This window comes from Thrips palmi, unplaced genomic scaffold (genome assembly GCF_012932325.1).
Source record: "Thrips palmi isolate BJ-2018 unplaced genomic scaffold, TpBJ-2018v1 HiC_scaffold_16, whole genome shotgun sequence".
In the NCBI taxonomy this organism is placed as follows: domain Eukaryota; kingdom Metazoa; phylum Arthropoda; class Insecta; order Thysanoptera; family Thripidae; genus Thrips; species Thrips palmi.
Genome location: NW_023144625.1, coordinates 2,711,771 through 2,772,718, shown reverse-complemented (window position 1 = coordinate 2,772,718; position 60,948 = coordinate 2,711,771). Strand labels below are relative to the sequence as shown.

The 60,948-nt window shown below is 46.2% G+C and overlaps 2 protein-coding genes across 2 annotated transcripts; both read right to left on the bottom strand.

The window, feature by feature from the left end:
• Nucleotides 1-9,898: 9,898 nt before the first annotated feature.
• LOC117642016 lies at nt 9,899-12,728 on the bottom strand. Its single transcript, XM_034379780.1, has 2 exons — nt 12,350-12,728; nt 9,899-10,214 (listed from the first exon to the last, which is right to left on the bottom strand). The coding sequence occupies exons 1-2, from the start codon at nt 12,712-12,714 to the stop codon at nt 10,208-10,210; spliced, it is 372 nt and encodes a 123-aa protein (XP_034235671.1). The 5' UTR covers nt 12,715-12,728; the 3' UTR covers nt 9,899-10,207.
• An 11,408-nt stretch (nt 12,729-24,136) lies between these two features.
• LOC117642014 lies at nt 24,137-26,098 on the bottom strand. The gene is made up of 4 exons (XM_034379778.1): nt 25,861-26,098; nt 25,550-25,788; nt 25,287-25,461; nt 24,137-24,920 (listed from the first exon to the last, which is right to left on the bottom strand). Exons 1-4 carry the CDS (start codon nt 26,078-26,080, stop codon nt 24,739-24,741), a joined length of 816 nt encoding a protein of 271 aa, XP_034235669.1. The 5' UTR covers nt 26,081-26,098; the 3' UTR covers nt 24,137-24,738.
• Nucleotides 26,099-60,948: the final 34,850 nt, after the last annotated feature.

The following is a 60,948-nucleotide window of genomic DNA, read 5'->3' as shown; positions in this document are numbered from 1 at the left end:
ACATCGACCACATTGGTACCACTGCCATTGGTAGTCCCCTGAGCCACAACTTCACAACACCACTTCTTTCCTTTCTCCACACTCTTACACAATAATCAAATTGACTTCGTGACTTCTAGGATTTCTTGAAATCGTATTTTTTTCTATGCAGAAAACTCGATTTTTCGCTGTTTCTTTAGGTGTTTTTCGGCTTAAAAAAACTGAACCACCTGAGCTAGGATAGTGAAATTTCGCGTGTGCCGAGCCAAGAACATGCCTAATAAGCCTTCAAAATCTCAGCCAGATCGGTCGAGCCGTTTAGGAGGAGTAATATACACACTCACACAGACAAAACTTTTAAACCGCACTGGAGTAACGGGCTTCGCTATCGCTCAGCCAACAAGGTAGGTGTACGCCAGACAGTGGCTTGTCGTGTCAGGCTTCGCGATGCTGCGCCAGTTTCGTCAATTCACGCCTGGCGTTTACACCTGCCTTGGCCTGCGGCGCTGGCCTGCCTTCGGCAGTCCTGTAAAGTCTCATCGGAATCGGCCGAGCCGTTCAGGAGGAGTAGTGCTCACACACACGCACACAGACAGACAGGAAAAAGTTTCCAACCTCCCTGGAGTAACAGGCTTCGCTATCGCTCAGCCAACAACACAGTCACTTACAATTATGCTGTTGAATAACAACAGTACTCTTTTTGTCTGACCGGGGAAGCCGTCCAGAAACAACACTTACGTTTTATACAACTTCCTTGTCAATAATGTAATCGTGATTCAAAAAAGTTGTGATGTCGTTGAACAGGATTCATGTCTAAAAATAGACTAAGTGCAATCTTTAAACATTTACTGTTGTCTAGTTACAAGGGTCTTGTTTCATCACAGCACGATGAGATCAACACAAATGTTGCAAAGACATCATCGAAGACTCCAAAGAAGTATTGTTTTATTACAATCGAGTTATCAGAAAACAGCACCGAGGGCTCCAACATGCTTGTAATAAAGACGTGTTGCTATCAAACTTAACAGCATAAGTGTTGTTAACTTATAACAATGTTTTACGTATTACCACCACAACTAGACGATGGCTGCGAAGGGGGCGCTACCTGTCTTCAAACGGCCGGCCAAATTCAATTCGTTTCGGATTTTCGCGACCATCGAAAATGAAATGTAGGAGGTCAAAATCTCTCAAATATTATATCTTGACATGGTCTTGAGGGGTAGACAACAGGTGTCACGCAGAATCGAAAACCAGCGGAGAAGCGGGCGGGGGGACGGGGATGGGGGTTCAGGCCCACTGTCTTTTCTCTGACAGTTTTCCCACGGACAAGACATGACGAGAGGAGTATTCACCATCATTTCAGAAAAATAATTCAGCCTGGGAAATGATACCAAACACGGGCCAGCATGTTGGGTACAACGAATGAATGAGTGTTTGGGGAATGGGGCGGGGCGCACCAACGTGGCGCGGCGTGGCGTCGCTCGGCTCGGCACCGGCGGCATGACCTGGTCTTGCGCCGGGAAGGGATCCGGTCCAGTCGGAACTCGCGCGGTGGCGGGTAAAATTCAAAGCGGCCGTTACACGTTCGGTGGTGGTGGTTGTGGCGGTTGTGGTTGGGACCTGCGCTTCAACGGTCGAGAAGCCACGATAAAGGTGCACTCGCGCAATGGTCGCTCTACTTGACCCTTAAAAGCACGCGTAGTGGCAGCGTAGTAGGCTGAATTATCAGAATTTTACCTTTTTCTCATGGCCGTTGCAGCACTGGCGGCCTGACTGTCGGCGCGACCGGCGGCGCTGGGGCGGGGCCCTTCGTCGACCTCTTTCTGCATCGGATCTGCGGCAAAGAGAACGACCAAACGCTTATATCCCCGCGTGGGAGAATCTGCAGTCTGAATTGCACCCAAGAACTGAAGTCATACTTCACTTTGCAGTGAATAAGGAGGGAAGTTAAAGTGTAACTCAATTGATCTTAAAGTGTTCTTAAATCTGCTAGTTTGAAGTATGCATTGACCACAGCTTAACTGCAGATATACGACTGCAGCTCAAGTGCAGTGTAAGTGCAGTTATTTGTATTGAACTGCAGTTAAAATGCAGTTTAAGTATACTTAACTGTCATTCAACTGTACTCTGACTGCAAAAAATCTAGTACTTATTTCGGACGTTTCAGTTTTAACTACAGTTTTGTCGGACAGTTCATAACAGTTTTGTAAAAACTACAAATTTGAGTAAAAACCAGTAATTTTCAAGGGACTTATGAATCGCGGCAGGCGGCGGCGGTTTTTCTTGATAATTTGAAAAGGAGGCTGTTCTCAGAATTCTCAGAATTTCACCTTGTTTTCCCACGGGCGGTGCAGAGGCGCCGGGCCCAGTTGGTCGACCATATTTTGTATGGCTGCAAGTGGATCTGTGGCAAAGAGAACGACCAAACGCCTATATCAAGACAGGACACATGGATGAGAGCGACAGGACAACAGTTCCGATCCCATGGAAATGGTATTTCATGTTTCAATAAAGTGTGTTTCGAAAAGACAACCACACTCCAGACAAAAATTAGCGGAGCACACGGCACAAAAAGCTTTTAGTGCCGTCCACATTTCCGCAGTCTCTAGAGCTAGGAAGTTTGTGACGCATCCTATTTACCTGCATATATCTATTGATTTGGGCACTCCGAATAGAAAGAAACGTGGACGACCACGCGACATGCTAGGGCTATGTGGGAGGTTATGTAAACATTGTGCTTAGTGAAAAACCAAAGTCAATCTGTGAGCACGTATGGATTGTTTGCGCACTTCTGAAAGAAATCCAAACATTGGTTGGAAAAAAAGATGACGAATGAAGTAGGGATACTTATTTTTTCATGAATTCTGTAAAGATGGAGTTCAGGGTGCTGGTGCGGTCCTGCCTCATGGCAGCGGCCTTGAGCTCCTCCAGGAGCCGCAGGGACTTCGCGTACGTGGCACTGCCGGGGTGAGTTTGCCGCATATGTCCCGCCCGCACTTGCCTGTCCTGGAAGTTCATATCACAGGTCGCGCGCACCGGGCATGCCACCCTCTTCTTGTTGTTGTTGGTTTGTTTGCTGTAGTGGTTACATTTTAGAGTCCATCTCACCAGCATTTTAGTGTTTTCTGTTAGCAACAGGTAGTATTTTATGACTGTTGCTGGCCTTAGGAAACGTCTCTTGTACGTTGGAAAGGTACTTTCACTGCAGCTCCACGCTGCTATTTCTTGATTTTGACTGGGATATAGAGAATGCAGAAAATCTTGAGCAGTGAGAAATTGCCGCCTTCACATGGGATGAGAGCGACAGGAGAACAGTTCCGTTCCCATGGAAATTGTATTTCATGTTCGAATAAAGACAAATATTTCAGCCTGAGATATGATACCAAACACGGGCCAGCATGTTGGGTACAACGAATGAATGAGTGTTTGGGGAATGGGGCGGGGCGCACCAACGTGGCGCGGCGTAGCGTCGCTCGGCTCGGCACCGGCGGCATGACCTGGTCTTGCGCCGGGAAGGGATCCGGTCCAGTCGGAACTCGCGCGGTGGCGGGTAAAATTCAAAGCGGCCGTTACACGTTCGGTGGTGGTGGTTGTGGCGGTTGTGGTTGGGACCTGCGCTTCAACGGTCGAGAAGCCACGATAGGTGCACTCGCGTATTGGTCGCGTTACTTGACCCGTAATAGCACGCGTAGTGGCAGCGTAGTAGGCTGAATTATCAGAATTTTACCTTTTTCCCACGGCCGATGCAGCACTGGGGGCCTGACCGTCGGCGCGATCAGCGGCGCTGGGGCGGGGCTTTCGTAGATCTCTTTCGACGTCGCCTGAAGTGGATCTGCGGCAAAGAGAACGACCAAACGCCTACATCAAGACAGGACGCATGGATGAGAGCGACAGGAGAAGAGTTTCCGTTCCCATGGAAATTGTATTTCATGTGTTAATAAAGTCTTTCGAAGAGACAACTACACTCCAGACAAATATTAGCGGAGCACTTTTTGGACCGTCTTTTGAGCTAGGAAGCTGAAATTTGGTATACAATCCCTTCACTACTCATCTCGAGGCCAGCAAAGCGCGCGGTCCGCGCGCCGCCCCTAAAGATAGCTACAACCAAGAGTGCACTGAGTTGCATTCACAGGGGTATGGGTTGTGGCTTCATAAGCAACCTCAAAAGTGTCTCAAACATGGCTACTCTCCTTGCCCTCCTTGGGGCCCAACACGTTATCTCCGGAATCTCTAAGTTCACCTGCACTAAATGTAAGACGTTTTTCTGGCGGGACGCTTCTTCTATTATCAACCTTTGAATGCGGCGGAGATTGTCTTCCTGACCGTGTCAATCCATGCTCACCACGATCTGTCTCATGAATGTGACTCGTTACAAAAGTTTAGGAAAGGAAGCGAGGAATAACAAAAACACAGTTCTGAATGAGAAAAGAGTGTACTCAGACGAGAAAAAAAATCGCAGTACACAGATACAAAGAAAAAGCAACAATCAATGCAACAGAGAGAGAAAATTATTCACAATGAAAAAGCACTTACCAAAAAAAAAAGCACTAATCAAAGAAAAGCTGCAGCTTCAACTCCGCGTCGTCCTGGTGTGACTCCGCGTCGTCCAGCGGCAGGCGCAACTCCGCGTATTATTTATTAACCAGTAATTTTCAAGGGACTTATGAATCGCGGCAGGCGGCTGCGGTTTTTCTTGATAATTTGAAAAGGAGGCTGTTCTCAGAATTCTCAGAATTTTACCTTAGTTTTCCCACGGGCAGTGGAGAGGCGCCGGGCCCAGTCGGTCCACCATATCGAGGGGTCCTATTCAAAAGATCTTATCTGGGCGTTCCCCCCAAGACAATCTTATCTTAAACGCAGGTGAATTTCACATAGTTTGACAATTTGGTACAGCAACATATCAATATAATTTGTAAGTTTGTTACAGTAAATCTAAAGATGAGAGATCGAAGAAACCAAAACTGCATGTAGAAATATGTTTCGCTTACCGTCGTATTTATTCTGATTGATCAAAATGAGTGAAATTTGCAGGCGTTTAAGATAAGATTGTCTTGGGGGGGAACGCCCAGATAAGATCTTTTGAATAGGACCCCTCGATATTTTGTATGGCTGCAAGTGGATCTGCGGCAAAGAGAACGACCAAACGCCTATATCAAGACAGGACACATGGATGAGAGCGACCGGAGAACAGTTCCGTTCCCATGGAAATTGTATTTCATGTTTTAAAAAAGTGTGTTTCGAAGAGACAACTACACTCCAGACCAATTAGCGGAGCACTTTTTGTCCCGTCTATTTCTTCAGTCTTTTGAGCTAGGAAGCTGAAATTTGGTACACAGTTGCCCCCACTACTCATCTCGAGGCCTGCGAAGCGCGCGGTCCGTGCGCCACCCCTTACGAACAGCAACAGCAACAGCAACAACCCCTAAGGACGGGAGGGTGTAAAACACGATGGAAACGTGGCGTAAAAGTCCACTTACCGTCATCGCAGTGTTAAAATTTTTGGCGGACCAGCTCAAATGAGTCCTCCCTTAACAGCGGTGCAAGCAAAATTCAATTCGGACAAACCCTCCCCCTCCTGCAGTCACCTCCTCCCCCTCGAGGGGATGGATTTCGAACTTGTTCGAATTTCGCGCTAAATGGCCTTCAGGGCGTCCCCCGTACCCGGAATGCGTGTTCCCCCCCCCCCCACTGTGGCAAAAAGCTACGGAAAATCCTGTAAACAGCTTGTGGTAATTCTCCGTAGGCCCCTTATCAATATTCTCCGTAGGCTCTTACAGTATTTCCTGTAGGACCGCACAGTATTCTCCGTAGGACTATACAGTCTTCGAGGTCCTACGGAGAAGACTGTGCGGATTTACAGAGAATACTGTGCGGCCCTACGGAGAATACTGTAAGAGCCTACGGAGAATATTGATAAGAGGGCTACGGAGAATCCTGGCAAAAAAATTAACAGGATTTTCCGTACCTTCTTGCCACAGTGCCGTTAATCCGCTACCTAACCATCCCCCAGCAAGCTCCACCCCCATACGATCGCCGGCCGTTCGGGGCCTTGAACCGGGGGTTACACTGAAATGCGTAAAAACTCTACGGGGAATCCCTCAAGTGTCCAGTGAGACGTCTCAGCCGAGAAATGCGGCGCCCCTGCAGTAAGGGTGGTCACCCCTTGCTCCTCCCTGGAGGGGTTGGAAGCCCTCCGATGATCGTTCGGAGTGTAAAGGACATGGCGGAAGCGATCCTGAAATTTTCAAGACGATCCGACAAACCGATCGCCTTCCAGAGCGAAAAAGTGTCACTTCGAGTAGAATCCACCCCTTTGTTCATTCCCTTCCAGCGCCAATGCGTTTGCGCATGGCATCAGTTCCGCAGCGTTGATTAGACCGCCGGCCCGGCGCGATGGCCGAGTCATGGAGGGTCTGCGCCAGGTCCACCATGCTGTCGGACGTCAGGCTGGCGGCGAAGGACATCAGGCCCTCGGCGAACGCATTCGCAAGGGCCTGCTTCACCTTCATCTTGGCGGGCTTAGATAGGAGTTTGCGGCGCCGCCGTTGCCCCCCGCTCCCCCTCCATGCACTGAGATTCCGAACGCTATGATTATAGCACCGTGTGGTGCAGCACCACACGTTCAAGCTGCAGCAATATTGCACCTTACGTGCAACGCTTCGCGAAAATGCTGTGCTAATGCATGGGAATGCGGAGGCATGCACTACATGTGCAATGCTTTTGCGTTGCACCAATTGGCGCTATATTCATAGCGTATGGATTCTCAGTGTGGTGGTAGTGCAGCCGTCCCCCGAGTAACGAAATAGAGACTTACAGAGAGTGCACTGAGTTGCATTCACAGGGGTATGGGTTGTGGCTTCATAAACAACCTCAAATGTGTCCAAACATGGCTACTCTTCTTGCCCTCCTTGCGGCCCAACACGTAATCTCCGGAATATCTAAGTTCACCTGCACTAGATGTAAGAAGTTTTTCTGGCGGGACGCTTCTTCTACTATCAACCTTTGAATGCGGCCGAGATTGTCTTCCTGACCGTGTCAATCCATGCTCACCACGACCTGTCTCGTGAATGTGACTCGTCAGAAAAATAAAGGAAAGGAAGCGAGAAAAAGAAACAGTTTTGAATGAAAAAAGAGTGCACTTAGAGAAGAAAAATAACCGCGGTACACAGATACAAAGAAAAAGCTTATCAAAGAAACTAATGACTTCTTTCACGTGTCAGCAGCTGGCCAGCACACATCGTATACTTGTTGCGTTGCACAGCGTATCAGCGTAATCTCAACTTGCTGCCACGCCAAGGAGCTCTTGACACACTGGGGCGCGATCCACCCCTACCCCTGCGAGACCTCATGAAGACACCGCGCGGACGCACCGGTAAGCACGAAACGGTGAGGGGCTCGAGCTTGATGACCAGCACGGTGAGGCCCACGTACACGGGCTTCGAAGCACGGACGATGGGGGCGCGGCGGCCACGCCTCCCATTGGGGATTGAAGAACAGCGGCCTAAGAGGTACAGCCATGAGAGGACGGGGAGGGGTTGGGTAGGTTTCGGGTGGAGAGTGGACCCAGCCGGCTTAACACAGAAGATGGGGAGGGTTGGTTAACGGGGGAGGTTAATGGAGTAGGAACAGTGGGTGGGTTGATGGGGTGGTGTTGGATAGGAGAAGGGGGTGCGGTTGATGGGGGTCGTTGGATAGAAGAAGGGGGAGTGGGTTGCTGGACGGGGGAGGGTTGGACCCTGGATCCGTCTTCAGAGTTCTGTAAGGATGTAAGATTTACACGGATCTGGGTGAACTTTAGACTGTCCCAGAAAGAAATCGATGTTCTGTTACTCATCTGCACACTTAGGAAAGTGTTCCTCTTGTTAAGGTAGGTTAACGCCAGACCGCGTCTTGTAACAGGCTTCGCGATGTCTCGCTGACTGTTTCTCCAATCCGCGCCTGGCGTACCTACCTTGGCCTGCGGCGCTAGCCTGCCTTCGGCAAGCAGTGTCCGAAGAACCCAAGTGGGTGGCGTGGAAGCGGTGGAAAGCGTTACAGTGGCGGAAAAGGGCGAAAAAACGGCAGTTTTACTGAAATGCGCAAATTTCCGGCCGCCCGGGCGGCACCAATACTCATATGGCTGACTCTTATGACCGCCCTTTTTTCGCCCTTCTCCGCCACTGTAACGCTTTCCACCGCTTCCACGCCACCCACTTGGGTTCTTGGGACATCAAGACTCTCCTCCCTTAGCATTCTAATGCTTACCGATGCTTCTAACGCTTGCCGGTGGAAACACTGCAAATGCAAAGGCGATACTGAAGTACATTTTTCGGCGATACAATTGAGTATTGCCAATAATCGGCCTTACGGAAAAGTATTGCCTTCAGAACGGCGATACATAGAAGGATCGCCAAAATTTTGCGATACTTTTTGGTATTGCCAAAATCACGGCATTAAACAAAGAACTTGTCCCCTTGATTTGTTCAACGTTTATTGCCACATTGTGGCAATACTCCGAGGTATCCCCAAATGTTGGCGATACATTTGTGTATTGCCGTTTTGAAGGCAATACTTTTCTGTAAGGCCGTTTATTGGCAATACTTAATCGTATCGCCAAAAAAGTACGAAAAGTATTGCGATTGGATTTACAGTGGAAGCGTTACAGTGGCGGAGAAGGGCGAAAAACGGCAGTTTTACTGAAATGCGCAAATTTTCGGCCGCCCAGGTGGCACCAATACTAGTATCCATACTAGCCAAGGCTAACTCCTATGACCGCCATCCTACGTTTTTTGTGATTCTCTTTCCTTCTAAACAAACACCTGACCCTAATTCGAACCCCCTGTACCCTATTTTGCATTTTTTCTTTCAGAAAAAAAAAATAGTTTTGGTCGATTATGCGGACTTGAAAGGGCTCGGGATGGGTCGGTTTTGTGCAGAAAGGGAGCCCAAACATGCTAGGCGTTCAAGTGAGTAGCGGGAGGAGGGGAGGATGTACCCCCGCGGGAGCAATCTGGCGGAATGTACCAAAAAACGTCATTTTTCGCTTTTTAGCCGATGCGAGACCTCTAACTTCTGTCCGAGACACCCCTGGTGGGATTTTCTTGATGATTTTCGGACGTCCCGTATGCATCGCCTTTTTCTCATTTTGGACAGATTCTGATACCCAAAATTCGTCCCTCTGGCATCCCTCTGTATCCGACACAGAAGGTATAAATATCCTCCGTATCCATAACGCATCTTAACCGTATCAAGAGCATCGTAATGCATCACAAATACATCCAATATTCACCTTTTGCGTCCCCAATGCGTCCAAAGCACATCCAGAAACTGTCGGGGCTAAGTCCGGCTGCATCCAAAACGCATCCAAGAAGCATCCGTTGCCGGTGACCCTACAGCGTCTGGAATTCGTCCCCATGCATCCTCGGCCTCCACACAGCATCAGAAAGTATCCACTGTATCCACCCAGCATTGCAGGATATCCGTTGGAGTCGACCTGACGTCAGGGCGTATTCTAAAGCATTCAAATGGCGTCGGGGCGTATCCTGTCGACCACCGTAGCGTCCACCTGGCGTCGGGGCGTATTCTCGGCGTCCACCTAGCGTCGGTGCGTATCTTTGGCATCCAACTGGCGTCGAGGCTTATCCTTGGCGTCCATCTGGCGTCGGTGCGTATCCTGGGCGTCCACCTGGCGTCGGTGCGTATCCTGGGCGTCCACCTGGCGTCGGTGCGTATCCTGGGCGTCCACCTAGCGTCGGCGCGTATCCTGAGCGTCCACCTAACGTCGGGACGTATCATGTGGGGTCCAAAAGGCGTCTGGGCGTATCCAGACCATCCCAAAAGCATCCTGAATACGTCCTGTCCGCCTCCGGACGTCCTCTCTTCATTCAGAACGCATCCAAACCACGTCCAAAAGATTCGAATCGTATCCACATCGCATCCATTTTACATCCGATGTGATCAGATGTGATTCGGGTGTGTTGTTGATGAGACGGATGATAGGGATGCTTGTTGGATGTGTTGTCTGCTCTGGATGGGTATTGGACGTCTTTCGGATGAAGGATGATTCTCTGCTCCAGATGAGTGGACGACTTCCCGATGAGGATGAGATGGATCTTTCTTGAAGGCTGGTGGTTGGACGTGCTGGATGTCGCTTGGATGTGCGATGAACTTCTCGAAGATGGTGCTGATTTACCGGGAGTCGAACCCGGTACCCTCCGCATGCTGGTTGACCGCTGAAGCCCCTCGGCCATCACTTCCTTGTTAGGAGCAAAGCGCATTGGATACTCTTAAACTTCATGCAAGGAAGCATCTGCCAAGCATCCTTAGTCCGTCCAACCCGTCTACCCGCAGGGCGCATCTTTAGCGTCCGCCTGGTGTCGGGGCGTATCCTTGGCGTCCACCTAGCGTCGGGGCGTATCCTTGGCGTCCACCTAGCGTCCGGGCGTATCCTTGGCGTCCACCTAGCGTCGGGGCGTATCATTGGCGTCGACCTAGCGTCGGGGCGTATCATTGGCGTCGACCTAGCGTCGGGGCGTATCCTTGGCGTCCACCTAGCGTCGGGGCGTACATTGGCATCCACCTAGCGTCGGGCCGTATCCTTGGCGTCCACCTAGCGTCGGGGCGTATCCTTAGCGTCCACCTAGCGTCGGGCCGTATCCTTGGCGTCCACCTAGCGTCGGGGCGTATCATTGGCGTCGACCTAGCGTCGGGGCGTATCCTTGGCGTCGACCTAGCGTCGGGGCGTATCCTTGGCGTCCACCTAGCGTCGGGGCGTACATTGGCATCCACCTAGCGTCGGGCCGTATCCTTGGCGTCCACCTAGCGTCGGGGCGTATCCTTAGCGTCCACCTAGCGTCGGGCCGTATCCTTGGCGTCCACCTAGCGTCGGGGCGTATCATTGGCGTCGACCTAGCGTCGGGGCGTATCCTTGGCGTCCACCTAGCGTCGGGGCGTACATTGGCGTCCACCTAGCGTCGGGGCGTATCCTGGCGTCCACCTAGCGTCGGGCGTACCTTGGCGTCCACCGAGCGTCGGGCCGTATCCTTGGCGTCCACCTAGCGTCAGGGCGTATCCTTGGCGTCCACCTAGCGTCGCGGCGTATCCTTGGCGTCCCCTAGCATCGGGCGTATCTTTGGCGTCCACCTGGCGTCAAGGCACATCCTTAGCGCCTCCCAGGCGTCAGCGCGTATCCCAGGCGTCCACCTCGTTTCCGGGCCTGTCCTTGTAATCCGACAGGTGTCAGAGTCGTTTTTAACATTTGGCGGCCCTGAAAAGGTCAAAACCAGGCCAAAAACCTACGTTCCGACCATTCGTTGAAAAGATCTCGTCAAGATCTATCCAAATCTGACATAAAATTTTTCAGTTGGTCACTCCCCTTTTTTGAAGATAGAGTTAAATATGCTCTATCTTCGAAAAAGGGGAGTGACCAACTGAAAAATTTTATTTCAGATTTCGATAGATCTTGACGAGATCTTTTCAGAGAGTGGTCGGAACGTGGGTGTCGGTCTTGGCATAGCCCTTTAACGGCCCTTAAAAGGTCAAGGCCATGGCCAAAACCCATGTTCCGACCACTCATTGAAAAGATCTCGTCAAGATCTGTCCAAATCTGTCATAAAAATTTTCAGTTGGTCACTCTCCTTTTTTGAAGATAGAGTTAAATAAGCTCTATCTTCAAAAAGGGGGAGTGACCAACTGAAAATTTTTATGGCAGATTTCGATAGATCTTGACGAGATCTTTTCAATGAGTGGTCGGAACATGGGTTTTGGCCATGGCCTTCACCTTTTAAGGGCCGCCAAATGTTAAAATGACCCGTACGCCCTGCTACCAAGGATACGCCCTGATGCCAGGTGGACACTACCGATACGCCCCGACGCCAGGTGGACGCCAACGGATACTCGTCGACGTGAAGTGGACGCCGTGGATACGCCCCGATGCCAGGTGGACGCCAAGGATACGCCCCGACGCTAGGTGGACGCAAGGGATACGCCTCGACGCCAGGTGGACGCCGCAGATACGCCCTGACGCCTGGTGGACGCTAAGGATATGCACCGACGCCAGATGGACGTCGAGGATACGCCCGGACGCCAGGTGGACACTACCGATACACCCCGACGCCAGGTGGGCGCCAACGGATACTCAAGTGACGTGAAGTGGACGCCGTGGATACGCCTCGATGCTAGGTGGACGCTGTTGATACGCCCCGACGCTAGGTGGACGCGGGGGATACGCACCGACGCCACGTGGACGCCTTGGATACGCAATGACGCCACGTGGACGCTGAAGATACGCACACCGACGCCAGGTAGACGCTGAGACGCCAAGCAGGCGCACCGACGCTAGGAGGACGCAAAGGAGACGCACCGACGCCAGGTGGACGCCAAGGATACGCACCGACGCCAGCTTGACGCCTTTGATGCACTGTGATGCATTTCAGACTCTGGAGGATGCCTTGAACGGGCCGTCGGTGAGCTGGATGCATCTTGGATGCCTTCCGGACACAGCCGGAACGCCATCGATCGATTTTGGATTCCTTTTTGACTCGTAGATGTAAGGGATAATTTTTGGACCTGAACGGGGCTTACTGATGCGTCTGAAACATTTCGGACGCTGCAGGGCCGCCTCGGATTTGCTGGATCACAACGGATGCATCTTGGATGCATCTCGAACACTCCTGACGGTCTGGATGCAATATGAACGCGTGGACGTGAAGGATGTTCCCTGGACCTAAAGGAGACATTCTGATGCACCCGATACATTTCGGACGCCGAGGATTATTTTTTATGTCCTATGGACGCTTTTTGATGCCTAAGACGCTGCGGACGCGCCCTGATACGTACGGGACGGGCATATATCCTAGATACCGCGATGTGAATTTGATTCATTTGGGCGATGAGGATGCCGTGATACTCTGCGGATTGCTTTTGGATGGCCATGACAGTGCGGATAGATTTAGGACGGTTTTGAATCCAAAGTATTCGGAACGGTTGATGAAAAAGAGACATGTTTAGAACGGTCGGACAAGGTGGATGACAATGGATGTTTAGTGGACACGCATCGGTTTATATGCAAAAGATGCCCAGGATGCAATGGGGACGCATGCAGGACGTCGCGATAGGTTGGATACTAATCGGACAGGCTAGTTCGGATACCTGGACGACTTTTGAACGTATATTGTATGCTGCGGATGTGCTGACGAAATTGAGATAAATTCTGACATCCGAAACCTATCCAACGTCCCACCAGGGACCCCGGCGAAAGAATTCAGTCTTTTTTTTTTTAACTAAAGGAACACTTTCCCTAAGTGTGCGGATGAGTAACAGAACATCGATTTCTTTCTGGGACAGTCTAGTAACCTTGCTCCTAAGGGAGGGCCACACCCACTATTTTTGAATACAGATATAGAAAGCCCATAAAATGAAGTACAATTTAGCTTGGTCAGAAGTGCAGATTTGGATTTTCTACTAGGGTACGCAGGCTCGTGAAATATGGCTTCAGTTTCATGTTTTTCGCAATTTACTTGCACTGGTAATCACGCTAGACCAATTCTGAGGTCAGATTCGGATTCCTTATCGCGTTTAACACATAAAAATCGGACAAAAAAGAGCCCTGTTGAGCCATTTTGAAGAAATTACAAGATTTTTAAGAGTTAAAAATTAAAATGCCGATTCTGACGAAACCACTTGAGATATCGACCTAAACATTTGTGGACATGTTCCTGACCACTAGGGCTACCTTCGTGCCAAATTTGGTCGAAATCGTCAAAGGTCACCCAGATCCGTGTAAATCTTATAAGGAATGACCCCACTGTGATTAAGAAGGTATGTGTTTTTAAATTTTAACTATATCATCCTGCATCGCCTTTCTTTTTTGGCTGAGCGATAGCGAAGCCTGTTACTCCATTGGGGTTCAAAAGTTTTTCCTGTCTGTCCGTCTGTCTGTGTGTGTGTGTGTGTGTGTGTCCGCACTACTCCTCCTGAACGGCTCGGCCGATCTCGGTGAGATTTTGCACACTTTTTGGGCATGTCCTTGGCTCGGCACACGTGAAATTTCACTATTCTAGCTCAACTGGCTCAGTTTTTATAGCCGAAAAACACCTATAAAACGGCGAAAAATCGAGTTTACTGCAGACATATCACTTCTGCCTTGAAGAAGGGGGTCTGGGGGGGCGTAGCCCCCCAGCCCCGACAAGTTAAAAAGTTACAAGGGATCTAGAATGAAGGCATCAAGTTAAGTAACCGACGATGGACAAGCCATTGCCTGCCGAAGGCAGGCTAGCGCCGCAGGCCAAGGTATACCTATAGGTACGTCAGGCCAGGGGGTGGCAACGGCCTAGGAAGAGCGTGAAGCGATGCTCGCGCCGTCAGAGCAGAGGTTGCGCACTTCTTCGAGATCATGAAAACTAGACAGTGTTTTTCAAAACGCTTTGCACCAATGGAAAGGGCTTGAAATTTAGGGTGCAGTAGGCTTATTGCTCTTCTCGATACTCCCCCTGACTTTATGTTAAGGTGCAGTGAAAACACCAAAAAACCCGAGAAATCATAAAATTCTGGAAAAACTCGAATGCGCCATGTTAATGTAAATGATTCCGCCCTTGTGTTCGGTTGAATTGGAAGTTTCGGGCAGTCTACTAGGCCTAATGCAACTTAAATTTTGTACTCTTTTGATCTGCGCAAAGCGTTTTGCAATCAACGGGCTAGATCTTCCAATCGAAGCAAAATAAGTAACCCCTGCACCTCCCTCGCGCATGGCTTCACGCGCTTCCTAGGCCGTTGCCGCCCCCCCGACGGGCATGATTTCAGGAAATTACGTTGTCACAACGTGTTTTACGTTGGCCTTCGTTACGGGCCGTTTTCGTAGTCTGGCGTCGTAGAGTCTATGTCACTTGCGGTGCCTGTAGAAAGCTAACCGTTCTGCAAGGACAATCCTTTTAGGTAGAGGTTCAGTCTTTGGAGTTGCGTTGCTCCGTCAACGACTTAGCATCAACGTCGCGGCGGTTGCCCTCGATTAGTTGCTTCAGCGCCGCCTCGCTACGTCACATCAACGTGACAGCCACGCCACAAAAAAAAACAAGGGAATTGTCACGGCGGTGAACTACGATAAGCCAACCACATTTCCGTAGTTGCACCAACGTAACCGCGCTACGTCGCGTCGACGTCGCGCTGACACGTACGTGCACGTCAAAATAAAAGGCGATGCAGCAGTGACAACACTGTTATTCCTGGGTGTTCAATAACTAAGCCCCTTAAGGCGTTTGCCTCAAAAACCTAGACGCCTTGATGCGCTTAGTTACTCAACGCCTAAGGCGTTTAGTTACTCAACGCCTAAGGCGTTGAATTACAAGACACCTTTGCTTGGCCTGTACCCACCACAACAGCAGTGGGAGTACTAATGCAATACAAGCTGCCTCTTTCCATTGCCTCAAGGCGTCTAACTACTATACGCCTTCCAAGGCGTTTAACTGCTAGACACCTTGGAGGTGTGCAGAGGCTGAACAGCTTGACTGTCTTTGAATACAGCCATGCCATCCCTTGTTTGAACCAAGGTGTTTAGCAGCTACGCACCTTTGAAGGTATCTTACCATTAAACGCCTTGCAAGGCGCGCAGCAGTTAAACACCTTGACACAATGGGCCAGGGCAGCCTGCACTGCTAATGTATGCATGGAGATTTGTCCATATTTTTCCATTTGTTTTAATTGGCTGAGCGATAGCGAAGCCTGTTACTCCATTGGGGTTGAAAAGTTTTTCCTGTCTGTCTGTACGTCTGTCTGTCTGTCTGTCTGTGTGTCCGCACTACTCCTCCTGAACGGCTCGGCCGATCTCGGTGAGATTTTTGCACACTTTTTGGGCATGTCCTTGGCTCGGCACACGCGAAATTTCACTATCCTAGCTCAACTGGTTCAGTTTTTATAGCCGAAAAACACCTAAAAAACGGCGAAAAATCGAGTTTTCTGCAGACAGATCACTTCTGCCTTGAAGAAGGGAGGTCTGGGGGGCTCAGCCCCGACAAGTTGAAAAGTTACAAGGGATCTAGAATGAGGGGGGGTCTGGGGGGGCCCCCCAGCATGCATGAAGTTACAAGTAACCGTCGATGGACAAGCCATTGCCTGCCGAAGGCAGGCTAGCGCCGCAGGCCAAGGTAGGTACGCCAGGCGCGGTTTGGAGGAACAGGCAGCGAGACATCGCGAAGCCTGTTACGACAAGACGCGGTCTGGCGTAAACCTACCTTGTAATCTACACATACCTGTCAAAAATTAGTTTATGATGCTGAGTTGTCAATATCCAATTAAGGATGGAGACGGCTGTTGTCAATACGTGTGACCAAACCGCAGAATGTTTTTGTCAACGAATAGCAGTCATCACTTACTATTGTCCTAAAATTAACTTGAGTCTTATTGTTGGTTGCAAAGTAAATTAACACAAAGGCGGCAATATAAATTTGGCCTTGAAGGAAATAAGCACAAATATAAGTCCTTTTCTCCATTGTGAAGAATCCACAATGGACCAGGCGCTGGTGAGGTTGGGCTGCCCCAGTAGATGGAGACATTTTCAGAGTTTAGAGGCGTGTCAACATATGTGACGCAATGTCACATCCCCTTCGTTAGATTCGATTCATGATTTCGCTGCCACGAAGCGCTCAAATTCGTGTGCAACAGTCTAAAAACGAAATAAACCGAGCCAAGAAGCACACACGAACTCGCACGTAAACATTTGAGACGCAACAAAACAAAATGCTGCCAACCTATGAAATGAAAAGACAAGAACGAAAAAAAAAAACAGACATTCTTTTCATTTCATAGGTTGGCAGCATTTTGTTTGTTGCGTCGCAAATGTTCACGTGCGAGTTCGTGTGTGCTTCTTGGCAAGGTTTATTTCGTTTTTAGACTGTTGCACACGAATTTGAGCGCCTCGTGGCAGTGAAATCATGAATCGAATCGAACGAAGGGGATGTGACATTGCGTCACATATGTTGACACGCCTCTAAACTCTGAAAATGTCTCCATCTACTGGGGCAGCCCAACCTCACCAGCGCCTGGTCCATTGTGGATTCTTCACAATGGAGAAAAGGACTTATATTTGTGCTTATTTCCTTCAAGGCCAAATTTATATTGCCGCCTTTGTGTTAATTTACTTTGCAACCAACAATAAGACTCAAGTTAATTTTAGGACAATAGTAAGTGATGACTGCTATTCATTGACAAAAACATTCTGCGGTTTGGTCACACGTATTGACAACAGCCGTCTCCATCCTTAATTGGATATTGACAACTCAGCATCATAAACTAATTTTTGACAGGTATGTGTAGCTTATTAAAACAAATGGAAAAATGTGGACAAATCTCCATGCATACATTAGCAGTGCAGGCTGCCCTGGCCCATTGTGTCAAGGTGTTTAACTGCTGCGCGCCTTGCAAGGCGTTTAATGGTAAGATACCTTCAAAGGTGCGTAGCTGCTAAACACCTTGGTTCAAACAAGGGATGGCATGGCTGTATTCAAAGACAGTCAAGCTGTTCAGCCTCTGCACACCTCCAAGGTGTCTAGCAGTTAAACGCCTTGGAAGGCGTATAGTAGTTAGACGCCTTGAGGCAATGGAAAGAGGCAGCTTGTATTGCATTAGTACTCCCACTGCTGTTGTGGTGGGTACAGGCCAAGCAAAGGTGTCTTGTAATTCAACGCCTTAGGCGTTGAGTAACTAAACGCCTTAGGCGTTGAGTAACTAAGCGCATCAAGGCGTCTAGGTTTTTGAGGCAAACGCCTTAAGGCGCTTAGTTATTGAACACCCAGGAATAACAGTGAAGCCACGTTGGGCTAACCACATGCTCGTAGTAGCACCAACGCAACCACGCCACGTCGAATCGACGTCGCGGTGACACGTACATCCACGTCAAAATAAAAAGCGATGCAGCAGTGACATGCCACGTTTAGCCAACCGTATTCTCTTGGTCGTCGTCACGTAACCTGTCATTGTCGCGGCACTGTACCCCCTGCCGTAGAGCTACGTAAAAAAAAATGGCGATGCAGCAGTGACAGGCCACGTTCGGCCAACTGTATTCTCGTGGTTGCACCAACGCAACCGCGCAACCTCGAATCGACGTAGCGCTGGCACGTAAGTCGACGGTAAAAAAAAAGGCGATGCAGCAGGGACAGGCCACGTTCCGCCAACCGTATTCTGTTAGTCCCCGTCACGTTACTTGTCATCGTCAGGGCACTGCACCCTCAGCCGTAGAGCCACGGTAAAAAAAAAGGCGATGCAGCAGTGGCAGGCTACGTTTTGCCAACCGTATTCTCGTGGCTGTACAAACGCAACCGCGCTACCTCGAATCGACGTAGCGATGGCAGGTAAGTCAACGGTAAAAAAAAAGGCGATGCAGCAGTGACAAGCCACGTTCCTGCAACCGTATTCTGTTGGTCCCCCTCACGTTACTTGTCATCGTCGCGGCACTGTACCCCCTGCCGTAGAGCCACGTGAAAAAAAAAGGCGATGCAGCAGTGGCAAGCTACGTTTGGCCAACCGTATTCTCGTGGTTGCCCCAACGCAACCGCGCTACCTCGAATTGACGTAGCGAGAGTAGGTAAGTCGACGGTGAAAAAAAAGGCGATACAGCAGTGACAAGCCGTGTTTGGCCAACCGTGTTCTCTAGGTCGTCGTCACGTTGCTTGTCATCGTCGCGCCACCGTACCCTCCGCCGTAGAGCCACGTGAAAAAAAAAGGCGATGCAGCAGTGGCAAGCTACGTCTGGCCAACTGTATATTTGTGGTTGCACCAACGCAACCGCGCTACCGAGATTCGACGTAGCGCTGGCACGTGAGTCAACGGGGGATAAAATCCTGTTCCGGGCGTTTCCCCTTATTGGTAGCCGTTTTGTTCGTCCTTGTACATAATAATAGACAAGCAGGAGACCAGATATTATATTTTTATTACTCCGAATTTAACACTCAGATGTCGTTGTTACCGACAATAAGAAGAACAAAAATTTAAGGTTTAATTTTAAAAATAAATGGGCAAACGGTAAGCCTCTCTCTTCCTCCAGGTCACTGACTTATGCCTATACAATGAAACATACTTAAGATCTAAACAAGACTGATATGCAATCGGAATGATCCATACAACCATGTTTCTTTGATCCTAAAATAAATGACCTTAATCCTACAAAACCTACATCTACCATCAAAATTTTATCTGAAGGCAAAAGATATGCTCGGCCAGTATGCATTTAGGATACAGACTTACAGAAAAAACTATGTCGACAGCCACAATTTAGTAAAGAATAACACGCATATCGCGGTGACACTCCACGTCAAATTAAAAAGCCACGTTCAGCCAACCGTACTTTGGTCGCTGTCACGTTACTTGTCATCGTCAAGGCACTATAACCCCTGCCGTAGGGACACGTACATAGTAGGGGGCGTCATACTCAGGCGACCTTCGATTTCGGCATGCGGGTGTGACTCAAAATTTTCGTTTTTTAGTGCTGAGTTCAGATTCGTGTCGGGTTTTGCGATCGGACTGCGTCTTGATCACCCTACCCGACGATTTATGTCAAAAAGCGGCGAAAATTCGTTTTTTCCCATTGTTTTGCCCCCTTGAGTTCGGGGTGGCGGTTTCTCGACTGGATTGCCTTCACTCACTCTAGACACGACTCTTCCAACCACCAGAGTCCATGTGAGTCACCCCATTTGGAGCCTAGGCCTCAAAACATGCCAAAATTTGGTGAAAAAATGAAAATTTTCACCGTTTTTTCGACATTTTTGAGCCATTTTGAGCCCCACATCGCCCTCTTAGGTGACCTGTATGGACAAAAAGGAGGAAGGGTGTGTAGAAAAGGCAGCGCAGCGCCGGGTCATCGCCCGGGGTGTCGTGGAGGGCGGCTTTGAGTCGGCAAAAACAGGATTTTTTCGAAAAATTGAAAAAAATAGGGGGTCATGGGAGGAGTCAATGCTGCGGGTCTGGCGGAGTGCTCTCAACCAGAGGCTTTGTATTTCGATGGCCGATAAAGCAGCGTTAGACGCAGCTAAACGCTACGCCCGGGTGGGTGGGCGGGCGGGGCTCGACGTGCAGGCACCTCCTCGTGGTGAGCCCTGGGTAGGCACAGCAAACTTGCTTAACGAGCTAAGACCTGCACATTCGCTGCCGCAGCTACGGCGGCTGCTTCGACCATTTTCTTCAATTTTTCGAAAAAATCCTGTTTTTGCCGACTCAAAGCCGCCCTCCACGACACCCCGGGCGATGCCCCGGCGCTGCGCTGCCTTTCCTACACACCCTTCTTCCTTTTTGTCCATACAGGTCACCTAAGAGGGCGATGTGGGGCTCAAAATGGCTCAAAAATGTCGAAAAAACGGTGAAAATTTTCATTTTTTCACCAAATTTTGGCATGTTTTGAGGCCTAGGCTCCAAATGGGGTGACTCACATGGACTCTGGTGGTTGGAAGAGTCGTGTCTGGAGTGAGTGAAGGCAATCTGGTCGAGAAACCGCCACCCCGAACTCAAGGGGGCAAAACAATGGGAAAAAACGAATTTTCGCCGCTTTTTGACATAAATCGTCGGGTAGGGTGATCAAGACGCAGTCCGATCGCAAAACCCGACACGAATCTGAACTCAGCACTAAAAAACGAAAATTTTGAGTCACACCCGCATGCTGAAATCGAAGGTCGCCTGAGTATGACGCCCCCTAGTACATAGGCGATGCAGCAGTGACAGGCCACACCATATCTCAATGATACAGAAATAAATTGTCTCATAATCTTTTGTGCACTATTATTGGTAATAACATTAAGAAGAACAAGAATTTAAGGTTTAATTTCAAAACAAATGGGGAAAAGGTAAGCCTCTCTCTTCCTCCAGGTCACTGACTTATGCCTATACAATGAAACAAAGTAAACTTCTTAAGATCTAAACAAAACTGACAGGCAATAGGAATGCTCCATACAATCATGTCTCCTTGATGTGAAAATAAATTGCCTTAAGCCTACAAAACCTACATCTACTATAAAAATTTTATCTGAAAAAAATGGGCAAAAGATATGCTCGGCCAGTATGCATTTAGGATGCAGACTTACAGAGGAAACCTTTGTCGACAGCCACAATTTAGTAAAGAATAACACGCACATCGACACGAATCACACTACCATGTCTCAATGATACAGAAATAAATGCCCCATAATCTTTTGTGCACTATTATTGGTAATGAGATTAAAAGGAACAAGAATTTAAGGTTTAATTTCAAAACAGATGGGCAAAACCCTTACCAAACCGAAATCATCCGAAACTGGCCGAGGACACATCCAAAGCTGTCCGACTGGCCCAGGACAGTCCGTTTTCTGTCCGGGACTCGACTTTTCGAGTCCGAATCCGGGGACAGGCGAAGCGGACAGCCCGATTATTTGCCGAAGGCTGTCGGAGAGTCCGAATCTGTCCGACGGTCTGTCCGATACAGTCCGGATGCAGGGGTGACCGGGATACACTCAATCTTGTTAGGACACGTTAGAACTTTTGAACATGTGACAATAACGGCGAGTAGACCGGTATTCTCTATCCTGGTTAGGGGGTCATTCCATGGGGGTTCGACATACTTTTGCAAGTGATCTCTCCGATTCCGTTGAAACTTTGCGAGCTTGTTGGCTATGGTCTGAAAGCCCCCAAAACCAATTTTGAGCAAAAAATACCGATTTTTGAAAAAGTTATGGCTTGCGTTAGAAATTTTGATTTTCGATGCAGACCTTTTTTGAAAACGCTGTAGTTTCTTCAAAAATGAAGCTTCAGAGCTCATTCTGGGCGCATTAGAAAGGTATTGAATTAAACTTTAAGCCTATTGCAACATTTTGACAAAAATGTTCAAATTTGACATACATTGAACAAAGTCAAAATTTTGAACACAATTTTCTCAAAAGTAGTATTTTTGATTTTTTTTCTTTTTTGATATGTTATAGTCCATACTTTAGTCTAGCAACCCTCAAAATTTGGTTTGAAAAAATTCATAAACAAGGAAGAAAAACGGTTTTTAGTGTTGCGATTCGGCAAATTTTCGCTAGTTGGAGTGGTGAGGAGAGCAGCATGATGCACATTTGAGACCGCAGGTTGTCGATCTCGAACTTCTAGTGTCACTTGGAACAGTTTTTTGGGGTGCTGAACTTAAAAATTAGATCAGTTTTCGTTTTCAAAATTCCCAAGGGTGGATCAAGGGGGGTGACTTTTCAAAAATCAGGATTTTCGGATGTTGCAACGCGATTTCTATGTTTTTTTGGGTGGAGATATCGAATCTTGAACGATGTTGAATGCAAGTTGGCCCTAAAGCTGATCTAACGTATCGTCAGAACATAAAAGTGTGCAAATAGAAGATCAAAATAGCCCCCAAATGTGAACAACTTTGGCCCGTTGCAAAAAGTAAAGCTAGCGTTGTTACTCACACCCCTGTAGACATAATCAACATGCCACATCCAAACGTCTTGAATTCTGAAAAGTCACCCCCATTGCCGCACCCCTTTATTGAGATTACCAGGGGCGGATCAAGAGGGGTGACTTTTCGAAAATCAGGAAAGTATGAGAAACGATATGCAACATCCAAAAATTCTGATTTTTGAAAAGTCACCCCTCTTGATCCGCCCCTCGTAATCTTAATAACGGGGTGCGTCAATGGGGGTGACTTTTCAGAATTCAAGATGTTTGGATGTCGCATGTTGATTCTTATGTCTACAGGGGTGTGAGTAACAACACTAGCTTTACTTTTTGCAACGGGCCAAAGTTGTTCACATTAGGGGACTATTTGATCTTCTATTTGCACACTTTTATGTTCTGACGATACGTTAGATCAGCTTTAGGGCCAACTTGCATTCAACATCGTTCAAGATTCGATATCTCCACCCAAAAAAACATAGAAATCGCGTTGCAACATCCGAAAATCCTGATTTTTGAAAAGTCACCCCCCTTGATCCGCCCCTGGGAATTTTGAAAACGAAAACTGATCTAATTTTTAAGTTCAGCACCCCAAAAAACTGTTCCAAGTGACACTAGAAGTTCGAGATCGACAACCTGCGGTCTCAAATGTGCATCATGCTGCTCTCCTCACCACTCCAACTAGCGAAAATTTGCCGAATCGCAACACTAAAAACCGTTTTTCTTCCTTGTTTATGAATTTTTTCAAACCAAATTTTGAGGGTTGCTAGACTAAAGTATGGACTATAACATATCAAAAAAGAAAAAAAATCAAAAATACTACTTTTGAGAAAATTGTGTTCAAAATTTTGACTTTGTTCAATGTATGTCAAATTTGAACATTTTTGTCAAAATGTTGCAATAGGCTTAAAGTTTAATTCAATACCTTTCTAATGCGCCCAGAATGAGCTTTGTAGCTTCATTTTTGAAGAAACTACAGCGTTTTCATAAAAGGTCTGCATCGAAAATCAAAATTTCTAACGCAAGCCATAACTTTTTCAAAAATCGGTATTTTTTGCTCAAAATTGGTTTTGGGGGCTTTCAGACCATAGCCAACAAGCTCGCAAAGTTTCATCGGAATCGGAGAGATCACTTGCAAAAGTATGTCGAACCCCCATGGAATGACCCTAGGCCTACTCTTGTTTGCCTCAGATTCCTAGAATTTGTAGCGAATAATTCCAAAGGGATTGTTTGCCTCGCGGGAAAACCCCCGCCGCACGCGGGTCGCACGAGGGGACGGGTTACCCCGGCGGGACGCCTCTAACCCGCCTATACCTGTGCAGATTGCACAGGTAAAGTGGTACAAACACAGTGTCATCAGACAGCACGCTGTATTAGAACACACATTTATTTTGCAAAAAAAAAGCAGCGTCAAACTGTAACATGCAGAGCAGCATGTTAAAATATTACTCGTTCAATACGGTAATGCCCTAAATCTGTTGATGTATGACAGCAAAGAAATTTTCCATGAATATATATTTTTTTCACATAGTGGGTATGACCAAAGCCGCTCAAATTTTGCAAGATCTAATTTAAAATATGTGAGCTGCTATGTCGAATCCCGCTATTCAGGTGATTCAGACAAGATGCGCGTCGAAAACCGCACCCTTCTAGCTTGCATAGCGCGCGGTGCGCTCGCCACGGAGAGGAGGAAGGAGCGCCGCGCCGGTGAAGAGGCTCGCCTGCGGGCCCGGCCCTCATGTTTCAGGTTGGCGCAGTGGTCAGCGACGCCGACAACAAGCAGCGAGGAAAGTCCAAAGGAGAGGGGCCCGGGAACGAATCCAGCCACAGTAGTCCCACCTCGGCCAGCGCCAGTTTCTTTTTTTCCGGACTCGTCTCGGACGGCCCGGAACGAGCCCGACCAGCCCTGTCGGACTCCCCGAAATCCTTCTGATTGTGGTACTTTTCGACCGATTCCCGGCAAGTCCGGGAAAGATTTCGGAACTGTCCGGCGGGGACTGACGGACTGTCCTCCGGAAAATTTCGGATCGTCCGATCGGACCCATTTCGGAGCCTTCCCCGTTTTATAAGGGAAGGTAAGCCTCTCTCTTCCTCCAGGTCACTGACCTATGCCTATACAATGAAACAAACGGAGTCACTCAGACAGACGAAAACTACTTAAGATCTAAACAAGACTGATATGCAATACAATGCTCCATACAAATATGTCTCCTTGATGCGAAAATAAATTGCCTTAAGCCTACAAAACTTACATCTACCATCAAAATATTATCTGAAGAAAAATGGGCAAAAGATATGCTCGGCCAGTATGCATTTAGGATACAGACTTACAGAAGAAACCTATGTCGACAGCCACAATTAAGTAAAGAATAACACGCACATCGACACGAACTAATCTAAGTTCACGGACTCCACCTCGGTGCCATCCTCTTCATATTCCCGAAGGGCCTTCTCCCTGTCTTCCTTCCTTTTCTGGCGTTTCCGCTCTCTGGCTGGGGCGTCCTTCAGCCAGTTCCCAGTCATCTCCATAACTTCAGAGACGGTAGCCTCTCGGAACCTACGCCGCACAGCACCTGAAACCACAAGAAGACGGTTACCACTGCAATACACCTACAACACAACAATTTCCACCCGAAACAAGACCCCCACGCCTCGCTCAGGCCTCCTACAGGCAAAACGTTTGAAATGGAGGTCAGATGCCCACGCAAAAACACCCCCACCATAATTTCAAAACCACAACACCCAGTTTTAAATCTGTAAACGGTGGCATACTGCCTCCAAATTTGAATTCAGGTAAAAATGTCTTGGGGAATTCAAAATGAAACCGGTTTACGCGGTTCGAAGATAATGAATAGATTCCGCGAAGAGCCCTCCGCCTTGCCACGATGTGTTCACGGGTTGGCTCGTATGTATTCATGCAAACGGATCAGAATACTCACACATGACTGCCTTGAAGAGAGGCGTCCCCATAAAGGCATCCTTCTTCGGCTGCCCTGTCCGCCGTATTCCCTTCATACTCTTCGTTGACGCAAACTCGTCCGTGAAGAGTGTTTTCATCGCCGAAAAAACTGCGTCCCTAGCGCAGGTGCCACCGAGGCCGTGAAGAAATGTCACCTGCGAGATAAAAAAAACATTTGTATCGGCCGGCCCTTGCACACTCACTGACATCCTTAACGTGGGGCACTATATTGTTTGAACTCACCACTTTATTGAACTGTTCTTTCTGTTTTAGAAGGTCGTTCATCTTTTTCTCCCCGTCTTTCTCCTCTAATGGCAAACGTGGGAGGTCTTCCGCTATATTTGTCTCTATGGGAGGAAGTACACAGGACAGGATCTTCTGAATCGATCCAGTTGCATTGCGTAGAATCTCTTCTAGTAGACGCAGTTGGCGCCCCAAATCACGGTGGTTGTCAGAGATGAGGCTTTGAAGCAGCCGAAAGCCTGTCAATGGAAAGGAATATGGATCACACTCTTATTTACTCCGATTAATCAGATCCTGCAAATTCTACGTACTTGAAGATGTTGAAGGACTGCTGAAGGAGAGGGCCCTGTATGCAGATTTGTCTTGGGGTGTCTTAAACATGGACACCTCGCTGCATTCGGAAATGCTGGGTGAAGCACTGCGGGCAGAGCCAACAGTGGAGGCCGGGGACGTCACCTGTCGCAGTCGGTCTATGTCTTCTTGAATATCAGCCAGTTCACTCTCTGAGATACTTTCCACATAGTCCGACATACGACTCTGCTTGGTCGGAAGGTGCCTTTTCTGCGAAAAGGTAAACGGATGTTCTCGAAACGTCATGGCCTGCTCATTTTGCGAATAGGTAAATTCAGGTTGTGGCAACGTCACGTCTTTCAACCTCGGTTGCTTGGATGGCGACAAAGATATTGCTCTGTTCGGAAAGGAAATTCCTTTGTCCGCCGTCGGTGACTTGAATCCGAGTGCTTTGCCAGGCGTTCTGGGTTTATCCACAGCCTCTTTCCCGGTCTTAACGGGTGTCTTTGCCCGTCCCTTGCTCTGCTCCTTCTGTGGTGTCCTGACAGGAGCGCTTAACTTCAGTGGCGTACGTGCTCCTTTGCCGGTGCATTCCCTGGATGGCACTGAAGGTGATTCACAAATGCTCTTAGATGGTGATTTGAAAATGCCCTTAGATGGTGATTTGGAAATGCCCTTAACTGGTGATTTGGAAATGCCCTTAACTGGACTCTTTTCCCTGGACTCTTTCCTCGGCGCTGTTGTACAGTCTCCCTGGCTCTTGCTTGGCGATTTGCCTCCCTTGCTCTTTTTGGGCGATGTCAGCCCGCCACTTTTCTGTGGTGACTTCGTCAAACTTCGGTTTGTTAGGTTCTTGAACATGAACCTCAAACCTCACTTCGGTCGGCAACCTTCTTTGCCAACCAGTTACTAAAATACCACTCCACTCCCCCTTTTTCGCGTTTCGCGCAGCCGCAGCCGCTTTCACTAACCTAGGACAATGTCGGCTACTCTCGATAGCACTGTTACAGCCTCTTCCGGGCGACGGTACGCTATCATCACGGCCATGGCGAAGAAGCCTACGATAATGATAATTAGCGCCCAGGATCTGTAAATGCAATTTTCAATGTAAGTATTATGAGGAAGCGAACCTAACCTAACCATGACTAGACTCGCAGAGACCAATTATACACTTCAATGAAAGAAAAATGATCAATGGTGCAGTTCAAGATGGTTCAAGTTCAGTTGTACAGTGCTGAGAAGTGTTCTTCGAGTCTCACACCCTCTAACTGGACTTGAACTTGAACTATTGAACATTTTTCTGATCATTGCCCTGTATGATTGGTCTCTAGTACTTCTCCCTCAATCTGAAATTATTGCTCTCCAAACAATTATTTATTTTTCTTTCCATTTTTTCAACCTAAGGTTTCAACACAACGGTTATGAGCTTTATGAGACATTTTCTGCTACGGCCTCGCTCTCCAAACATTTATCAATGTTTCTTTCCACCTTCTTTTTCATTTCAGCTATTAGCAGGACCAACAGAAAATTTTATTGTCTAGTGAGGTCTGTAACAACAGAAATGGATCCAACAATATTCCCATTAGATAGCCCTTGACACAGTTAACAGAAAAACTGTGAGGTTTTGAATTAAAGAAATATGAATTACAATTTTTGTCACTCAGCCGCTTCAATTTGTATGATGTGACTCCCTTTTAAAGGTTCCTCCGGCTAACTTAATTGCTGGTTCAAGAAATTAGGTATCAGTTTGGCGCAATCAAGTCGCAAGGACTCAGACATGGATGAGAAGCACTAAGCACTTAGATTAAAATTCAAAGACAGCCGATGGAATGTCAAGTCAATTGGCTACATGACACCGGCTGGTCCACCCACCAACTGTGACAACAGGCTATATAACAAGAAGTGAAATGAAAAATACTTTATTTACGCCTTAAAGATGAGGCTTTGATCTTTCAAATGAGTACATTTCATATGGTTTTCCTTGTGTGCGTAGAGAGTTGAATCATGTAGCTAACAAAAACTGATTTTGAGCACAATACTCGTTCTCTTCACATTAACCTGAATTTTGAAATGAGGGTGTAAAGAACGGTTAACAAGTGGCGTTACTGAATCATTATTAAGAGTTGAATGCATAATTATTTGAAAACGGGCATTTGCGTGCCCATCCCTGCGAAAAAATGTGGCAGGCTAGGTGTTGAACCAGGTGTCACCTGGAAATGACTATGATGTAAACAGCTCCGAATGAATTAAATGACAGGGGGGAATAGCAGAAATTCAAGGGAGGCTCCTCTACAACGTGGAGATGCCAGAGGGGTCACTTCATTTAGCAGCCCTTACCCGTTTTGCAACTGTGCATTCGCTCATACCTGAGCCAGCGGCGACCAAAGGAAAAGTTAAACAGCCGAACCCCACCGGGGACCTCATTGTCGGAGTGCTGTTCCGGTGCGTTATAAGGGTTCGACCCTTTGTTTCGCTCGTTGTTTGGAGGCTGTTTGCCACACTCATGATGGCACCTCTGGTCGCGAATGTACAGTATGCCGGTCGCCACCTTCGCCCCTTTTCGCCGCGTTTCAAACCACGTAGCTAATGTTTGTACTTACGGCAGAAGTGACTGCTCCTTCATCTGCTCCTTCATCTTCTTTGGCATTTTGAACCTTTGCGTTTGATACCCACAGAGACAACTATCTTATTTTATGGCTCACACAACTGGCCGGCGACCGACTCTGACACTCTGACTCTAACACCTGCCTTGCCTAGCCTCCTTCCCACCCAGAAATCAAAATTCTCGAAACAACTGACAAGCACTTAAGCTTGGCAACCTTTGCAATGGTAAAAGTGAACTTTGTCGCCACAATAATCTCTTAATTGCAGCTCTGTTGATTTTCAAATGTTGTTTTAATCTTGTAAAAGCCAAATTGACGCGATTTCTGTTAATTTTTTCCCACCTTTCAATTAACTGCCTGCTCTTTTAGATGTTCTAGGGTGGCTGTGTTGGTGTGACGGTGACGTGTGTCTGTCGTCAGTCAGTCAGAAAGCAGAATTTGAGCCAAGAACCTCGTCTGCTGTAAACTTGCACTATTTTAAGAGTTGTTCTCAGTGTTTTGGAGGCATGGCTGTAAAAAGACAAATCTTGTCTTACCTGCAATCGTGTCGGTGAGCTGGTGCACGGAACAACGAACCTCTGAAAACATGCGTTATTGGAGTACCATAACCTAACCTGCCTTTTTTTTTCGTAGGAGAATTATGGAAATATTTCAAGGATGGTTTCTGTTCGTTGTGGGTTTAGTCCTCCTCGTTCCTCATGATTTATTGTTGCCGTTAGTATTCTTTTATATTTCGTCATCAAAAATTTCATTGTTTCCATTCCAAAAATTCCCCGGGTTTTACTTTTAACCTTTTTCTTTTTGGTTTTTGTATGCCCCCAAATTGGTTTAAACAAATTTTTCCAAACCTTGGGCCCCCCAAAATGGAAAATGGTTTAAAGGATTTGGTTTAATTTTTGGAAATTGTTGGGGTTTGAGCCGTTCCTTTAAACCCAATTTCCAAATTTTAAAAATGGGGGTTTTATTTAATGGGTTTTTAAATTTTTTGTTTTGGGTCCCTTTTTCCAAATTTCTTCCTTTTAAGTTTTTTTTTTTTTAAACCTTTTTAAATTTTTTCTGTCAATTGTCAGAGTATTTATTTCTATACCTCAATTCTGCATTGCCTTGTAGTTATTAATTTAAATTTGCCGCCACATCAAATTTTAAAAAGGATTCTTATGATTCAGCCGGCACATCAAATTATGAAATGTTATATGTATAATTATTTATATCTAATCTGTGTATACCTGAATATTCTACCCATTTGTAAACTCTGAAACGAGTTATCTTGTACGTTTTGATATCAATGAAATATCATATTTATTATTATTTAAAGCTTAACGATTCGCTAATTTGTGGGGAGATTATTGCCAGATATGATCTCAGCAATGATTTATCTTAAACTTCAATAGGAATAAAATATAGGCTCAAGATTAAGTAATCTTCAGTTTAAGATTCAATTTTCATGGCTCGCATTGGCTCTTGAAGGCATTGAATTCTTGAACTGCTTGAACTGCCTAGCAAAGGCGACTTAAATGTCTGTTCATTATTTAAAATGTTGACCTGCAATCATTCGCATAGTAAAATGAGTAAAACTAGGGGTACGCGCCGTTCAGTCTGGGCGCGTAGTGTGGCTGAGCGATGCGAATTGACATTTTTTGTGCACTTTGGACTTTGCTTGAGTAGACGAAATGTCCATCTTATGGGCTCATATTCAGTGAACTTTAGACCAGGGGTACAAATGGAAGTGATTTTCGTTATCAGAACACCAAAAACTGCTGGGATCAATGTCAAACTCGATTTAAAAATTTTGGTCCAAAATTGGTCAAAATTCGGTTAAATATGAGTCTGGGAAAAGTTTGAAGGTCATTTTTGAGTTCAGCACACCAAAAACTGCAGGAAACAATGTAAAACTCGACATGAAAATTTTGGTCCAAAATGATCTAATTTGGGATGAAAATATAAGTCTAGAGTCGAAATGAAAGTGATTTTCGTTATCAGCACACCAAAAACTGCTGGGATCAACGTCAAACTCGATTTAAAAATTTTGGTCCAAAATTGGTCAAAATTCGGGTAAGTGTGAGTCTGGGAAAATTTTGGAAGTCATTTTTGAGTTCAGCACACCAAAAACTGCAGGAAACAATATAAAACTTGACTTGAAATTTTTGGTCCAAAATGACCTAATATGGGATGAAAATATAGGTCTGGTGTTAAAACGGGAGTTATTTTCGTTATCAGCACTAAAAAAAACTGCAAGAATCACTGTACAATTTATTTCAAAAAATTTAACCAAAAATCGGTTAAATTTTGGGTTAGGGGACAATTAAGATGTCAATATTGAGGTCAGCACACTGAAAACTACAGGGAAATACACAAATCTCAACTTGGAAAGTTTTGCCCCAAATTGCGTAGCTCTAGATGAAAATGTAGGATTGGCATTGAAATGAATGTAGTTTTTGTGACCAGTACACTGCAAACTACATACAATACTTAAGACTCAATTTCTGTATATTGTTCCTATTTGTCTTCATGAAGCACCCTCTGCCGTCACCAATTCCTTGATGCCACACCAAAGTGAATCCCTCAGTCGAGTAAAATTCAATTGCCAGCATTGAATCGCTTAATTGGCTACTCGTATGCTTGGGTCACTATTCGATAACTCTTTTTTCTTAACTAATGAACTCACAATTTTATAAGTTATATTTATGAAACATTTTGTCATTCTTTCATTGTGAACCAATGAATAAAACAATATTGATTGGAACATGTTATCACAGTAAATATAAAGAGAGTCAGTTTAGGGTGGGCTGATCTAAACCAGTTAACGGGGACCAATTATTGTGAAATCCAGTGATTCGTCTCATAGAATCCAATGCCAAGGCTACCCAAGGCTTAATGAACCGACATAATTTATCTTACTCATGTAAACAATACTGAGAAGTACCAGTTATATTAACTTCGGTGAAGTTAAAGGAATCGTCTCACTAAATCCAATCACCAATTCACTCACCGCTCAAAACCTGAGTCGTCTCTTTGAAACCAATATCAATTCAAACTCCATTAGGATTAAATATACACAACCATATATTGATTCTATTAATAAACTCATGTTAGTACTTTTGCACTCTTGTCAGCTTGCAGCATTGCAATAGAATGAATTTCTCGAGTCCAAACTAAGTATGCCTGCCAATTTCAACACAAGTTATTTATGCGTTTCCCTGATTCCCTCTAGTTTGAAAATTTTAAAAAGAGGATGACACTAGAATGAAATAAGAAGATGCATACAATACAAAAGGTCAAAATAAAAACATCCTTTTTACAATGCTTTGTCAAAGTGCACTGACCTGAAGATGATTCCCCTCTGACAGGGGAGGGGGGAGAGGGGAACAAAACACGTAAATCATTTTCGAATCCATTCTCCATATTTCGCTGTGTTGGTGTTCCAAAAGGGTTTTAATCACTCAAGAATGTTGAAAAACTAAGGCCGATCTCATTTCCAAACCCTTCTGCTCTTTATTTCGTTTTATTTGCTTATTTGCTTAAGTCCCGTATTTGAGAGCAGCGGACCCGCAGGTATGAGAAATTGGTAAGCGCTGCCGCGCTGCCAACCTAACCACGCTAATGACCTGATTCAAAAATATGTTTTGAATATTTCAAACGATACTAAACAACGATTTGAAACAAACTCGTGTTGGGAGGTAGTAAGGCGACGTTAAATACGAAATCTTGAAACTATAGCCACTGCGGTTGCTGAGAATCGTTGGTGAGTACAAACAGACAGACGCACGACCAGTCACTTTTCAGCGCGCCCAAACACGGCAAGGGCTTCGCTATCGCTCAGCCAATAATTGTCTGTGACTGTTTTTTTATTATTTTTTCCAAGGCACATGGAGTGATGATTGTGATGATATGACATGTGATGATTCTGGTTGTGTGGTAGGATGTAGATATCAACTTAAATCTGCAGAAATGTTTACACAACTGAAGCAATACACACTCAAATATATCCTGCTCAACCATAATACTGTAGTGTTTTGCACTTCGAGTGGCAGGGTCTGCACAGGCTGGGGCTAGGCTACAGACTGCTGACCGGTTCTAAAGATTTCAAGAAACATAAATTTCTAAGGTTTCATTTTAGTATTACTATAATGTAAAGAAAAGTAACCTTTATTCAACTATATTGTAGTCTAAGCCAGTACATTCAAATATCATGATACACAGATGTACGCACTGAATACATTAGATACAAATCCAAGCAGTTCAATACACTGTTAAAAAAAAATTCTGAAAATTCAGACTAATGGTCTTGAAGTTTTTTTTTTGTATAAGGTGTTCTGAAAATTCAGACCATTATTTTCAGAGAAGTTCCAGACTGAAAATTCAGAGTTGGGAATCAGAGCCCTTTTCTGCCTTTTCACACTGCAATCAGTCTGAATTTTCTGGCACCAAGTTGTTCTGAATTATCAATCACGTCAGTTCTCAATCCTCAGACTCAGGTTTAAAGCCACATTGAAATTTCAGACCGCACAGTTCGAACCTTTCTTACTCTGAAAAGTCAGAGGCCAGAAATAGCATTTCTCAGAGAGCAAGTGCTTAAATGTTTCAAAATGATCCAGGTCAAGAAATACACAGGTGGTTTTGGCACTGGGTTTATTAACTAGGATGAGATGAGATAATTCTGACGAGCTCACACAATTCATTAAAGAACATGTAAAAAAAAAAGCAGCTCACACAATTTAGTATAGAACAAGTAATAAGAAGCAGCTCACACAATTCATTACAGAACAGTCAAAGAACCTTTGTTTAGTTCGGCACAGGTGGGAGGTGGGTTGCCTACCCCATGCTCGCCAGGGGCTCTGAGAACGGTGGAGCCGGCGGGAGCGGAACCTCGCCGCGCGGTGTGAACACCATGAGCACCGTGAACAAGGCGACCAGCGACTTGCAGCGTCATGCAAGCAGGCAAAGCCGACCCGGAGCTCGCCGGACCGTTGCTTATCCTGCCTGGCCTCGGGCCCTGCGCACTGCCGAGCGGGTGTACGGGGTACGGGTCTGTCGACAGCGGCCAGCGGCAAGAGAGAGGCATCGGGTGGATAAAATTTCCTAGAACACCGAAAGGCAACGTGATGTGAGGTGGGGTCGGTAGCGCCGACTCCGACCTTGCGACACCTTCGCCACTGATCTGCTGCCGTCGAGCGAAACTGCGCTCTGATTGGCTCCGGCGCTGCGGATAGCTGCGGCCGGACCAGACGCGCTGTCATTGGATGGGCGGGCGCTGGGCGGGCTTTTGCAGCCGAGTTGCGATGGGCGCGCTAGAGCTGCAACGCCCAATGCCGCTCTCTGCCGGCGGCCGCATGCATGCATTGTCCCTCTCGCACTCGTGGGGCGTTCCGCTTAAGGTATGGAAGATAGGTCTGCGCAACCGAGATGCATGCTGGGAGACCGGGCAGCTAATGCCTCCCGAATCCGTCGCCGGGTGCAGCGGAGGGCCGCCTACCTGCCTGCCAGCCTGCGTGCCGGCTTGCCCGGTCTCCCAGCATGCATCTTGGTTGCGCCCGGTTCCATATGACCTTAGTTCCGCTGGGGTGCGAGTGAGACAGCGCGATGACTGTTTGGAACCAGACCCCACCCTTAGCACAGACCCGTCGCTCGACTATCGCCTTTACCGTGACCCGCGCCGCACACATGGCTTGTGAATAGTGACCACTCGTAATCAAGGCGACTTCCATCCCGAATGCGCGATTACCTCCCGGGCAGAGTTGGTGCGGCGACAGCGCCGCGACGACTGCGGACATGGCGGTGACGCTCCAACACTCTCTCTGGCAACTCCGTATTCGCACGCGCAAGTACCTCTCGGGCAGAGTTGGCGTGGCGACAGCGCCGCGGCGACTGCCGACTTGGCGGTGACGCTCCGACACTCTGGGCAAATTCGCCTGAACGCGGTCTGACTGAGGCCTGACTGCGGCCTGACTGCGGTCTGAAACCGGTCTCAAGATTCAGACGCCGTTCAGCATGCTTTCAGCCAAACTGTTCCACACTAGGGGGCGTCATACTCAGGCGACCTTCGATTTCGGCATGCGGGTGTGACTCAAAATTTTCGTTTTTTAGTGCTGAGTTCAGATTCGTGTCGGGTTTTGCGATCGGACTGCGTCTTGATCACCCTACCCGACGATTTATGTCAAAAAGCGGCGAAAATTCGTTTTTTCCCATTGTTTTGCCCCCTTGAGTTCGGGGTGGCGGTTTCTCGACCAGATTGCCTTCACTCACTCCAGACACGACTCTTCCAACCACCAGAGTCCATGTGAGCCACCCCATTTGGAGCATAGGCCTCAAAACATGCCAAAATTTGGTGAAAAAATGAAAATTTTCACCGTTTTTTCGACATTTTTGAGCCATTTTGAGCCCCACATCGCCCTCTTAGGTGACCTGTATGGACAAAAAGGAGGAAGGGTGTGTAGAAAAGGCAGCGCAGCGCCGGGTCATCGCCCGGGGTGTCGTGGAGGGCGGCTTTGAGTCGGCAAAAACAGGATTTTTTCGAAAAATTGAAGAAAATGGTCGAAGCAGCCGCCGTAGCTGCGGCAGCGAATGTGCAGGTCTTAGCTCGTTAAGCAAGTTTGCTGTGCCTACCCAGGGCTCACCACGAGGAGGTGCGCACGTCGAGCCCCGCCCGCCCACCCACCCGGGCGTAGCGTTTAGCTGCGTCTAACGCTGCTTTATCGGCCATCGAAATACAAAGCCTCTGGTTGAGAGCACTCCGCCAGACCCGCAGCATTGACTCCTCCCATGACCCCCTATTTTTTTCAATTTTTCGAAAAAATCCTGTTTTTGCCGACTCAAAGCCGCCCTCCACGACACCCCGGGCGATGACCCGGCGCTGCGCTGCCTTTTCTACACACCCTTCCTCCTTTTTGTCCATACAGGTCACCTAAGAGGGCGATGTGGGGCTCAAAATGGCTCAAAAATGTCGAAAAAACGGTGAAAATTTTCATTTTTTCACCAAATTTTTGGCATGTTTTGAGGCCTAGGCTCCAAATGGGGTGACTCACATGGACTCTGGTGGTTGGAAGAGTCGTGTCTAGAGTGAGTGAAGGCAATCCAGTCGAGAAACCGCCACCCCGAACTCAAGGGGGCAAAACAATGGGAAAAAACGAATTTTCGCCGCTTTTTGACATAAATCGTCGGGTAGGGTGATCAAGACGCAGTCCGATCGCAAAAACCCGACACGAATCTGAACTCAGCACTAAAAAATTCCAATGCTAACGCATTGCACGGTGTTCCGGTTGCAGGAATCAATTTGAAGTCTGTCGTTTAAACGTTAATCACGTTAATTTTACCGTTATTTACGTAACTTTGAATCCTACCGGTATTTTTACATCCCCAAACCTGATTCAGTTAACACAATGACCATCTCAGTCCATCTCGCGATCTCGCGATTTACAGTGCTCATGTTCGTCAAACGAAAGTCATCCGCGTTCCGAAACCACCCCTCCCGAGTTTGTATAGTTTGTCAAACCAACCGTCGTGCTGGTTACAGAATTGAGGAAAACATCACAGGAGAACCGCAGCCTTTAAAAGCAAGCCAAACAATCCAACCTCAGCAACAATGAAGGGGCAGTTTCAATGCGCGACTACTCGTGTTTTCAGCCTCGCGATTTTCGAAAGGGCGCAGACGCCGAGAAAATTGTTGCCAACCCCCGAAAATTACTTTATTGCGTCTTTTCTGCTACGAACTTTTTACTGACAGACTTCAGAGATGTTCCAATGTCGGGACACCGTGCGATGCGTTAGCATTGGCATTTTCGAATTTCACGGCGTTTTTATTTCTTTTTATCAGCGACTTTAAATTTTGACAGTTGGTACGATGGCACCGTGTCGTTGCCATGGAGACTATTTTTTCATGTTTTAACCATTTTCTCAGAACACAGACGATTTCTTGTCACTTTGATGAGGCAGGTGGTTTAGTTTTGAGGAGTGTCACATTTTCTCTTTGAAACGTTTCTGGAAAATGTGAACGGATAAGGGTGCTTGATTGTTGCAAATTTATGTTTTAGTCGTTCACGTTAAATTCTCACGATAAATTTTTGAAATTTTCAGGAATTTTTATTTGATTATGATAACGAGTAATTTGACGGGATCCATTTTCCAATCACAGGATACCGGAAAAAGAATAAGAATCTGAGCCGTCCCGGGCAATAGGGGTCCTCCTTCGTCGGAACCCCTAAAAACGAAAATTTTGAGTCACACCCGCATGCCGAAATCGAAGGTCGCCTGAGTATGACGCCCCCTATTCCACACGGGATGCTGGACGGACTCCGCCGCTGCGCACTGCGCACTCCGTAGGCACGGCGTGGGCGGGCGGGCTGCGTGGCAAGCGATTCGTCGCTCTGTTTCTGTCGCACTCCGTGGAGCCATGAGAAAGGGCGCCCTTTCTCATGGCGGAGGTCTCCGTGGGTGCAGGAGAGGCAGGCGGGCTTCCCCCTCCACACGAACTGCTCAGCGGCGGGTGGGGCGATTCGTCGCTCTGTTTCTGTCGCACTGTCGCACTCCGTGGAGGTCGCTGTGGGTGCAAGAGAGACAGGCGAATATCCGCTTTTGAAGCTCAAAATCGCGCTTTTTTCGCGTATTTTTTTCAAGCGGTTTTGGAGCGGGCACGTAGCCCTCTGCATGAGCAGGCAGTACCGGCTGCGAGACTCGGGCTGAGTCGCGGCACTGTCCCTGGAGGGTAGGCAGTACCTGTACCTATATGGTAGCGACACAGCCCCTGGAGGGGCAGGCCTAGGTATGATTGCCTTCCCGTATTCATATCTGCGTGCCTCTGTACATCTCTTTCATCTCAAGGTCATTCATCAAGGTTAGACGCCCCCCCCCCCCGCAATGGACTTGCCTGGTATTTGCAGTTTTCAAGGCTAAGGCTGAATTCATACACAGTGAGGCGGCGGCGGCAGTGAGCTCGGGGGGCCTGACAAAGGACGGGTCAGGAGTAGGCGAGATCTGATTCGCTGCGCTCGCACTGGCTGTTCAAATCATCAATAAAAATATTGTTGTCAGTTGTTTACGTCTACGTCACACGCGATAGTTACGTTTCAACAGAAATGATTCGAGATGAAATATCCACCGAGGCGCTGTTGACTTGAACGGTGCGTACTCCTCTCGTCGATTACGGTATACGGTCGGGGCGGGCGGGGCGGGCGGCCGAGCCGAGGGCCAGAGTGTTTAGAAACACGCGCGCCTTCCTCGGCGGGGGAGCGGGGGAGCGCGCGACGGCTGAGCACCTCGCTTGCTCGACGGCGGCGCTGACCCGGCCTTGCGAACAACTCGCTGCCGAGTAGGTGAGGGAGCAGTGGGGGTAGGCCTCACAAAGGACTGGGGTCGTAGGCGAGATCTGATTGGCGTGAATTTCCTGTCATGCCGGTTTTTTGGTACTTCTCTCATGAAACGCATTGTCATTCACGCTCGAGTAGATGACGTCGTGACTGACATGCCATGCCACTTTTCCGTAGTTTTGTGCCACACTGTGTCTGCGCCGCGACTATGGCATGTGACGGCCAGAACGCGGTCAGTGTAACACCGTAGTGGTGACGTTAGCACAATCTCGTCATGAGGGATTCATTGCCGTAACGTTACAGGAGTGGCAGTGCTGCTGACTTGTTTTCCGTTATGTTGCACCAATGTTGCCATGTGACGGCCAGGACATGGTTGGTGCGACATCGTTGTTGTCACGTCAGCACTTCCACGAGATGTGGGCATCGTTGCCGTAACGTTATAGCAGTGGTAGTGCTGCGTACTTGTTGAACGTAATGATGCCCCAACGTTGTCATGTGGCGGCCGTGGCGTGGTCGGCGCAACAGCGTAGTAGTGACGTTAGCACATCCACGTCATGAGGGATTCATTGCCGTAACGTTACAGGAGTGGCAGTGCTGCAGACTTGTTTTCCGTTATGTTGCCCCAATGTTGCCATGTGACGGCCAGGGCGTGGTTGGGGCGACATCGTTGTTGTCACGTCACCACTTCCACGAGATGCGGGCATCGTTACCGCAACGTTACACTGTGGCAAAAAGCTACGGAAAATTCTGTAAACAGCTTGTGGTCATTCTCCGTAGGCCCCTTATCAATATTCTCCGTAGGCTCTAACAGTATTTTCTGTAGGACCGCACAGTATTCTCCGTAGGACCGCACAGTGATCTCCGTAGGACTATACAGTCTTCGAGGTCCTACGGAGAAGACTGTGCGGATTTACAGAGAATACTGTGCGGCCCTACGGAGAATACTGTAAGAGCCTACGGAGAATATTGATAAGAGGGCTACGGAGAATCCTGGCAAAAAAATTAACAGGATTTTCCGTACCTTTTTGCCACAGTGTACAGTAGTGGTAGTGCTGCACACTTGTTAAACGTAATGATGCCCCGCCGTTGCCAAGCGAAGGCCGGGGCGCCGTTAGCACGCCATCGTAGGCATGACCTTAGCACTACTACGTGAATATGGTATCGTTGCCGTAACGTTACAACATGGGTAGTGCTACAGACTTGTCCTCCGTTATGTTGCCCCAACGTTGCTTTTGTGAAGGCCAGGGCACCGTAAGCGCGTCGTCGTTGGAGTGACGTTAGCACTTTCACGTGTGTGTGGCTTCGTTGCCGTAACGTTACAGCATGAGTAGTGCTACAGACCTATTCCCCGGTATGTTGCCTTTACGTTGCCATGTGATGGCCAGAGCGCCGTTGGCACGACAACGTAGAGGCGCCATTTCATAGCCTACCTAGACGCGGCGACATTGACTCAATCTCTTGGCAACGTGACTGCGTTACACTGAAGGCTAGTTTGGCTGTCGCTATGTTGACCGATAGTGGCCATAGCTGCGTACGAGCAGCGTTGTGGCCGCAACGTCGGCGGGGCAACAGCGTACAGGCTACGTCGGGGCAACGTTGCGGCGACCAAAGCACCCGCACATCAGACCCCAAAGGTTGCATTGTCGTTGCCGTTTGGCTGCCGCAGAGAGTACGGGGAAAGGGCCCGGGAACTGAACGTTGTGGAGAGGCGTCCACACCAAGTGAGACGGAACACATGGCTGTTACGTTGTGGGACAATACGGGGTTGGTTACGATGCACTAGTCGCAGCAGCGTTGCAGCAACGTGAACGACATTGGTACGGGGGGAAAATTTTGGGACAAGTAACTACGACTTTTCCCTTTTAAGATGTACTGCGTTTGCGTTTTTTTAAGTCGGGCACAACGTGATCTGGCCAACCATCGCATGTGGCAGGGTTGCCAACCGGGCTAAAGTTGGCCGGGAAAAATTTTCCTGGCCAGGAAAATTTATGCCTTTTTTTTGGGTGCTAAAAAAATGCGTCCCATGACGTCAGGAAAACATATGAAGAGATGGCGGAAGCAAATTTTCAAAATTTTACATGACTCTGGACTTAGAAAATTTTTGCGGTCGGGAAAAATTTTTTTTCTTTGGCAGTCATATAAAATGCCTCTCATGACGTCGGGAAACAACATGTCAAAAGATGGCGGAAGAAAATTTTAAAAATTTTTATATGACTGGACTTAGAAATTTTTAGCGCCCGGGAAAAATTTCTTTCTCTGGCAGTCATATAAAAATGCCTCTCATGACGTCAGGAACAACATATCAAAAGTTTGCGGAAGCAATTTTAAAAAATTTAATATGACTCGGGACTTAAAAATTTTTTGCGGCCGGGAAAAATTTTACTTTTTGGCAGTCAAAAAAAAAGGAAATGGGGGTTCAAACGTGTTCATCAGGGGCCCCCAATGACTCTTTAAAAACATCCCACATTTAAAAACAAGTACCGATTTTCTTCTGGTAACCTCTGAAATGGACTTAGCCGCAAAAGCCGATGAATCTATGAGCTGAGGGACCGTTTTCAAAGTGTCTTGGACGGCTTCGGGTACTTGTAAAAATTTAAAAATGGGCATTAAAAATTGTTCATATGCGGCCTAGTAACCTTTTAGAAACATCTCACTTTTTTAACAAGTACCGATTTTCTTCTGGCGGCTTCTGAAAATGGACTTATACGCAAATGCAACCGACTCCGTGGTCAAAGTGACCTTTTTCAAAGCGTTTTGGGACGGCTTCAGGTACTTGTATAAATAACAATGGGCATTCAAATGCGTTCAACTGGGGCCCCCAGTGACTTTTTAAAAACGTCTCAAAATTTATACAAGTACCGATTTTTTTTGGTGGGCTCTGAAAATGGACTTAGCCGCAAATGCAACCGACTCCGTGGTCCAAGTGACCTTTTTCAAAGCGTCTTGGACGGCTTCGGGTACTTGTAAAAATTACAAGGGCATTCAAATGCGTTCATCTGCGGCCCTAGTAACCTTTTGAAAACTTCTCACAATTTATACAAGTACCTAACCTGACCTTACCTAACCTTACCTAACCAAACCTAACCATAAGTCCATTTTCAGAAGCCACCAGAAAAAATCGGTACTTGTATAAATTGTGAGATTTTTTTAAAAAGTCACTGGGGCCGCAGTTGAACGCTTTTGAATGCCCATTGTAATTTTACAATACCCGAAGCCGTCCAAGACACTTTGAAAACGGAAACTTGGATCACGGAGTCGGTTGCATTTGCGGCAAAGTCCATTTTCAGGGGCCCACCAGAAAAAAATCGGTACTTGTATAAATTGTGAGATTTTTTAAAAAGACTGGGGCCGCAGTTGAACGCATTTGAATCCCCTTTGTAATTTATACAAGTCCCCGAAGCCCTCCAAACTTTTTAAAAACGGTCACTTGGACCAGGGAGTCGGTTGCATTTGCGATAAGTCCTTTTTCAGAGGCCACCAAAGAAAATCGGTACTTGTAAAATTTGTGAGACGTTTATAAAAAGTCACGGGGGCCGCAGTTGAACGCTTTTGAATCCCCTTTGTAATTTATAAAAGGTGGGTTTTACCCCAGCCCGCGTCTTGTCGTAACAGGCTTCGCGATGTCTCGCTGCCGTTCCCCCAACCCACGCCTGGCGTACCTCCCTTTGGGCCCTGCGGCGCTGCCTGCCTGCGGCAGGCAATGGCTTGTCCATTGTCGGTTTTTTTTTAACTTGTTGAATGGTGGGGGGCTCCGCCCCCAGACCCCCCTACATTCTAAAAGAGTTGTTTTATTAAAGATAACACGATCTTGACCCTTGTCACTTTTTAACTTGTCGAGGCTGGGGGCACCGCCCCCCAGCCCCCCCTTTCCCCAAGCCGGAAGTGATCTTTCTGCAGAAAGCTCTATTTTTCGCCGTTTTTTAGGTGTTTTTCGGCTATAAAAAATGAACCAGTCGAGCTAGGATGGGGAAATTTCGCGTGTCCGAGCCCAAAGGGTATACCCAAAAAGTGTGCAAATTCACCGGATCGGCGAAGCCGTTCAGGAGGAGTAGTGCACACAGACAGACAGACAGAAAACATGAAAAAATTTTCAACCCCTGGAGTAACAGGTTCGCTATCGTCCCAACAAAAACCCCAAGCCGTCCAAACGCTTTGAAAACGGTCACTTGGACCACGGAGTCGGTTGCATTTGCGTATAAGTCCATTTTCAGAAACCACCAGAAGAAAATCGGTACTTGTATAAATGTGAGATGTTTTTTTAAAAAATCACTGGGGCCGCAGATGAACAAGTTTGAATGCCCTTGTAATTATACAAGTACCCGAAGCCGTCCAAGACGCTTTGAAAACGGTCACTTGGACCACGGAGTCGGTTGCATTTGCGTATAAGTCCATTTTCAGAGGCAAGAAGAAAATATACTTGTATAAATTGTGAGATGTTTTCAAAAAGTTACTAGGGCCGCAGTTGAACGCATTTGAATGCCCTTGTAATTTATACAAGTACCCGAAGCCGTCCAAGACGCTTTGAAAACGGTCACTTGGACCACGGAGTCGGTGCATTTGCGGCTAAGTCCATTTTTAGAGGCCACCAAAAGAAAATCGGTACTTGTATAAATTTGAGAGTTTTTTAAAAAATCACTGGGGCCGCAGTTTAACCATTTGAATGCCCATTGTAATTTATACAAGTACCCGAACCGTCCAAGACGCTTTTAAAACGGTCACTTGGACCACGGAGTCGGTTGCATTTGCGTTTAAATCCATTTTCAGAAGCCCCAGAAGAAATCGGTACTTGTATAAATTGTGAGATGTTTTCAAAAGGTTACTAGGGCCGCAGATGAACAAGTTTGAATGCCCAAATTAATTTATACAAGTACCCGAAGCCGTCCAAGACACTTTGAAAACGGTAACTTGGATCACGGAGTCGGTTGCATTTGCGGCTAAGTCCATTTTCAGAGGCCACCAGAAGAAAATCGGTACTTGTATAAATTGTGAGATGTTTTAAAAAAGTCACTGGGGCCGCAGATGAACAAGTTTGAATGCCCATTGTAATTTATACAAGTACCCGAAGCCGTCCAAGACGCTTTGAAAACGGTCACTTGGACCACGGAGTCGGTTGCATTTGCGGCTAAGTCCATTTTCAGAGGCCACCCAAAAAAAAATCGGTATTGTATAATTTGAGACGTTTTTAAAAAGTCACTGGGGCCCCAGTTGAACGCATTTGAATGCCCATTGTAAATTTTTACAATACCCCAAGCCGTCCAAGACGCTTTGAAAACGGTCACTTGGACCACGGAGTCGGTTGCATTTGCGTATAAATCCATTTTCAGAAGCCGCCAGAAGAAAAACGGTACTTGTATAAATTTTAGATGTTTTTAAAAGGTTTCTAAGGCCGCAGATGAACAAGTTTGAATGCCCAAATTTAATTTATACAAGTACCCGAAGCCGTCCAAGAAGCTTTGAAAACGGTAACTTGGATCACGGAGTCGGTTGCATTTGCGGCTAAGTCCATTTTCAGAGGCCACCAAAAAAAATCGGTACTTGTATAAATTTTGAGAGTTTTTAAAAGTTACTGGGCCGCAGTTGAACGCATTTGAATGCCCATTGTAATTTATACAAGTACCCGAAGCCGTCCAAGACGCTTTGAAAAAGGTCACTTGGACCACGGGGTCGGTTGCATTTGCGTATAAGTCCATTTTCAGAAGCCACCAAAAGAAAATCGGTTTTTATAAATTGTGAGATGTTTTCAAAAGGGTTTCTAGGCCGCAGATGAAAAAGTTTGAAAGCCAATTGAATTTATACAAGTACCCGAAGCCGTCCAAGACCTTTGAAAACGGTAACTTGGATCAAGGAGTCGGTTGCATTTGCGGCTAAGTCCATTTTTAGAGGCCACCAGAAGAAAATCGGTACTTGTATAAATTGTGAGATGTTTTTAAAAAATCACTGGGGGCCCCAGATGAACAAGTTTGAATGCCCATTGTAATTTATACAAGTACCCGAAGCCGTCCAAGACGCCTTGAAAACGGTCACTTGGACCCCGGAGTCGGTTGCATTTTCGGCTAAGTCCTTTTTAGAGGCCACCAAAAGAAAAACGGTACTTGTATAAATTTTGAGAGTTTTTAAAAAGTCACTGGGCCGCAGTTTAACGCATTTGAATGCCCATTGTAAATTTTTACAAATACCCCAAGCCGTCCAAGACGCTTTGAAAACGGTCACTTGGACCCCGGAGTCGGTTGCATTTGCGTATAAGTCCATTTTTAGAAACCCCAGAAGAAATCGGTACTTGTATAAATTGTGAAGGGTTTTTAAAAAGGGTTCTAGGGCCGCAGATGAACAAGTTTGAATGCCCAAATTTAATTTTTACAAGTACCCGAAGCCGTCCAAGACACTTTGAAAACGGTAACTTGGATCACGGAGTCGGGTTTCATTTGCGGCTAAGTCCATTTTCAGAGGCCACCAGAAGAAAATCGGGACTTGTATAAATTGTGAGATGTTTTAAAAAAATCACTGGGGCCGCAGATGAACAAGTTTGAATGCCCATTGTAATTTTTACAAGTACCCGAAGCCGTCCCAAAACGCTTTGAAAACGGTCACTTGGACCACGGAGTCGGTTGCATTTGCGGCTAAGTCCATTTTCAGAGGCCACCAAAAGAAAAACGGTACTTGTATAATTGTGGGGTTTTTAAAAAGTCACTGGGGCCGCAGTTGAAGTTTGAATGCCCATTGTAATTTATACAAGTACCCGAAGCCGTCCAAGACGCTTTGAAAACGGTCACTTGGACCACGGAGTCGGTTGCATTTTCGTATAAGTCCATTTTCAGAAGCCCCAGAAGAAAATCGGTACTTGTAAAATTGTAGAGTTTTCAAAAGGTTTCTAGGGGCCCCAGATGAACAAGTTTGAATGCCCAATTAATTTATACAAGTACCCGAAGCCGTCCAAGACACTTTGAAAACGGTAACTTGGATCACGGAGTCGGTTGCATTTGCGGCTAAGTCCATTTTCAGAGGCCACCAGAAGAAAATCGGTATTGTATAAATTGTGAGATGTTTTTAAAAAGTTACTAGGGCCGCAGTTGAAGCATTTGAATGCCCTTGTAATTTATACGTACCCGAAGCCGTCCAAGACGCTTTGAAAACGGTCACTTGGACCACGGAGTCGGTTGCATTTGCGTTTAAATCCATTTTCAGAAGCCACCAAAAGAAAATCGGTACTTGTATAAATTGTGAGATGTTTTCAAAAGGTTTCTAGGGCCGCAGATGAACAATTTGAATGCCCAAATTTAATTTTTACAAGTACCCGAAGCCGTCCAAGACACTTTGAAAACGGTAACTTGGATCAGGAGTCGGTTGCATTTGCGGCTAAGTCCATTTTCAGAGGCCACCAGAAGAAAAACGGGACTTGTATAAATTGTGAGATGTTTTTAAAAAGTCACTGGGGCCGCAGATGAACAAGTTTGAATGCCCCTTGTAATTTATACAAGTACCCCAAGCCGTCCAAGACCCTTGAAAACGGTCACTTGGACCCCGGAGTCGGTTGCATTTGGGGTAAGTCCATTTCAGAGGCCACCAAAAGAAAATCGGTACTTGTATAAAATTTTGAGACGTTTTTAAAAGTCACTGGGGGCCCCAGTTTAACGCATTTGAATGCCCCTTGTAATTTATACAAGTACCGAAGCCGTCCAAGACGCTTTGAAAAAGGTCACTTGGACCACGGAGTCGGTTGCATTTGCGTATAAGTCCATTTTTAGAAGCCGCCAAAGAAAAACGGTACTTGTATAAATTGTGAGATGTTTTCAAAAGGTTACTAGGGCCCCAGATGAAAAAGTTTGAATGCCCCAAATTTAATTTATACAAGTACCCGAAGCCGTCCAAACACTTTGAAAACGGTAAATTGGATCACGGAGTCGGTTGCATTTGCGGCTAAGTCCATTTTTAGAGGCCACCAGAAGAAAAACGGTACTTGTATAAAATTTTGAGATTTTTTTAAAAATCACTGGGGGCCCCGGTTTAACAAATTTGAATGCCCTTGTAATTTATACAATAGGGAAAAAGGTTTGGGCACTGGCCACTTTTTTTGCCCTTTTAAACCCCCGTTTGGTTGAAAATTTAAATTTTTAAAAAGGTTTTTGGGGCCCCAAGGACCTTTTAAACCCCGGAATTTTCCGACGGGGCCAAGAACCTTTAAAATAAAACCCAATGGTTCAGGGCCCAAAAGGCCACCGAAGTACTGAATGTTTTTTTGGCCCAAAAAGTGTTTAATTTTCTACCCAAGGGAAACCTTTTAAAAGTTTAATCGGTTTCATTTTAACCATTTTTAGGCCACCAAAAAAAAAACACTTTTTAAAAACTTTTTAAAAAATATCCCAAACGTTTAATGCCCTTGAAAAATGGGGGCCCGGGGTTTTAAAAACCATTAAAACGGGCTCTATTTTTTCCCCCCAAAAATACTTGTTAAATTTTTTGTTTTCAAAGGACAGCCCAAATTGAACAGTTTCCCCTTTTTTAAATTTTAAAAACCGGGCCAAGAAAAATTTTAAAATAAAAGTGTTTTCATTGCCCCATTTGGGCAAAAGAACGGTCCCCCCGGGAATTTTTTTGGGGGGTTTGACCCAAAATTTATGAAAGAAAACCCCATTCCCCAAACCATTTCAAACCCCTTTTAAAAACCGGAAAAATTTAAAATTTTTGATTTTAAAATTTCTACCAAATTTAAACCCAAAATTTTTTTAAAATTTTTGGCAAAAAGAAATTTTCGACAAAATTTTTTAAAAATTTCGGGAAAAAAAAAATTTAAATTGTTTTTCATTGGGGCCAAACTTTTTTAAAAAAATCCCGGGCCCCAAGCGTTTAGTCTTTGGCCCCGAGGGCCAAACAACCATTTTTGAAAAAATTTTTTATTTTAAAAAACTTTTAAAAACCTGGGGATTAACCTTTATCCCAAAGGGAAAAATTTTTAAAAAAAACCCAAAATTTGAAAAACCCCCAATTTAGCCAAAACGCTGTAACAAAAATTTTGGCGAGGTGCTATGGTCGTACCCTTGAAGCTAGAAGGTAGGGCTCTGGCTGAAAATAGTTAGAATTCTATTCTCTCGAAAGTCCGGTCGACCGGTTGCCGTCGGCAAAGTAGTTCCCGAGAGCGAGGGGGGTGGTCATGGTGCCCCAGTGGTCATGGTGCCCCACCCTCCCTTACCCGAAGCCGTCCAAGACGCTTTGAAAACGGTCACTTGGACCACGGAGTCGGTTGCATTTGCGTATAAGTCCATTTTCAGAAGCCGCCAGAAGAAAATCGGTACTTGTATAAATTGTGAGATGTTTTCAAAAGGTTTCTAGGGCCGCAGATGAACAAGTTTGAATGCCCAATTGAATTTATACAAGTACCCGAAGCCGTCCAAGACACTTTGAAAACGGTAACTTGGATCACGGAGTCGGTTGCATTTGCGGCTAAGTCCATTTTCAGAGGCCACCAGAAGAAAATCGGTACTTGTATAAATTGTGAGATGTTTTTAAAAAGTTACTAGGGCCGCAACTGAACGCATTTGAATGCCCATTGTAATTTATACAAGTACCCGAAGCCGTCCAAGACGCTTTGAAAACGGTCACTTGGACCACGGAGTCGGTTGCATTTGCGTATAAGTCCATTTTCAGAAGCCACCAAAAGTAAATCGGTACTTGTATAAATTGTGAGATGTTTTCAAAAGGTTACTAGGGCCGCAGATGAACAAGTTTGAATGCCCAATTGAATTTATACAAGTACCCGAAGCCGTCCAAGACACTTTGAAAACGGTAACTTGGATCACGGAGTCGGTTGCATTTGCGGCTAAGTCCATTTTCAGAGGCCACCAGAAGAAAATCGGTACTTGTATAAATTGTGAGATGTTTTTAAAAAGTCACTGGGGCCGCAGATGAACAAGTTTGAATGCCCATTGTAATTTATACAAGTACCCGAAGCCGTCCAAGACGCTTTGAAAACGGTCACTTGGACCACGGAGTCGGTTGCATTTGCGGCTAAGTCCATTTTCAGAGGCCACCAAAAGAAAATCGGTACTTGTATAAATTGTGAGACGTTTTTAAAAAGTTACTGGGGCCGCAGTTGAACGCATTTGAATGCCCATTGTAATTTATACTAGTACCCGAAGCCGTCCAAGACGCTTTGAAAACGGTCACTTGGACCACGGAGTCGGTTGCATTTGCGTATAAGTCCATTTTCAGAAGCCGCCAGAAGAAAATCGGTACTTGTATAAATTGTGAGATGTTTTCAAAAGGTTACTAGGGCCGCAGATGAACAAGTTTGAATGCCCAATTGAATTTATACAAGTACCCGAAGCCGTCCAAGACACTTTGAAAACGGTAACTTGGATCACGGAGTCGGTTGCATTTGCGGCTAAGTCCATTTTCAGAGGCCACCAGAAGAAAATCGGTACTTGTATAAATTGTGAGACGTTTTTAAAAAGTTACTGGGGCCGCAGTTGAACGCATTTGAATGCCCATTGTAATTTATACTAGTACCCGAAGCCGTCCAAGACGCTTTGAAAACGGTCACTTGGACCACGGAGTCGGTTGCATTTGCGTATAAGTCCATTTTCAGAAGCCGCCAGAAGAAAATCGGTACTTGTATAAATTGTGAGATGTTTTCAAAAGGTTACTAGGGCCGCAGATGAACAAGTTTGAATGCCCAATTGAATTTATACAAGTACCCGAAGCCGTCCAAGACACTTTGAAAACGGTAACTTGGATCACGGAGTCGGTTGCATTTGCGGCTAAGTCCATTTTCAGAGGCCACCAGAAGAAAATCGGTACTTGTATAAATTGTGAGATGTTTTAAAAAAGTCACTGGGGCCGCAGATGAACAAGTTTGAATGCCCAATTGAATTTATACAAGTACCCGAAGCCGTCCAAGACACTTTGAAAACGGTCACTTGGATCACGGAGTCGGTTGCATTTGCGGCTAAGTCCATTTTCAGAGGCCACCAGAAGAAAATCGGTACTTGTATAAATTGTGAGATGTTTTTAAAAAGTTACTAGGGCCGCAGTTGAACGCATTTGAATGCCCATTGTAATTGGCTGAGCGATAGCGAAGCCTGTTACTCCATTGGGGTTGAAGTTTTTCCTGTCTGTCTGTACGTCTGTCTGTCTGTCTGTCTGTGTGTCCGCACTACTCCTCCTGAACGGCTCGGCCGATCTCGGTGAGATTTTGCACACTTTATGGGCATGTCCTTGGCTCGGCACACGCGAAATTTCACTATCCTAGCTCAACTGGTTCAGTTTTTATAGCCGAAAAACACCTAAAAACGGCGAAAAATCGAGTTTTCTGCAGACAGATCACTTCTGCCTTGAAGAAGGGAGGTCTGGGGGGCTCAGCTCCGACAAGTTGAAAAGTTACAAGGGATCTAGAATGAGGGGGGGTCTGGGGGGGCCCCCCAGCATGCATGTAGTTACAAGTAGCCGTCGAAGGACAAGCCATTGCCTGCCGAAGGCAGGCTAGCGCCGCAGGCCAAGGTAGGTACGCCAGGCGCGGTTTGGAGGAACAGGCAGCGAGACATCGCGAAGCCTGTTACGACAAGACGCGGTCTGGCGTAAACCTACCTTGTTTATACAAGTACCCGAAGCCGTCCAAGACGCTTTGAAAACGGTCACTTGGACCACGGAGTCGGTTGCATTTGCGTATAAGTCCATTTTCAGAAGCCGCCAGAAGAAAATCGGTACTTGTATAAATTGTGAGATGTTTTCAAAACGTTACTAGGGCCGCAGATGAACAAGTTTGAATGCCCAATTGAATTTATACAAGTACCCGAAGCCGTCCAAGACACTTTGAAAACGGTAACTTGGATCACGGAGTCGGTTGCATTTGCGGCTAAGTCCATTTTCAGAGGCCACCAGAAGAAAATCGGTACTTGTATAAATTGTGAGATGTTTTAAAAAAGTCACTGGGGCCGCAGATGAACAAGTTTGAATGCCCATTGTAATTTATACAAGTACCCGAAGCCGTCCAAGACGCTTTGAAAACGGTCACTTGGACCACGGAGTCGGTTGCATTTGCGTATAAGTCCATTTTCAGAAGCCGCCAGAAGAAAATCGGTACTTGTATAAATTGTGAGATGTTTTCAAAAGGTTTCTAGGGCCGCAGATGAACAAGTTTGAATGCCCAATTGAATTTATACAAGTACCCGAAGCCGTCCAAGACACTTTGAAAACGGTAACTTGGATCACGGAGTCGGTTGCATTTGCGGCTAAGTCCATTTTCAGAGGCCACCAGAAGAAAATCGGTACTTGTATAAATTGTGAGATGTTTTTAAAAAGTTACTAGGGCCGCAACTGAACGCATTTGAATGCCCATTGTAATTTATACAAGTACCCGAAGCCGTCCAAGACGCTTTGAAAACGGTCACTTGGACCACGGAGTCGGTTGCATTTGCGTATAAGTCCATTTTCAGAAGCCACCAAAAGTAAATCGGTACTTGTATAAATTGTGAGATGTTTTCAAAAGGTTACTAGGGCCGCAGATGAACAAGTTTGAATGCCCAATTGAATTTATACAAGTACCCGAAGCCGTCCAAGACACTTTGAAAACGGTAACTTGGATCACGGAGTCGGTTGCATTTGCGGCTAAGTCCATTTTCAGAGGCCACCAGAAGAAAATCGGTACTTGTATAAATTGTGAGATGTTTTTAAAAAGTCACTGGGGCCGCAGATGAACAAGTTTGAATGCCCATTGTAATTTATACAAGTACCCGAAGCCGTCCAAGACGCTTTGAAAACGGTCACTTGGACCACGGAGTCGGTTGCATTTGCGGCTAAGTCCATTTTCAGAGGCCACCAAAAAAAAATCGGTACTTGTATAAATTGTGAGACGTTTTTTAAAAGTTACTGGGGCCGCAGTTGAACGCATTTGAATGCCCATTGTAATTTATACAAGTACCCGAAGCCGTCTAAGACACTTTGAAAACGGTCCCTCAGCTCATAGATTCATCGGCTTTTGCGGCTAAGTCCATTTTCAGAGGTTACCAGAAGAAAATCGGTACTTGTTTTAACTGTGGGATGTTTTCAAAGAGTCACTGGGGCCGCTGATGAACACGTTTGAACCCCCATTTCCTTTTTTTTTTTGACTGCCAAAGAGCAAAATTTTCCTGGCCGCAAAAAATTTCTAAGTCCAGAGTCATATAAAATTTTTAAAATTTGCTTCCGCCATCTTTTGACATGTTGTTCCTGACGTCATGAGAGGCATTTCTATATGACTGCCAAAGAAAGAAATTTTCCTGACCGCAAAAATTTTTTAAGTCCAGATTCATGTAAAATTTTGAAAATTTGCCTCCGCTATCTCTTGATATGTTGTTCCTGACGTCATGGGACGCATTTTTATAGCACCCAAAAAAAAGGCATAATTTTCCTGGCCAGGAAATTTTCCTGGCCAACTTTAGCCCGGTTGGTTGCCATAACAACGCCAGACAACGAAAACGGCCCGTAACGAAGGCCAACGTAAGACACGTTGTGACAACGTAATTTCCTGAAATCATGCCCGTCGGGCCCTGGCCAGGCGCGGATTGGAGGAACAGGCAGCGAGACATCGCGAAGCCTGTTACGACAAGACGCTGTCTGGCGTAATCCTACCTTGTTTAAATGGTCCTCTACTTTTCCTTCTTACTTTCCAGACACCTCCTGATGTCACTGCCCTCAACACTGTTTCTTCAACAAATCGGCAACCCCTGAAAACATTTCTAAATGCTTCTGCTCTTCCCCCTAGCTCAACAGCACCAACTCGTTCTTTCATTACTGTGTGTTTCTCAAAATATAATTGAAACATCCGGCTTGCATTGTCAAATGGTCCTTTACTATTCCTATGTACTTCCTAGGCATTCCCTGCTGTCACTGCTCTCAAGAACAAAAATCTTCAAATACCGCAGCCCACAGAACAGCATGCCTCCATTCTCAATGTGAACAGAAGTCATTTATCTGCTGCTCCCTTGCCAACGCAGGCCCGTCGGCCTCTGCATCAACTGCCTGGGAAGCAGGTGAGTGGTCACATTTCTAGAGGTGTTTTTAAGGCGTGGGTTGTTGTATTATGTTTCTTGTTGCATTTTAGACACCAGCTGCAGCAAACAATGATTTTGAAGTTAGAATTTCAAATCCAACAATGCATGCCTCAATTCTGACTGAGAATGGGAACCAAATAATCATTCCTTCAGCACCTTTGATAAGGCAGGCCCTTATTCATCAATTTAGTCTGCATCAATTGCCTGTAAACCAGCAGGTGAGTGATCCGTGAAGTGTCATCAGTGTGAAGACACATTGTCATATGTTGATGTATCCCCCCTATTTCAGCTACAACCTGCCGCAAACAATAATCTTGAAGTCAGAATACTGTTACAGGTTGAAGAACAGGGGAAAGTTGCTTGGCCACAAAGGGGGCAGGAAATCACTGGCAGCGACACGTTGAGAGAGAGAGTAGGGGTGCATACAGTGGAAAGGCAGACCGATTTTATTTTAGGGGCGCCAGGTACGCCAGTACTAGTAATTAATGTTAAAGTGCGCTAGCAGCACAACAACAAAACAACAATAGCAAAGTGTACCATCGGCCGGCCTCCCAACTACAAGTGAAAAACAATAGGATAAGTACTTGATTACTATATTGAAAAAAACCCAAAAGCAAACAATAACAAGATCACACTTTGCGTGGGGCGCGAACCCACTCGCTTTATACAAGATACGAGATCAAGAAAAATAGAGTTGCAACTTGGAAATATTAAACAGTAAACTCGAGAAATCATAAAGTTATTGCAATTATATCAAGTACTAAATATTAAGAAAATTAAATTTAATTAGGTTGACAGTGTAAATAAACAAACTAGCGGAACGCGGGCGCGGTGTTTAAAATATTACACGGTTAAGTTGAAGCAATCGTATCTACATTTACACTTCAAATAAAGAAGTAGAATTTCTGTACTATAGAGCTAGCAACAATTAACATTTTATTTTAGACTAAGAAAAGCTAGTCAAGATTTAGATACGCGCCCGGTCCGGTACTGAAGGTTACGATATGCAGAGAACACAAAATCTAACGGCGAGAAACAAACAACAAATACGCGTTGTACTAAACAAGTCTCAAAAGCCGGAAGAGAAATTACAGTGGACTCGCTCTCAAAAATCGCACAAAACAACCGAGCGATAATCACAACAGTACACGGAAAACTAGAAGGTTTTCAAACAGGGTACACTATCACATACACATTCACAAAACAAACCCAGGGCCCATGGGAAAATAATCAAAAGAAAATAAAGAGTGCGCACTCACCAAATCTTCGCCAAAAGGCAGACATCATAACAATGGAGCGGGGCATCCCCCCTTCCACCACACTGCTACGTCACACACACTGACATTGCGTCGCAGCGCCGCGCCGAAGCGCAAGTACACTATGAACAGCGCCAAAGCGTCTGATAACTAGGGGTACGCGCCGTTCAGTCTGGGCGCGTAGTGTGGCTGAGCGATGCGAATGGACATTTTTTGTGCACTTTGGACTTTGCTTGAGTAGACGAAACGTCCATCTTATGGGCTCATATTCAGTGAACTTTAGACCAGGGGTACAAATGGAAGTGATTTTCGTTATCAGAACACCAAAAACTGCTGGGATCAATGTCAAACTCGATTTAAAAATTTTGGTCCAAAATTGGTCAAAATTCGGTTAAATATGAGTCTGGGAAAAGTTTGAAGGTCATTTTTGAGTTCAGCACATCGAAAACTGCAGGAAACAATGTAAAACTCGACATGAAAATTTTGGTCCAAAATGATCTAATTTGCGATGAAAATATAAGTCTGGAGTCGAAATGAAAGTGATTTTCGTTATCAGCACACCAAAAACTGCGGGGATCAACGTCAAACTCGATTTAAAAATTATGGTCCAAAATTGGTCAAAATTCGGGTAAGTGTGAGTCTGCGAAAATTTTGGAAGTCAGTTTTGAGTTCAGCACACAAAAAACTGCAGGAAACAATATAAAACTTGACTTGAAATTTTTGGTCCAAAATGACCTAATATGGGATGAAAATATAGGTCTGGTGTTAAAATGGGAGTTATTTTCGTTATCAGCACTCAAAAAACTGCAAGAATCACTGCACAATTCATTTCAAAAACTTTAACCAAAAATCAGTTAAATTTTGGGTTAGGGGACATTAAGATGTTAATATTGAGGTCAGCGCACTGAAAACTACAGGGAAATACATAAATCTCAACTTTGAAAGTTTTGCCCCAAATTGCGTAGCTCTAGATGAAAATGTAGGATTGGCATTGAAATAAATGTAGTTTTTGTGACCGGTACACTGCAAACTACATACAATACTTCAGATTCAATTTCTGTATATTGTTCCTATTTGTCTTCATGAAGCACCCTCTGTCGTCACCAATTCCCTGATGCCACACCAAAGCGAATCCCTCAGTCGAGTAAAATTCAATTGCCAGCATTGAATCGCTTAATTGGCTACTCGTATGCTTGGGTCACTATTCGATAACTCTTTTTTTCTTAACTAATGAACTCACAATTTTATAAGTTATATTTATGAAATATTTTGTCATTCTTTCATTGTGAACCAGTGAATAAAACAATATTGATTGGAACATGTTATCACAGTAAATATCACGAGAGTCAGTTTAGGGTAGGCTGATCTAAACCAGTTAACGGGGGACCAATTATTGTCAAATCCAGTGATTCGTCACATAGAATCCAATGCCAAGGCTACCCAAGGCTTAATGAACCGACATAATTTATCTTACTCATGTAAACAATACTGAGTAGTACCAGTTATATTAACTTCGGTGAAGTTAAAGGAATCGTCTCACTAAATCCAATCACCAATTCACTCACCGCTCAAAACCTGAGTCGTCTCTTTGAAACCAATATCAATTCAAACTCTATTAGGATTAAATATACACAACCATATATTGATTCTATTAATAAACTCATGTTAGTACTTTTGTACTCTTGTCAGCTTGCAGCATTGCAATAGAATGAATTTCTCGAGTCCAAACTAAGTATGCCTGCCAATTTCAACACAAGTTATCTGTGCATTTCCCTGATTTCCCCTAGTTTGAAAATTTTAAAAAGAGGATGACACTAGAATGAAATAAGAAGATGCACACAATACAAAAGGTCAAAATAAAAACATCCTTTTTACAATGCTTTGTCAAAAGTGCACTGACCTGAAGAGATTCCCCTCGAAGGGGGGGGGGGGAGAGGGGAACGAAACACGTAAATCATTTTCAATCCATTCTCCATATTTCGCTGTGTTTTTTCCCAAAAGGGGTTTTTAAATCATTAAAGAATTTTGAAAAACAAAGGCCGATCTCATTTCCAAACCTTCTGCTCTTTTTTTTGTTTTATTTGCTTTTTGCTTGTCCCGTATTTGAGAGCCGCGGCCCGCAGGTATGAGAAATTGGTAAGGCTGGGGCTGCCAACCAAACCCAAAGCTAAGATGATTCAAAAATATGTTTTGAAACAAACGTACTAAACAACGATTTGAAACAAACTGTGTTGGGGGGTATAAGGCGACGAAAACGAAATCTTGAAACAAGCCCTGTAGTTGCTGAAATCGTCGGTGAGTAAAAAGTCCAGACAACAGGCCGACCAGTCTTTTTCCCCGGAAAAGGCAAGGGCTTTGTGCTCACCAAAAAAGGAAAAATAATTCTCCAATTTCCCCGTCCCTAATTAAAAAACGTACGAATTTTCCTATTTTCCCACGGGAAAAATGAGTCTGGGGTTAAAATAAATGTCGTTTTCGTCATCAGCACCCCAAAAGGTAAAAAATCAATTGGGGTCACGAATCAATTGTGGGTCTTTTTTTTCGACGGGTCCCCGCAACCCGACGGATGAATCGTTTTGAATTTCGCGGTAGACCTTCCCCCAACCTTTCTTTGTCCCCCCAAATAGCGTTTTTGTCCGAGCGACGACTGTACAGCTCCTATCAGGCTTCAAAGGAAGGCCCTTCAAAAAGTCGTGAAAAAAGCGCCCATCCAACGAGGCAAAAAAACGTTGTTTTTCAAATTGCCACCGTGAAGCTATTTCGAGGTAAAAGGGACGCCCCTTTCGATTTAGGTTCATAATAGGTCAGGGAACATAAATTTCCATAGTACAGCCAAAAACTTTAAAGCCAGGTGCGCGGGTGATGGCAAAGTAGCGTTCGCTACCATGTCCGACCCATAATTTGACGAATTTTGCGGTAGTTTTTCTTTTAATTTTTTTGTTTTTTGCCTTTGAAGGCTGATGTATCACAGTAAATTCATTTTTCTGCTCGTCACATTTAGTACTACGATACGAAGGTTGTTAAGCTTGGCTACAGCCCCGAATGACACGCTAGCTCTTTCTCCAGTCGCCATAAGGGTTTTTTTTTTTGGGGGGGGGGGGGCATTGGGGGCTTACATAGCGCCCGGAAGGGGAACGCTCTCTAACTGCAGGCTAGGCACCCGAGGCCAGTCCGGCCCTGTTAAAAAAGTCAAAACAATCCCTACAGACTAAAAATTCTGACTGAAATAATTATAAAATGTAGCAATACCTCAGGGTGAAAGGGTGTGTGTTGGATTGTCTACCACACGGCGGCCCCAGAATATGCACTTAAAAGTTCGTCTCTAATCCAGGACGTTTAACTCACATCTGTCTCACAGTGAAATAAGCCTGTTTATGTATTTTTCCTCTTTAAGTGAAAAACGTGCCTGCTTGGTTTATTGAGAACCAGGGACCTTTCATTAATGAAAATAAGAAAATATCTTGCAAAAGTGGTCAATTTACAAGCAAAAAGACGAAATGGCCCACAATTGATAAGACCCACAATTGATTCATTGTGCTACAGATCCTGCAGTTTTCACGATTCCGAAAAATAAATTCAAAAGTGAATTCCTTTCGCATCTAAGCAAATCATATCAAAATTTGAGCTTTCTACAATGCTGACCCACAACTGGTTCCAAAAATCAATTGTGGGCCAAAACAGACTATTTTTAAAACAGCCACAGCTTAGTAAATAAGGATGATAGACGGGGCTACTATGCTGCAAAACTTAGTCCAAGGACCATAGTTAAAGGCCGCACGTGCACTTTTGTCACCAGGTCAAAATTAAATGCCTTAATTTGGAATTTTCAAAAATGTGACCCACAATTGATTTTTTACCTTAAACATCAGAAACAATGCAAAAACTCGAATAAAAAGAATGTTCCAAAAATACCTCGCTGGGATTTGAACCCGGGTCCGAACTTCTCCGATTTGCTCGAAACTGGCACCATTGGTTTTCTCTCGTCGCCCCGATTCCAAAAATACCCCTACATGCCCTCCTAGCTGCATCCGTTGCCGAGATCCTCCTGGACCCCATGTAGACCATGATGCACCTGCAGCAGCGCCCCCGGGGCTCGGATCGGATTTGCTGCCACCGGGCGGTTCTTAGGGTCACCCAAGGAGGCTGCATACCAAATTTGGTCAAGATCGGACCACGGGAAGTCCTCGGACGAACGGACGAACGAACGCACGAACGAACGGACGCACAGCATGCATCATACTATATGCCCGTCCCTCCGTCATTTTTTTACAAAAAATAAACGGGACGGGCCAAAAATCACAGCACAAGAAGAAGATCACTGAGTCGTTGAGGGAGCGTCGCGCCGGGGCAAGGGCGAGACAGGCACACGTCCAGCTTCATGGCGCCGGTGAAGGTGTGGCGGTCAGGTGTCGAGTACAGCACGGTGCGCGCCAGGGGCAAGCCGGGGCAGTTAGCAGGTCATGGCGGCGTCAGTGTAGGCCCAGGCACAATAACAGGAAAAGTAGCGATATACATCGGCAACTTTGGCCCGTCCCGTACATTAAGAAACGTACGAATTTCACCTATGTTTGACCCCGACGGAATTAAAACCTGAATCTGGGGTTAAAATTAATATCATTTTCGTCATCAGCACCCTTAAAAACATCAGAAACAATGCAAAAACTCGAATAAAAAGAATGTTCAAAAAATACCCCGCTGGAATTTGAACCCGGGTCCGAACTTCTCCGATTCGCTCGAAACTGGCACCATTGTTTTTTTCTCGTCGCCCCGGTTCCAAAAATACCCCTACATGCCCTCCTAGCTGCATCCGTTGCCGAGATCCTCCTCGACCCCATGTAGACCATGATGCACCTGCAGCAGCGCCCCCGGGGCTCGGATCGGATTTGCTGCCACCGGGCGGTTCTTAGGGTCACCCAAGGAGGCTGCATACCAAATTTGGTCAAGATCGGACCACGGGAAGTCCTCGGACGAACGGACGGACGGACGGACGGACGGACGCACAGCAGGGATCATACTATATGCCCGTCCCTTCGTCATTTTTTTACAAAAAATGAACGGGACGGGCCAAAAAGCACACGACTAACTATATAAAGACCCCCGATGCTGTATCCCAATGCACAGACCAGCGCGTACAAGCTAAATTGCCCCCTCATAAAACCGGCGGCGCGCTCCGGCGGGGCTGTCGAGGACGGTCGGGTGTTTCCGTCGTCCCTTCGGGCCTCGAGGACCCGCCGAAGGCTCGCCAGCTACGCGCCGCCACGCCGGGGGAGGAGCGTCCCCGTCGAGCACGGAGCCGAACGAGACCGAGCCTAGCCGAAGACGACCCGACCGTCCCCGACAGCCACTACCTGCGGCGTGACCCAGATTACGGATTTTTACGATCATCGGGGGTCTAGTATAGTTAGTCGTGTCAAAAAGCCCTACGAGAAAAATAGCACCGTAAAGTAGACTGCCAGAATTGTACCGTTACCGTGCTGTACACTTGGACGAGGCCGCACCTTGCGGGCTTCATGATGAGGGTCTTGACGACGATGGACATGGCCACGTGGACGAACGGGTCACCGAGACTGCGGAGACGGTCGGTCCGACCACGGCGAGCAGCTGACTTTGACTGACGCGGAGCGACGGGCGAGGGGAAGGGGGAAGCGGCGGCTTCGGCAGGTGTGCCGGCGGCGAACGGAGCGGCCGGCCGGACCGCGCTGGCAACCCTTTCGCTCGGCTGCGTGAGCAGACGACGCGGGCCGACTTCGAAGCTGGAGGTGGCGGAGCGTAGCGTGGAGGCTCGTGGCGCGGGATTTTCAAGTGGAGCGCGTAACAATACCAAAACCGACAAAAAAACATGCCTCAATTCTGACTTGAGAATGGACGTCAAATTATCATTCCTCCAGCATCCTTGAAAAGGCTGGCGCTGATTTCATCCACCTAATCTGCATCAATCGCCTGTGAACCAGATAATGAGTAGCCATCAGTGTTGTATGCTTACCTGTTTTCCTTGTAGTTCAATTGATGCTAGGAAGAATAAATTGTTGTAAACTGTGAAATTATTGAAACAAATGAAATAAAAGAGACGGGTAAAATCTTACCTTCCTGTTTGCTTTTCAGACCAACAAAAATTCCATGAAACCAAACGAAACATTTTTCTCATTCAATCCAAAAACTGGCAAAGGCAGAAAAAAGCAGGCTTTTGCTAACGTAAAATTAAAACTTTAGTAATGTAAAACAAGGTAGGCTTACGCCAGACCACGTCTTGTCATAACAGGCTTCGCGACAACGAGACAACACGCGCAAATGACTGAGATTTCCCGACCCACGCCTCCAGAGGGAAGGACCACTTTCCTCAGTTTTGAGTATTTCTAACACAAGTTTTTCGGAATTTCACACAAGTGATCCAGGAAGCGGAAGAAGGGGAAAACTCCATTTTGCCCCTTTTTCAGGAGAAACAAAAAGCTGTTAGCAGGGAAAATTAAAACTAATCAATGAAATGTTATAGATGATAACAAGTTCAAGGAGCGTTAGTTAAGGGGGGACCCTGGTGAAAAAATCGCCAAAATTCCAATAAATTGCATGGTGTGCGGATGAGTTACAGAACATCGACTTCTTTCTGGGACAGTCTAACCTCGGCTTGTTTACGTGCTGCAGCGATTTTCGTTGTTTTCTTTCAAAGATTTTTTATTGACTGTGTGAAACGCACAAGTGTTTTGCCGAAATCATCCGTCTGTCTGTGGGAATGAAAGGGAAAATGTGTCGTTGCAAGAAACTGCTCTATTTTGCATGATTGATTCAGTGATCGAGAGGTTAGGTTTTCCTAAGGTCTTGAAATGAATTCTACATTTGATCTTTCTTGTTTCAGGACGTTGAAGCTCCACGAAGTAGGTATTCTGCGTGAGCGCAATTACCGCAATGTGGTTCACCGTCCACTAGTGAGTTTTAAGTTATTTTCTCTTTGATGTGAAGAATCGTTTATTTCGTTCGCAGTATTTCATGTGTTCTTTGTATTTTTGTTGCAGAGTGTTTGGGAAAGACTCGGGCCCGCCAGGGTACCTGTTGAGTTTCGTCCAAGTGAAGATGAAGAGGAGGAGGCGGCTGTTCGATATAACCGTTTTGAGCAAGAGCGCCCCGAGCCTGAAATCTTCGAGGTTCCTGAGGAGGAGCCTGAAGAGGGGGAAGTGCTTGAAGCAAGTGACCCCTGCGTCCGCAGATCTCAGCGTGGGAGAGTCTGTTCAGGCTCAGGACGTCGTGCTCCTGCTGCTGCTGGAGTCGCCCACGCCCCTGCTACTGCTAGTGCTGGAGTCGCCCAAGCTCCTGCTCCCCTTCAGCCAGCTCCTCAGGTGGTTGCCCCCCCCCCCCCCCCGCAAGCTGCCGCTGCTGCTCCTCTGGATTAGGTCGTAGTGCCTGGACGTGCACGTGTCGGAAGAGGCGGGGCTATGAAGAAGAAGTATTCCCCTCTGTTTGTTAGGAGCTATGTAAGTCTCTCACTTTTTTATTTAGTGATGATATTTATGTGTTAGCAATGTCACTGTACTAATCGAAGTGATTTCTGTTACAGGAAATGGCAAAAGCCGAAAGCGCTAAGCGCAAGTGACTTGTGTTTTAAAAAGTTTTTTATGATGTATGATTAAGTGTATAAGTGAATGCGCAATTTATTTTCAACTCAAAGCGCAAATGACTTTTCTTTAGAAAGGTTTTTGGCTGAGCGATAGCGAAGCCTGTTACTCCAGTGGGGTTGAAAAGTTTTGTCTGTCTGTCGGTCTGTCTGTGTGTCTGTGTGTCCGCACTACTCCTCCTGAACGGCTCGGCCGATCTCGGTGAGATTTTGCACACTTCTTGGGTATGTCCTTGGCTCGGCACACGCGAAATTTCACTATCCTAGCTCAACTGGTTCAGTTTTTATAGGCGAAAAACACCTAAAAAACGGCGAAAAATAGAGAT

What these genes read in the sequence shown, in the direction of transcription:
- LOC117642016 (XM_034379780.1), bottom strand. Translation starts at nt 12,714, where the DNA reads ATGTATCGGGTGCATCAGAATGTCTCCTTTAGGTCCAGGGAACATCCT.
- LOC117642014 (XM_034379778.1), bottom strand. Translation starts at nt 26,080, where the DNA reads ATGTCGGACTATGTGGAAAGTATCTCAGAGAGTGAACTGGCTGATATT. An exon ending in CAGTCCTTCAACATCTTCAA is followed by an intron (nt 25,789 to 25,860) that starts GTACGTAGAATT and finishes TTCCATTGACAG; the next exon opens with GCTTTCGGCTGCTTCAAAGC. An exon ending in AAGAACAGTTCAATAAAGTG is followed by an intron (nt 25,462 to 25,549) that starts GTGAGTTCAAAC and finishes TTTATCTCGCAG; the next exon opens with GTGACATTTCTTCACGGCCT.